Genomic DNA, 70827 nt, shown 5'->3' with positions numbered 1-70827 from the left:
TGGGAAGGGGCCTATTGACCTTGGCTGCCACCAAGGCTGGACTCCTGGGCTCACCTCCACCCATCCTCCCCAACTTCCTACTCCATATAAATTCTAAGACAGAATTCCAGAGACAGAGCCCTTAACTCCAGAACCCCTGACCCTCTCTCCTTGATGAGTGCATGGAGAGTATTGGGGAGCTTCAGGGAGCTAGAGCAAATTTTTCCCCTCTAGAAATCCCCCCAAATCTTGAACTAGGGCCTTTTTAGTTCTAACTGCATGGCTGACCTCTCTTCCCCTCAGCCTGTCTGGTACTTATCCTTTCCCCCCACCCTCACCACAGACACAAGAGTGTCTTCTGTGGTTTCTGCTTCATTCTGTGGTTCTGACCCCACTGGGCTTCCTGTTGCTGTGAGAGAGGGGAGAGAGCCTGAAAGGCCTGGGAAGAGGGATCACAGGATCCTATAACTGGAAGGCACCTTAGAGGTCATCTGGTCCAACTTCTAATTTTACAGATAAGGAATATGAGACCCAGGGTAGCAAAGATCTAATTCAATCCAATAATCATGGATTAAGGGCCTACCATGTACTTCGAATTATGCTAAATTGGGAAAGCAACAAGGTTTAAATAAGAGATAATCCCAGCTTTTATGGAATTTAATTTTAGTTTCTCCAACTCTAAGGCTTTCTTGCTGTTTGACCCTGGAGAGGTCACTAAATTACTCTTGGCTTCAGTCTTCCTGTCTAGAAAATGGATTGGAGGCAGGTTGGGTTAGGTTTACAGGATGTGAATATTTACTGCCGGCTTCCCTTACAGGTATCCTCAGACACAGAGCCCTCAGAGGGGGGATTAATGTTATCTGAAAGGATGTTTAAAGATTTTGTTGCTGCTCCCCTCTCGACTTACCCCACCAGAAGCCCTCAGAGCCTCAAAAGTCAGGACAGTGACTTCTGCTGCTCTATTGACCTAAAGCTGAAGATATCCCTTAATCCTGAGACCTCCCTCCCCTCCCCCAGTCCTTCTCCCGGTCTGATTTGAAGCCAAGGCAAGAACCTCAATATTGGTTCCCAACTACCAGTCTCCTTCCCAGAAACAGTCATGTCTCTTTGTTAGGGGTAAGATATCCAGGTCTTCCCCGTAGGTAAAACCCTGGGATGATCTAGAATAATGGGAGTTCCCTACATACTTGAGTACAGGCCACAGCAGGCCTTATGCACACAATGGCAATGGGGCAAACCTAGCCAGCCCAGCACAGGTCAGGACAGGTCCATAGCTCCCAGAGACCCAACATGCCTGAAATGGTTTTGTTCCAGCACTTAGGAGGTTAAGCTTCTTCCCTTCCATCTTTTCTCTTCTCTAAAGGAGGGACTGAACAGAAAAGGGGGATGGGGGATTCTGAAGAGATTGGTTTGTTTACGGTTTGGGCCCTACCTCCTATCAGCCCTTGTAGAATGGCTTCCCAGAATCAGTGTTGCAATGTCGATCCCTCTGGGCTCAGGTCCCCTGTCAGCTGCTCCTGAGTCACCCCTAGCCAACCCCACAGCAGAAGTCCCAACTCTACCGCAAAAGATATCACCCTTGTGCAAAGCTTGGAGTTACCTAACTGTCACACGCACATTGAAGTCCCATCTGTAGCTAATAAATCTCTGCTCCTTTTGAGCCCCATCCCAAGCTTCTGGTCACTCTTGAGCCCTTCTCTCTATCCCTTAAAAATGCAAAACTAGGGAATGGTCCAAAGCATCCTTTAATCTTATCTCCACTCATCCTTCTACCTCTTCCAAACCCCAGTAAAAGAATTCCAATATATCAATACACTATACTCTGTACTTTACACTTCCAACTTTAATTTTCAGGCTCTGGGTATTACCTCATTGTTCCTACAATAAAGGCTGAATTGTCAGAAATTGGGCTTTTGCAATATATGTGTGTTTTTCATTAAAACATACACACATAAAAAAAAGTCTCATTTCAGTGTTGTTGGTTTTGCTTTGTTTTGTTTTTAAGAGAAAACAACCTACCCAGTTTCATGAACAATTCATAAAATATATCTGAGGTCAATTGGTGTCCTTTCTATTCAACCCTCTTTTCTTTTCCTTATCTTATTAGGATATTGAAAGCAATTTATAGGCCTTTAGGGCAAACCATCAACCCAGAGGTTAGATGGTGCCTGGAACTGGGATGTTTTGACCATGTGATCTCAGTAAGGCAGATAATTCTTGGGCAAGTCATTCCCCTTTCTGGAGTCTCAGTTTTCTCATCTTTAAAATGAAAAGGCTAGACTTAGATGAGCTCCTAGTACCTTCTTACTCGTCTTACTCTTCCCCAGGTATTCTTATAAATCCATCAGCAGGGGATGGGGTTACCAGTGAACCACATAGGCTGCTAATCTGCTATCCTTCAGTCTTGCTACCTGAATGGCCTCCTTTTCCCGTCATACATCTATCTCTTTGAAGACCTCTTTCTGCCACTTCTTGTGATAATTCTTCATTGGCTATGGGCTACAATCTTCCATCTATTTGCATTGTGCCCTTTGAGTGAACTGAAGTTTTACTTCTCTAGAGACTACAGTATTCCATGATTCACCACCATAGAACTATATGTTGGAGTTAAAAAAAGACAGGGATTTGTTTTAGGAAATCTAGAGTCATTAAGACCAATGTATAATTTCCCAAATGCTAACTAGCCTATTCTCTTCCTCCTATTCAATTCTGGGCACAGGAATGGAGATAAACTTCAAAGGACCATAGATTTAGAATGGATAATATCTTCTCTAAGGTCACTGAGTCTAGTCATATCATTTTGAAATGACTTGCCCAGGTTAATATGAGTTTGAGGCAGGATTTTTAACCCAGATCTTCCTAACCCCTATCCACTATAACATACAACCTCTCCTTACAGCTAACAAAGTTATATAACTGTAAATAGGTATGAGGTTAGCTCCACATCCTCATTCTAAGCACTTGGTTTATGTTTATTGCTACACCAACCATATCCACACCATGACCCTGGCCTATCCCTCTCCTCCAATCTTTATGCACACCTATAACCTCAGTCCCTTTCTCCCCACCTTCCCCCTGTCTTACCACAAACCCTAATGGGTGTCCCAAAGGGGCCATAAACATTGAATTCATGAGGCATGGGCTGCCTAGTCCCAATGAGGACTTCATCCTAAGCTTTAAAAAGCATCCTTTTTAGAGGCATATTCTAAAGAGCTGGAAGGGATCTTAGAGCTATCTCATTCATCTTGACGCACCTTTTATTTTACAGATGAGGAAATTGAGGTCCAGAAATATAACATTACCTACCCAAGGTCACACAAGCAGTAAGTAGTAAAGACAGTTTTAGAGTTAGCCCTTCACCCTGCCCTTCTACAGTGGATAGAGTGCTGAATTTAGGAAGACCTGAGTTCAAAATCTGCCTCAGACACTTGTGATCCTGGATAAATGATTTAATCTCTCTCTGCTTAAGTTCCTTCCCCAGTAAAAGAGAGGGTTGAACTGACTCAAAATGGCCTCTGAGATCCCTCCCAGCTCTAAACCCATGACCCTAACCCAAGGGCCCTCCCCAAACATCTCGATTTGCTAAGGACATTGATTGACAGGAAGAATGACATCAGTGGGAAAAGTCCTAAGGTACGATTCCGTTATTTTTTCAAGCCAACTGGTTTTGCACCCCCACCAAAGGCTCCCGGCTCCTATTCTGTCCTGAGTTCCTGGCCGGGTCAAGTGGTTAGCTTATGCCACAGAACAAAGTTAATACTTATGATACATGTGTGTTCAGTCATTTTTCAGTTATGTCTGACTCTTCACAACCCCATTTGGGGTTTTCTTGGCAGAGATATCAGAATGGCTTGCCATTTTCATCTCCAGCTCATTTGACAGATGAGAAGCTGAGGTAAATAGGGTTAAGTGACTTGCCCAGGGTCACACAGCTAGTAAGTCTCTGAAGCCAGATTTGAACTCAGGAAGATGAGTACTCCTGACTCCTGACAGAGGGTTTTATCGGCTGTACCATCCAGCTTCCCATAATGCACGTGTACATCATAGGATTTTGAGCTGGAAAGAACCTTAGAGATCATCCAAGTAGGATCACTGAATCAGAGTTGGAAGAATTGTCAGAGATCATCTAGACCAAATAGCACTTGATCAAGAATTCCCTTGGTGAAATAATCATCCCTTCTCAGCTTGAAGACCTCCCAGGACTGCTCAAGCCACTTTTAGACAGTTCTCATTCTTTTGTTTACATCAAACCAAAGTCTATCTTTGCTACAGCACCCCACTGCTTCTAATCCTGCCCTCTGAGGCCAAGAAGAACAGTTTTAATCTGTTTCCCACTTCACGGTCTTTCAAATGTTTGAAAACAGCTCCATAACCCTCCTAAATCCAGTCTTCTCCAGACTAAGCATCCCTATTCCTTCGTTTCATACCTATGATCCCCAGTCTCTTCACCATCCTGGTCACCCTATTCTAGACACATTCCAGAATGTCAATATCCTCCCCAAAATAAAGTGCAGTGGAGGCGATCACTTCCTTCATCCTAGACATTATGCTTCTCAATGTAGTGTAGGATAGCACTGTTGGCTAATATTGAGTTTGCAGTTCACTAAAACCCAGAGATCTTTTCCTCACAACTTATTGTCTTGTAATCACTTCTTAATCTTAATTTAAAACAGAAGAAAGCTTTATTGATGCCTTATTTTCATATCACAGTCATTCTCAGGTATAAACCCATTTACCTTGCTACGAACCCTCACTTGGTTTGCTTTTGGTTGTTTTTTTTGTTTTTGGTTAATGCCTGACAGCGCACTCAGCATTGCACACCCATAACTCTCTTATTCTCTACTGAAAGGAAAGACCGTTCTATATTTGTGCAGTTCATTTTAAAAATCCAATTTAAAACTTCACCTTATTAAAACTGGAGGTTGTTGTAATGCATCAAGATCTGTTTAGATTCTGACGTGTCATCCATCGTGCCTCCTATCCCTTCCGGCTTCATATTGTCTACAAATTTGACAAGTATACCTGCCTTCTAAACCTTCAACCAAGCAAATGGTTGAATGGCAAAGAATGAAAGACAGATCCCTGGGGCACTTCACTGGAGACTTCTCTCCAAGGTGACCTCAACTCATGAATTATTACTCAACAAATCAATTCCTGCATTTACCTGTCACCTAGCCTAGATCTCTCTATCTTAGATCCCTAAGGATATCATGAGTGACTTTGTTGAATGCTTTGCTTCTGAAATCTCAATATACTTATGTCCAACTCCCTCATTTTACAGTTGAGGAAACAGTCCCTAAGAGGTTAAGCAATTTGCCCAAAGCCATAGAAAGTAGAATAGGCTAAATTTGAACCCAGTTCCTCACACTACTATCACAGGACCAATCTTAACCTCTCAGGTCAAGTTTTAGGCTCGATCATATCATAGGCTTCTGTGTCTATCTTCTCAGGAAAGAAAGCCTCCAAGACAGCCTAGCTCACACCTGGTCACTTCTCAGCCTTCCAAGGTTCATCCAGAGGAGAAACCTAGTCTACTCCATTAAAGGGGTTAAGGGGACCTAGGATGGAGGGACATAGAATGCTGAAAGGGTAGGGGGAACAAGGCCTCCTTGTTTCTTTCCTGCCTCTTAGATAGCCTGCTACTACTCCCTTCTCCTCTCCAGGCTTGGCTCCAGCAGTATGGCTACCTACCTCCTGGAGACCTGCGTACCCACACCCAGCGCTCTCCACAGTCCCTCTCCACTGCTATTGCCGCCATGCAGAGGTTCTACGGGCTGCGTGTTACAGGCACTGCTGATGGAGACACCATGAAGTGAGTGCCAAATGCCAGCTTGGACCTAACCTGGCCCCCTGACTTCTCCACTTCCCCTCCCCACCCACTGGACCTCATCAATTAATAATAACTAGCATTTACTATGTGCCAGGCACTGCTAAGTGCTTTACAATTATTATCTGATTTGATCCTCACAGCAATCCTGGGAGGTAGGTGCTGTTATTATTCTTATTTTACAGATGAGGAAACTGAGGCAGACAGAGGTTAAGTAACTTGCCCAGGGTCACACAGCTAATAAGTGTCTGAAGCCTGACCTGATTTGAATTCAAGTCTTCCTGACTCTAGGCCTTGTGCTGTATACACTGCGCCACCTGGCTGTGTCAATTAATTAATTAATCTGTCAACAAGCATTTATTATCATGATCCAGGCTGTGCTAGGCAATAGTGACACAAAAACAGAAGTTGAAACAGTGCTTGAGGAGCTTCTGTTCTCCTTACTCTTATCTATTGCCCACATAATGGGCGTTCAGAAACGTTGGCTGACTATCCCTCTCCCTTGAACCGATCCTGCCCTTACCCATACACTAACCTTGGCCATCTCCACACATGGACCCTGCCTTTCAAGGCATCTACAAAATATTTATTAAATAACGACTACATGCCAGGCACTGTGGCAGACACTGAAGATATAGACAAAAACTAACAGTCCCTGCCCTCTTCCTTCCCCCACACAGATCCCCCATCTTTCCCCAACACTCTTTGATCCCCCTCCTCCACTGACCCTGACCCTCCCCTCCCCCATCCTCAGGGCCATGAAGCGCCCCAGATGTGGTGTCCCAGACAAGTTTGGTGCAGAAATCAAGGCCAATGTACGGAGGAAGCGCTATGCCATCCAGGGTCTAAAATGGCAGCACAATGAGATCACATTTTGGTGAGTTCCCAGGAAGGTACAAAGGGTACCGTGTTGCTAGGTTCACACTCAGCCTGCTGTGCTTAAGAGGCACAGACCTTCGAAGCATTGCCGCCCCTACCCCTAGCTCAGGACCACATCAGGGAGAAGGGGAATCAGGCACTCCTGGGAGATTCTGGGGCCTATGGAGCAATAACTATGGATGGGATATCCCAATCCTGGAAGGAAAGGACCCCCTGAGCTCAAGGAATAGGGCAGAAGGCACAGCCCTGATTTGAAGGCATTGGTAGAATGGAGAACAGTTCCAGGACTGGGGAATAGGGAGGGCTCCCTATACCCACCATCCTAATTGTTATACTTCATGTCTTCTTCTTCTGCTGCTCTGGCCTCCAGCATCCAGAATTACACACCCAAAGTAGGTGAATATGCCACATATGAAGCTATCAGAAAAGCCTTCAAAGTGTGGGAGGGAGCAACACCTCTGCGCTTCCGTGAGGTGCCCTATTCCTACATACAAGAGGGTCATGAGAAGCAAGCGGACATCATGATCTTCTTTGCTGAGGGTTTTCACGGTGACAGCACACCCTTTGACGGGGAAGGCGGCTTCTTGGCCCACGCATACTTCCCTGGCCCTAACATTGGAGGAGACACTCACTTTGATTCAGCTGAGCCCTGGACTGTCCGAAATGAGGATCTCAATGGTGAGTAGGGTGGCCAGGGTGAGAGAGAGGCAAGAGTACGGGGACCAGGGAGATGAAATTTCAAGGAGATGTCCTCAGCTTAACACTTAGAAGTACAGTACTAGCATTCTGGTATAAAGCTAGAGAACTGACTCCAGGGAGTCAGAAGACCTGGGAATAATGTACCCAACCACTCTTCAGGTATGTGAGACTGGGGATGCCTTTCACATATGGTTTGGACCATATGACTTCTGAGGTCCCTTTCAACTCTCAAATTCCAGGATTCTTATTCACATCCTCCTACCTGTGACACCTTTGTAACCTGTGTAACCTAACCACCTGAGTCTCAGTTTTCTCATTTGTAAAATGAGTAGGTTGGCCTAGATGAGCTTTGAAGTCTCTTCCAGCTCTTGATCTATGATCTTTTCCTTGTCCTCTCAGATGTAACTTGTTCTATGAAATTTCTTTTCTATCAAATTCTGCCCAGCTAATGTGCCACGGCATAATTGATAGAGGGCTGGCCTTGGAATCAGGAAGACTTGGATTCAAATCCTGCCTTGGATACATACTAGCTTTGCAATCACAGGAGGGCAAGTCACTTAAGGTTGAAGTGCCAGAGGCACTTTTTTTTTAAGTAGTATTTTTTTCCCAATTACATGTAAAAACAATTTTTAACATTTGTTTTTTAAAATTTTGAGTTCCAAATTCTGTCCCACCTTCCCTCTCCTCTCCCTTTCCCTGAGACGGCAAGCAATTTGATATAAGTTTAATCATGTTATAAAGGAAAACAGACTAAAAAACAACATGAAAAAATAAAGAAAGTGAAAATAGTATACTTCAATCTGCATTCAGATTCCATCAGTTCTTTCTCTGGAGGTGGGTAGCATTTTTCACCATGAAACCTCTGGAATTGTCTTGGATCTTTGTATTGCTGAGAAGAGCTAAGTCATTCACAGTTGATCATTGTACAATATTGATGTCATTGTGTACAAGTGTTCTCCTGGTTCTGTTCACTTCACTTTGCATCAGTTCATGTAAATCTTTCCAGCTTTTTCTGAAAGTCAGAGGCACTTCTAAAACTATAAGATATGGATTTTGCCCACTTACATCTGTGGAGGGAGTTTCCCAATACAGTGAAGTAATAAGTTCCCTGTTGCCTCCCAAAGAACACCTCCAGTTCTTGGGAGAAGCTATGGCACAAGGGAAGAAGAAAGAGAGAACTCAGGAAACTAAGGCTTCTCCTAAAACTCCTCTTAAGTTCCTAAGGTATGTAGGGTATTAGACCTGGGATTCCTGTCCATAGCTTGCCTTTGGCCATGGCATCATAGGATTGAGAGCTGCAAAAAATCTTAGAGATCATTTAGTCTAACTCCCTCTTTTTACAGATAAGGAAACTGAGTCCCAGAGAGGTTAAATGAGTATATAAGGTCACTCAGATTTAGTAGCAGAACTAGGTTTTGAAAACCATCTCCATCATGGTGTCCTCCAAAAGGCTTTGTAGATTAATAGTCTCCATGGTGGAGTGTACCTTATTGATACCAGAAGAGTAAAGAGCCCCCCTTCCACATTTGCATTCATTCTATTCCTTGTTCCACCTATCTCTCATGTGTAAGGCAAGAATTGTTTGAGTTTATGGCCCAGTTAACAAAGCTACAGCAGAATGTAGAGCCCAGAGCTTGCCAGGTGGATGAGGGGATGGTCATACAAAATGTGAGCTGGGTTGGATAGGGAACTGAGGCCTGGGGTAGCTACAGAACCAATAGAAGGGGGCTACCCATATGACAGGACTTGCCCCTTTCAGGGAACGACATTTTCCTGGTGGCCGTACATGAACTTGGCCATGCACTGGGTCTGGAGCACTCCAATGACCCCTCAGCCATCATGGCCCCCTTCTACCAGTGGATGGACACAGAGAACTTCGTACTTCCTGAGGATGACCGCCGGGGCATCCAGCAACTCTATGGTGAGCATCCCAACCTTACACTCAGGCTCCCAGAAGCCCTCAAGGTCTCCCCTCTCTCAAACCTTGTTTTATACCATCCCTTCACACACTCATTTCCTCTGACAGCTGAATATCATTATATATGGGTATCATAGTAATAATACCCATCAAAAAACAAACACATCAAGAGCAAGGAGTCTCTCTCTCTCTCTCTCTCTCTCTCTCTCTCTCTCTCTCTCTCTCTCTCTCTCTCTCTTCTTGTTGCCTAGCACAGTGCCTGGCAGACAGTAGGCACTTAGTAAATGCTCATTGAATTTAATTTAACTGTATACAGTTCAGAAGTCTCTCTTGGTCTCTTTTCATTTCCTCCCTCTCCATCTCTTTCCACTTCCTCACACTCCCTATTTCTTCCCATCTCCACCAGCCCCATCTTTGTCCATTTTCTCATATCGGTCCCTTTCCATCTCTGCACATCACATGTCTCCCTTCTTCACAGTTTCTTCATCTACTCACATCTAATTGGTCCCATCCTCACATCACATCTTTCTCCATCCTCATACCCAGTCTCTCTCCATTTCCTTATATCCATTTTTTTTCCTCTCCTCATCCCATCTCTCCCAGCCTCACTTCTTCATACCTTACTTCCAGTCTTACTTTACCTCCTCATAACCCTATCTTTTTTACTTCCGGGATCAAACTCCTCTATTTGTCATTTAAAGCTCTGTACAACTTGGCGTTTTCCTGTTTTCCGAGTCTTCTCACACATTGCTCCTGACCACACACTCTATGGTCCAGATGTACTAGCCTACTTACTGTTCCTCACCCATGATGCTCCAGTTCCCATCTCTGTCTTTGCCCTGGCCATCCTTCCTGCCTGCAATGCTCTCCCTTTCTCATGTCCACTTTGGGGAGGAGTCTCCGAATCTCCTTCAAGACTCATGCCACCTTCCACAAAAGCCTTTTCCTGGTCCACCCTCACCCTCCACCAGCTACTTGTATCTTTCCCTCTAAAGTTACCTTGTTTCTATTTTCTATCTTACATATACATATAAACACACACGCACATGTACACACACACACGTACCATTACATACTTATATCTGTGTGTGTTGTCTCCTCCATCAGTGTAGAAGCTCCTTGTGGTCAGGGACTGTTCCTTTTTGTCCTTGTATCTCCAGCACTTAGCAGAATGCCTGGCACTGTGGGTACTTAATAGATCTTCCTCCATCTCCTCACAAACAAGCCCTTCCATCTCATCACAACTCCTTCTACCCTGTGCCTCCTTTCCTCACGCCCAATCTCTCTTCGTCTTTTGATGTTGTTTCTCTATTTCTTCATGCTCCATGTCTCTCCATCTCCCCATCTCCTCACGCTCTATTTTTTTCTTTTTCTAGAATTCCTCTTGCCTTTTCCTAGAAGAGGTCTCTGTCCATTTGTACTGTCCTTTCCAAACTGAGCCCATGTCTGATGTGTACCTGTTCTTGATCCCAGGGAGTAAGTTTCCATCCCCCACCAAGAATCCTTCACAACCCAGGACCACCTCCAGGCCCTCTGTCCCAGGCAAGCCCAAAAACCCCACCTATGGACCTAACATCTGTGATGGGAACTTTGACACCGTGGCTGTGCTTCGAGGGGAAATGTTTGTCTTCAAGGTAAGGCGAAGCAAGAATAAAGCTGATGGGGATGGAGACCTAGAGTTTGGAGAAATAAGGGATTCTGACCTGGAAGTGGGAGGAGACCTAAAAAGAGAAGTATCAGAATAGCTCAGTGACTAAAACTTGGTGGGGGGGGGGACAGTGATAAGGTGGGGACAGCAGATTCAGGTGGCCATCTCCTCTGCCTACCTTTGTCCCATTCAGGAGCGGTGGTTCTGGCGAGTTCGGAATAACCAGGTGATGGATGGGTACCCAATGCCCATTGGTCAGTTCTGGAGGGGTCTGCCTGCTTCTGTCAACACAGCCTATGAAAGAAAGGATGGCAAATTTGTCTTCTTCAAAGGTAACCAGGCATTTGGCTTAGGGGCCCTAGAGGTTCTAGGGGTCCTAGGGTGGTGGAGGCCTCTCCTTTGGAAAAACAGACTCATCAGTGAATCTGTGGGTCTCTGAGGCCTGAACTAACTACAAATGTCCTTCTTGCTTCCCTCTCCAAAGGAGATAAATACTGGGTATTTGATGAGGCCTCCCTGGAACCTGGCTACCCCAAGCACATCAAGGAGCTGGGACGAGGCCTACCCACCGACAAGATTGATGCAGCACTTTTCTGGATGCCCAGTGGAAAGACCTACTTCTTCCGGGGAAACAAGTGAGGACCCCACTCTCCACCCCCCCAAAAAAAAAACCCTTCTACCTCAAGCATCCAGGCCCTCTCCCAGAGAAAGGCACCCTTCTAGCCCTGCAGAGATCTTTCCCACACAAAGTGACTGACCATCTGCTGTTGCCTAGCAACAACAGCCAAAGTCAGGTGCTGAATCAAATCAGTGGGATGTGACCCGGTCATCATTTCAGACCTGATCATTTGGTGCTTTCTGCCCACAGCACCCCTCCCTCTCTCCACCCCTGTTCCCCCCTTCAGCTCCGCCCAGGCTGTCTGGCCTCCTCTGGTCAAACTCTATGATTAAAGGCTGGTGGTGGTTCATCTGAGGGCTAATCATGGGTACTGTAGGAGGCCCAGTCCCTCCCCTTTCCCCAAGGCAGCAGTCCCTTATTATCAGGCAGGCAGGCCCTCTACCCAACATCCATAGCTATAACTAAGGATGAGATGACTGGGACCCTGCCCCAAGGACCCTGAAATTTAAAGAGTGCTGACCACATTTGCATTCTTTCGGCAGCATAGAAATAATTGAGCTTAGCACCTAGTTAGGAAAAATAATTAAAGTACGAAGCAACCAAACAGTCCAATTCCCTCATTCACTGTAGCCACATTCCAAGTGAAATTTTGGCCAGCTCTGCCTTGTAATCTGACCCTCCCTCTCCCTTGGACAGGCTCTCCAGCATCAACCTGGCAATGATCTAAGGTTTTTATCTCCCCATCGTAGGACATTTTCCTGAGATCTTTCCCTTTGTGAAAGAATATCTTAGGAATTCTTCACCGCAACTGAATTTGCCTTAAAACATCAATTTGGGCATACATTTTGGGGGGCAGAGGTGGGGGGGGTCTCACTTGTCCTGAACATCAACATTACTAGACTCTGAGTTAGAATTGGACTTAGGAAAATCTGAATCCTGTCTCAGATATTTTTACTAGCTGTAGGACCCTGGGAAAGTCACTTAACCTCTCTCTCAGCCTCAGTTTCTTCATCTGTAAAATAAGGATAATAATAGCACTGACCTCAGGGTTGTTGTAAGGGTTAGGGAAGATAGTCTGCAAACCTTAAAGTACTATATAAATGGTAGCTATTATTGTTTGTTAACAGCTTCTGACTGACCCTTTTTCCTGCTCTCCTTCAGGTACTACCGATTCAATGAGGAGTTCAGAGCAGTAGACAGCGAGTACCCCAAAGATATCAAAGTCTGGGAAGGAATTCCTGAATCCCCCAGGGGATCATTCATGGGCAGTGATGAAGGTGAGAAACCAAGGAAGCAGCCAAGCCAGCTGGCCTCACCAGGCCTCTGTTTCCTCATCTGTAAATTGAGAGGTTGGGCTAGAGGATCTCTCTCTAAAGTTTGCTTCTAGCTCTAAATCTTAGGGTCCTATGTAAGGCAGGAAGGGTGGGAGATGAGGAAGGAAAAATGAGAGAGCCAGGGAGGACAGGAAGGAAGGAGACTGCACAATCATAGCAATGTGTGGATCTCAGGCAAATGGAGCATTCTTTTCATCTCTTCCTCGATTTGGGACTTTTGCTGTTTCTTGGGGTTCCTCTGTCTTCCTTGACTCTCCCCAACCCCTCTCTTCCTTGTGCCTTCCTACCTTCCTTCCTGCCCATGATCCCACACCACGCTTTCTCCCTTCCCTACAGCTTTCACCTATTTCTATAAGGGGAACAAATACTGGAAATTCAACAACCAGAAGCTGAAGGTGGAGCCAGGCTACCCCAAATCGGCGCTTCGGGACTGGATGGGCTGCCCCTCTGGGGGCCGCCGGATGAGACGGAGGAAGAGACTGAGGTGATCATCATCGAGGTGGACGAGGAGGGCAGTGGCTCGGTGAACGCGGCCGCTGTCGTGCTCCCCGTACTCCTGCTCCTCTGTGTCATTGCCGTTGGCCTGGCCGTCTTCTTCTTCAAACGCCACGGAACGCCCAAGAAGCTGCTTTACTGCCAGCGTTCCCTGCTGGACAAGGTCTGACCCCCCAACAGGCCGGGGGGCTGGCACCCCTCCCCTGCCCACCCCCACCACACAGACTCTGCCTCTGGGGGCCAGGGGCGACAGGTGTAGGGGGAGGGATGGTCCCACATTTCCTCATGGTCTCCTTGATGCCCCACAACCCTCCTTCTGTCCCTTTCACCCCCTGATCCCCTTCCTTGTGCCCTTCCCCTCCCTCTGCTTCCCTTACTTCATCACTATACAGGTCCCTAGGGTATTGAGCAGCAGTAGCATCATAGAGGTCCCCTGTCTCCCTCTGGGGAGCTCTCCTACTTGGTGCCATCCCCTCCTCTGCTGGTCATCCTGGGGGCTCTGCACTTGAAGGCTAGGACTCTCTGACCTCCCTGGTGAAGGTCAAAGTCTGGGTCACCTGCTCCTTTTCCTTTCCTGGACATACCTTGCACCTCTGAACTTTAACCTCAGGAGGCTCTGCATACTTCCAGCCCCACAGACCCCAGGCCTGCCCAGTTGGCAGCCTCCCACCACCTTTTCTGGCTTAAATGAACCTCAGTAAGGGAAGAGGAGAAGGCCGTGAGGGAATCTCCAGGGGCAGAGATAGTGGGGTTGTATGGGACGTAGTATTTTATTCCCAGGGTTGCCCATCCCAAACTATTGGGGTTGGAACATAGACAAAGGAAAGTAGGGTGGCCATTTTGCTTTCAGCATTGCTAGGTCAATCCATCTCCCTCCCTATGGGAAGCATTCGTTTCTTTTCCATTCACCTGTTCACTCCAAGGAATTTCTTTGCAAGGCAAAAAGCTTGAACATTTAAGGAATAAACTTAGTAGAGGTAAAATCCTCAGCTGCCCCACTTACCATCTCCCCAGCTCTGTCCCTGCTCAGTCCCCTTCCAAACCTTAACCTTGGATTTGGGAAACCAAGGTTGGAAGAGCCATAGGGTAGCTACTGAGGATAGGGATGGCAAGGAGAGAGGGCAGAGTCATGGAAACTCAGGGGTGTAGCTATACAGAGGAAGAAGAAACTGGGAAAAGGATCAGTGGCCCAGCGATGGCCACAGAGAGACTGTTAACAATGGAAGCAAAAGCCACATGGATGAGGAGTGGAGCTGGGGCTGGGACCCAGGGGCAGGGACAGGGGAAGAGTAGATAAAGAGAAGATAAAGGTGAATAAACCAAATCAAAAGACTAAACTGGAGGGTGTAGCTGGTGCCAGGGGTTGGTGGGGGCTGGAACTGACTAGTGAGGAGTTCTGTGGTGGGGTGGGGGAGCACTTATGAAGGCTAGAGAAAGGGGCTGGTTAGGAAAGAAGAGAGATTTTTTTTTTAATGGTCCCCACAACTTCGTATGTGAGCAGTACCCAAGGAGAGGGACTCAAGGAAAACCAGAGGAAAGAAGAATGAAGAACAATAGAGAGGATGGTCAAAGAGCTCCTAGAGAGAGTAAGAATGTCCTGAGCCTGGATGGAACAGTGCCCAGTGAAACCTCTCTAGAAGTTTGGCCTGGTTGCCGGGGTGCTGGGCTCTGACCTAAATGGTTGGGACAAATCTTGGCCACGGGGAGAAGAGATGAGCAGCCTCAGCCCCCTGTGTAGTCGGGAGGGAAGGCTGGGACTTAGCTCTCAGGCCTGGGTGTTTCCCGAGTGACATTAGTGCACCTTCACACTCTGGTTCCTCTCACACCTTAACCTTAATATTAACCCTCTTTGTCCTGGACCTCCCCTCCCATTTCCCCACCCAATTTGTCCATTTCCAAACTCCTTCTGCCACCAGAAGGTGGACATGGTACTGGGGGACTTGGGAGAGGGAGGAACCCTGTGGGGAAGGGGAAAGGGGGAAAGGGTAGGGGGGGAAAGGTGGGGCACATCATGGGGATGGGGTGAACGGTGCTGGCAATTCGGCTAAATTTCTGTTTCTTGTTTGGTTTTTTTTTGTTTTTTTTAATGTATATTTTATTATAATTATTATATGATTCCATTAAAATAGTTCCTTTTTGTTAACAAAGGGTATGGGAAATGGAGGGTGGGGGTAGGGGGTGGGAAGGAGGGAATTTTAACCCCAGGAACCTGCAGGGCGGGTCTGGGTCAGTCCCCTCTGAGGAGAACATTTTTTTTTTAAATCCTGCAATGTTTTCACAAAGAATAAAAGTGTTTCACATTCTCCAAGTGATTACTGCTCTCTGCAGGGGTAGCTGGGATTTGGATGTCCATGTGGCCAAGGAAAGGGTGTGGGAAGGGAAGATCAAGGGAAAAGTTATAGATCCATGATGTTGTCCAAAGACCACTGGCTTTGGAACAAACTGCCACTGATTAGCTATGTGACCCTGGACAAGTCACTTCAAGACAAGACCTTCCGAGGTCTCAGCTTCTTCTAATCTTCTTTCATGACGTAGTGGACAAAGTAAAGGACTTAGAGACAGGAAGACTTGGGTTTGAATACTACCTAGGACATTTACTAACTTGTGTGTCCACAGACAAGTCACTTAACTCTCTGAACCTCAGTTTCCTCATCTATACTATGGGGATAGCATTACCTGTGTAGTACCTACCTCACTGGGTTGTTGTGAGACCCAAATGAGATAATATATGTAACATGCTTTGCAGATCTTAAGGGGCTATATAAATACCAGCTATTATTATCCCAACTCTGAATCCTATGGTGCTATGGGAGGAGGGAATGAGGGGTGCATATGGTGGAGAATTTTACCTTCTGTTTCTGTGAGGTGGGGCATGGGTATTCTTCAGAAGTAGATATGACAACTCCCAGAATCCTACCCTGAAGGAGTCAGAAGATGGATTCCTAGAGGTGATGACAAGGCTAATTTTTCATTCCCCTAACCCAGTTTAGGGTGGAGAATGAACCATAATACATGAGAGGCTGAGACATGTTGAAAGGCCTGTTGGGAAGAGGAAGTGGTCAAGCTAGTGGCATCTAGGAAAATCTTCCTAAATTTTCCTGACTCATCCATGTGATCTAGCCATCAATTCTCATTTCCCTTTTACCTTGAGCAAACTGGGGATTTCTAAGCTTCTTTGAAGCCTCCCTCATGGGGTACAGTCTCAGGTTGGTTTACTCAAAGTCTTCTACGCATTGGTCATCTCTCCGGTTCAAGAGTCCAGAAATCCAGAAGGACGGAAATAGCCTGCATAGCTGCCTTGGGACAAAAGCCTGATCTCATTGGGGTATTTGGCATGAATTGGAATGAACTGAGCATGAGGATTCCCACTCCAATCCAGGGGAGGGTCAATCAGTCAAAAAGCATTTACTAAGCATTTGCTATGTTCCAGGCACTGTGTTAAGTGCTGAGGGTACAAACAAAGGCAAAAACAAAGTTCCTGTACCCCCAAGGAGCTCACATCTAATATGGAAGACAACGTGAAATTAACTAGGTACATTTGAGAGAGAGAGACAGAGACAGAGAGAGAGAGAAGAATATGAAAAGTAACTTCAGAGGGAAAGCAATAGCAGGGGGGATGGGGTGGGTGGGGGCAGTCCAGAAAAGGCCTCCTGCAGAAGGTGGGATTTGAGCTGAGTCCTGAAGGAGGCCAGGGAAACCGGGAGGTAGAGGTAAAGAAAGAAAGCATTCCAGACATGGGGAACAGCCCGTGCCAAAGTTGGAAGGCTAGAGTGGTTAGAAAAGAATTACGCAGAACAAAAGATGCTGAATCAAAATCTTCTCCGATGAATCCCCTTTCTAACAAAGAAAATGCCAGGGAAGGGCCCCGGAATCACAGTCCCATCCTCCCTCCCTTCCCTCTCTACCACAGGAATAGGCTTCACTGTCCTGTGGGTCCATCCCACCAGGACGATGAGCATAGTCAGCTCACAGTTCATTTGGACAGGAAAAACTCAATGCTGAGTCAGCCCAGCTGAGGAAGGGTAGCCTCTTCCCTTGGTGTAGCCCAATCTCACCCCTGGCTTCTGGGAGGGGGTAAGGGCTCCCGCACTGGCACTCCTGACCCGGACCCTTTAAGTCCCATCCTATCCACCCGGGGCTCCCTGGGCTCCTCTGCTCCCCATTATCCTGCCTCTCTAGGCTCTCAGGTTCCATCTCTAGTCTCCTCTAGCCCAGACAGTTTATCCAGCTGCTCTGCAGAGCTGGGTTGGTCTGATTGCTTTGGCAGAAGGGGTCTCCCACCTTCCTGCCAACCAGGAACCCTGACCCTATGCCCGGCCCCCTGCCTTTCCCCTGCCAACAGCTGTTTGGACTGCTGCCACTGTCTGGGTAGGGCCAGAATCTCCCATCAGAGACATCCTGCCCCTCCTCATTTAGGGGAATTCAGTGGGGGAGGGGATCCTGAGTGACCTGATTTGGGCCTGGATGGGAGAGCCTCCAAAGGTAGCAGGGTAGTTCGTGTGGCATGGAGCTCAAAGATGAGCTCATGGTCCCTTTGTGTTTGTGTGGGGCACATCTGGAGGCAATTACAGATGTTCTCCAGTGGGAGTTCTGCAAAACACAGCTGGAGCCAGTGAAGGAGAATGGTGGAGCCTAGAGGGAGGGGGGCAGCCAAGGGAAAAAAGGAGGGGAGCCCAGGGCTCCTGCTGCTGGAGTGCGGTTTCCCCATCACGAGGAAAATTATTTGGAGCTGATTCTGCAATCACAAGATGCTCTCAGTGGCCAAGTGGGAGAGACGGGGCAGGCGGAAAAAAAAAAAGAGGGGGAACGAGGTGAGAGTGGCTTCAATACAAGCACAGCAATGTCAGAGGGGACCCACAAATTCATCTCACCCCAGACTACTTGTGCTGTATTACACTGGGGCCTGGGAAGCCCCAATCCTGCCCCTTTGAGAGAACAGAAACATGGAGTTGTGTCCCACGCTCACCCCCCACCGCCAGAGTGTATTGCTTGGACTGGACCAGAGCAGCGTCGTGGAAGGACAAGGATAATGGATGGAAGAAGAGGAAGAGGAAAGAAAAAGCTATGGGATGAGAGAACAGTCACCTGGCCCTGCTTGGATCTTTCCCTGACCCAACTAGTCCAGCCCGGCCTGACCCACTTTTTCCTATTCCAAGTTCCTTTATTCGAAAGCAGCACCATGTGAGAAATAGCTGGGCTGAAGATGGGAGAGGGATGGGAAGTGCAGAACTGGGGAGCAAGAATATCCACAAGAGGGTAGGGTGTCCTTCCTCCCTCACCACCTCCTCTTAATGGGGAGGGGGAGCTAGGGACTCCCCTGTCATCTCTGCTGCTCCAGAGACTACTGCGGCCAGCTAGGCTCCCTGCCTGCAGGGCTGCCAGCCAGGCGCTGGGTCAGCGGGATGGGGAGGGAAGAGCTGAACCAAGCCCAGTCATCGAAGGGAGGGAACCCTATGGCTGACTTCCCCTCCTCCCCTTGGGCCAGCCACCTCTACTCCTCCCTTCCCCTTCCCCCTCCTCACCTCCTTATCCCTATTCCCAGTCAGAAGCTTTTCTGATTCTGAGTCTTTCACCCTACATGTGCCTCTCATAATACAGGTCCCCACCTTCTCTACAATTTATTAGTCCCAGAGAGTTGCTTAGAGAACTGAGAGGTTAAATCACTTGTCCATGGTCACACGGCCGGCCAGTACGTGTCAGCGGCAGTCGTCCTGGCTCCCAGGCCGTTCTCTAATCACTGGGAAACTGCCTCACGTGTTCCCGTGTAGATGGGAATTCCAGGCTCTTCAAGTTTGGGTGTCTATAGGTCTCTGTGGGATACTTTGCAAGTGTCAACGTGTGTAAGGATGTACATGAACCATATCTGTTTACATTTGTTTGGCTTAGAGAGAATCTTCTTCCTTTTGGGGTTCGTCTCAGCTCTCCACTCAAATAAAAGAGCTCAAGACCAGGAAGGGGCAGCAGGCTTCCTGGGTCCTGAAGGGATAATCATTGGCCGAGAAAGGAGCTCCGAAGGATTTGGGAATCAGAAGAGAGCAGTCCATTCTCTGGGGACCCTGAAGGAAGTCCTTGCCAAAGTTACTCCATTGTTGTGGCCACTGGTGAAGCCCCTCCCCTGGCTCTGACTTTACATCTATTAGGCTGGTTCCCATAAACCCAGGCCCTGTCCTGGGGAGACCTTGCTGGACTGCTGCCTTCCTGTCCCCCAACACTCTCAGGAGCCACAGGGAAGACCCAGAGCCCAGAAGGGGGAAGGGAAGCAGGCCTGCAGCTTTCCAAATGAGCTCACTCACACATACTTTCCACCCTGGCCCACAGCCGATGGCTGAGCTCTTCCCAGGCCAGGCTTTCCCCAAGCCAAGACCCAACCCCCTCCGACCTCCACTGCCACCTTCTCCTGGGCCCCTTGGAGATACCATGGTAAAGGGGTTTCCTCAACTGACCCCAAAGGGACTGGGCTTTCTGGCCCACCATCCTGAAGACCAGTGGGACACCAAATCCCACCAGCTACCTCACTCCTCGCACTCCACTAAAGGCCCTATCGTCACAGGTCCAGAGAGGAAGAGGCACTTACCACAAGGACTCATAGTTAGGGTGGCGGGAACAGAACAGAAAAGGAGGACGGAAGGGGCAGTGACCTAGGGGCAGAGAGATGAATAGGCTTCCTCTAAAGGCCCAAAGTAGTTTATGACTCACTAGACAGAAGCAAAAAGAATGAAACAGGAACACTGCCTCATAAGACCAGTCACATCCTGCTGTCTTCCTGGTTTACATGTAAAAGGCATTTATTTCCCTTGCACGGGATAGACTATGGTCTGAGACCAGGTGAAAGAATGGGGCAAGGCCAGGGAAATTACAAATATCAGAATTGTTTTTTCGAAAGTCTTGCCTGTGACCATCCACATAATGACCCTTCCCCATGAGATGCCAAGGCCATCAGACATTTAGCAGCATATATATGTATGTATGTATCTCTTCTATGTGCATATATATATATATATATACATATATATATGTGTGTGTATATATATATATATATGCTTTTTTTTTTGGTGAGGCAGTTGGGGTTAAGTGACTTGCCTAGAGTCAGACAGCTAGTGAGTGTTATGTGTCTGAGGCTGATCCACCTACCTGCCCCTCTTCTATGCATATTTTAAAAGCTGTTTCAACAACTCTTTTTTTTCTCTGCTTCTTTCTTTCTCTTTTTCTTTCTATCCTACCCCTATCACCTCTTGGCCTTCCAGTATTCCCTCCTCCACAATGGGGGAAAGAAAAGCTTACATTTTACTGGTGGAAGACAGGATATGAAATACACTCAGATAAATATACTACAATGCAGAGAGTGATACGGTAAAAGAGAGATCCAGATAACAGCTCTAGGAATATCTAGAGAGAATGAAAACAGTTCTTTTAAAAAACTTATTTATTTATTTTTAGTTTTCAATGATCACTTCCATAAGCTTTGAGTTTTAAATTTTCTCTCCCTCCCTTCCCACCTCCCTCCCCAAGATGGCATGCAATCTGATATAGGCTCTACATATGCATTCCTATTAAACACATTTTCACATCAGTCATGTTGTAAAGAAGCATTAGAACCAATGGGAGGAACCATGAGAAACAAAACAAAACAAAACCATAACAACAAAAAAAGACAGCAAATAGTATGCTTGGATCAGCATTCAAATGCCATAGTTCTTTCTCTGGATGTGGATAGCATTCGAATGAAAACACTTTTAAAAGAATCAGGGAAGTCTTCATAATAGAGGAAAAGAGAAGGGGATTGTTGTTGTTTGTCTTTCATTCTCAAAGAGGACCAGGACATCAGGGAGGTGATGCCATGACATGCAAGTGAATTGGATTTAAGAGAGGGACAGCTGCTCCAGCAAATGCACAAAGGCTGGAAATGGGATGAAATTCGGGCAATGGCCCAGTTTTACTAGAAGAGAATATAGGAACAGGAATAATACACAATGAGTTTGGAAAGGTAGATTAGAGCCAGTAGCGTGAGGGCCTTAAAAAACCAAGCTAAGAGAAGTAATACAAAGCCATCAAAAAATTTGGAGCCAGGAGGTGGCATGATGAGAACTGCACCTTATTAAGTTGGAAGATTAAGGGGCAGTTAAGTGGCACAGTGGATAGAGCACTGGCTCTGGAGTCAGGAGGACCTGAGTTCAAATCCCATCTCAGACCAAACACTTGATACTTACTAGCTGTGTGAGTCTGGGCAAGTCACTTAACCCCAATTACCTTGACAAAAATAAAAATAAGTTGGAAAATTAAGCCAGTAGCTATGGGGAGGAAAGATTGAAGAACAGAGAGCTGTAGGCAGAAAAATAAGCTACAGTGGTATAAGTAAAAGGTGAGGAGGGGGCTGAAGAAGGATGAGTATGAATGGAAAGAAAGGACTACCTCTCACCTGCACTATTGCAATAGTCTCTGAATTGGTTTCCTTGTCTCAAGTGTCTGAATTCCAATCATTCTCCATTCAGCTCCCAAAGTGATTTTTCCTAAAGTACAGGCTACCACTCAATAAACTCTGTTGTTGTTAGTGTTCAGCCATTTTTCAGTCATGTCTGACTCTTCATGATGCCACTGGGCGGAATGGTTTACCATTTCCTTCTCCAGGTCATTTTACAGATGAGGAAACTGAGGCAAACAAGATTAAGTGACTTGCCCAGGGTCACATAGCTAGTAAGTGTCTGAGACTGGATTTGAACTCATGAAGAGAAGCCTTCCTGACTTCAAGCCCAGCACTCTGTCCACTGTGCTACCTAGCTGCCCTCTAAACTCTAGCGGCTCTCTATTGCCTCTAGGTGCAAGACTTATTACCTATTACTCCTCTTTTCATGCACATCAGCCAGACTTGGTGTCATTACTCCTCACAAAGGAAACTCCGTCTCCTACCGCCTTGCCTTTGCGTACTGCCTCCTTGAGGAGGTCGCAGTATAATGGGGTGAGAATGTAAACAATTGTGTATAAACAAGCAGTATACTGGATAAAAAACTATACAGTGTGTGGGCATTTTCTCACTGTCCCCCATGCCTGGAAGGTTCTCCCTCCTCTTCTCTAACTACTAACCTTTAAATCCTAATTCCACCTTCCATAGGAAGCCTTCTCCAAATCCTCGTAATTCCAGAGCCTTCCCTCTGTTAATTATTTCTCATTTATCCTGTACATACCTTGCTTTATATCTATTTGTCTTTATGTGGGCTCCTCCATTAGATTATAAACTCCTTGTGGGCAGGCACTGTCTTTTGCATTTTTATCACCAGCACTCATCACTGTGCCTAGCGCAGTAAGTGCTTAGTAAATGTTGATTGATTGATAAATAGGAAATAATCAAGAGAGGGAAGGCATTAGAATTAAGAGGGATTGGGAAAGAAGATAAGATTTTAGCTGGGACTTGATGGAAGCCAGGGTGGTAGAAATGAGCGGGAAGAGTATTCTAGGCAAGGGGGACAGCAAATAAAAATTCCTGGAAGCTTACTGTCTGGTTCATAGAACAGGGTGGATCAAAGAATGCCATGCTGAGGTATAAGATATAAGAAGATTGGAAAGGTTGGGAGATAGGAGGAAGGGAGCATTTTGTATTTGATCCTGAAGTGAAGTGAACTGAAGTTCATTGAGTAAGGGCTTGGGGTGGAGAGAAGGGTCAGGAGGCATATGATTGGACCTGCACTTTAGAAAAATCACCTTGGTGCCTAATAGGGGACGGATTGGAGTGGGGAGAGACTTGTGGCAAACAGAGCAACCAGCAGGCTATTGCAATATTCCAGACGTGAGGAGATGAGAGCCTAACCAGGGTAGGGGTGGTTCCAGAGGACAGATACTGCAAGGATGGATCTATAGGCAACAGATTGGATATTATGAGGGGTGAGAGAGAGAGTGAAGAATATGGGGCAGGTAGGTGGCGCCGGCCCTGAAGTCAGGAGGACCTGAGTTCAAATCCAGCCTCAGACCAAACACCTGATACTTATTAGCTGTGTGACCCGGGGCAAGTCACTTAACCCCAATTGCCTAAACAAAATAAAACAAAAAAAGGAATAGAAGATGACACCTAGGTTGCAAGGGAGAAATCTATAGGCAAGACTTGGAAGATGGTGGTAGCCTTGACAGTAATAGGGAAGTCTATTTTATGTTTCCTGATAGAGAATGTAAGTGCCTAGAGGGCAGAGAGTGTTTAATTTTTGTCTTCATATACTCAGAGCCTGTTACAATGCCTAGTACATATTAGGTATTTAATAAATGCTTATTGATTGGTTGGTTGATTTATGTAAGAAATGTTATAGAATCGGTAAGACTTGGCAACAGATTAGAATTTGAGGGGAGAAGGAGGAGGCAAAGACGACACTGAAATTTAGAACTTTGGTTGACTGGAAGCATGGTGAGGCCCTGGACAGAAACAACAGTGTTGACGTGGAGAGGCAGGTTTTGTTTTATTGTGAGATTAGGTCTGCGGAGCATTTAGGGGCACAGAAATGATGAGATCAGTATCAGTATTTATTGCTTGCCTACTACGTAGCCAAGGTGTCCCACTGCATGCAGGTCCATCTCCAGTCCTCCTGATCTATATTTTGCAACTGGACCCAGATGGCTCCGGAGGAGAAAGTGAGGCTGGTGACCTTGCAAAGCTCTGCCTCACTTAAATCCCATTCACTTGCAAGTCATGGCATCACCTCCTGGATGTCATGGTCTTCTTCAAGAGCCAAGGATAAACAACTTCTACTACTATGTAGCTAACAGGTATTGTGACAGGTGATGTGGAGATAAAGGACAAGCACAAATATTCCCTGACCACAAAGGAACTTATGACCTTTTTGTGCCCATTAGTCTAATCTCAACTCTGAAAAAGCCATTTATGATCACACCCCCTCCTCCTTTTCCATCACATCTTCCAGCTCCATTAGATTGGGCTGACCCAGCCAGGAAAAACTGATTGGGTTCTGTTTAATATTTCCAATCTCTATGTAGGACTGAGAGCCTGAGGATGGGGGAGGTGGGGAATTAGGGTGGACAGAAGACAGAAGGCAGCTCAATTCCATGCCCCTGCCCTACTAGAAAGAGCAATTGGTCTTGGAGTGATTAGAACCCAGTTTGATCCTAGGCTCCAACACTTTCTAACATGAGTCACTTAGCTTATCTGAGCCTCAGTTTCCTCATCTGTAAAATGAAGATGATGCTTGCTCCACTTATACCTCCCTGAGTTGTGAAAAAAATTACTTCTTTGCAAACCTCAGTTCTTTAATGAACCTTGCAAACCTTAACATGCTACGTAACCGTGAATTATGAGTATTTGCCACCGCAATGATTCCCCAAATACTCCCCAGGGTCCATCAGCATACCCCAATAATAATTATAACAGCTCACATTATGCAATGTTTTAAAACCGTTCCATATACATTATATCATTTAATTCTGCAAATATCTTCATCTCCTTCCCTCCCATTCCATCCCCAGAGCAAGAACAGGAGACACAGGAGGGCTATAGATGGTGGGCCAGGCGCCACCTCGGGGGGGCCAGCCCTTGTCTTCATTAGACCCAAGTTTTCTCTAAGTCTGTGAGATAGCAGCACCCCCTGGTGATGGGTGTGGGGAAAGGGAGTCATGGCCGGTGAATGTGAGGAGGCTAGGAGAGATGCTCCCTCCCCTGAGATCCCCACCCCTCATTCCCACCCTGTTTCCCTTTCTCATTTTTCCACCCCAGACACCTGTACTTAAAGGGGTGGGACTAGGGGTAGAGACAGGCTTTTCTTAGCCTCTCAGTGGCAGGAAGGGGAAAAGTCAGTTTCCTGCCCTCCCTGGCCCATTGTGGAGGTGGACTGAGGGAGGGAGGGGAAACAGTGAGGAAGGGGAAGGAGAAGAGGAGGATCAGTCCCCAGAAAGGGAGGGACCTGCTGACCAGAGGTACCAAACACAGCCTGAATGAGGTTCATCAGGACCCAGAATGCAGCTAGGACTCAGGGTCCAGTGACACCACACACACACACACACACACACACACACACACACACACACACACACTCACCACCCACTGCCCCCTGAAAGAAACTGGGATTTCCTTCCAGTAGCCTGGAGGAATTCACTTCAGTTCAACAAACATGTTTACCTACTTACTATGTCCACCGCACTGTCCTAGACAGGAAACACAGGATGGAAAAAGCCCAAGTCCCTGCCTTCAAGGTACAAATACATACATGGTCGTTTGGGGAGAGAAAGAACACTGCCGGCTGGAGGTACCTAGGAGGAAAGACTTCATGGAGAAGATGGCACCTGATAAAAATCCCGGAAGAAATGAAGATGGAATACGTTCCAAGCATCTGGAACTGTTCGGGCAAAAGCACGGAGGCAGAAGATTTTTTGTAAATATTGTACAAAAAAATATGACTGCATTAAGACTTTGGGAACACCTTTTATTTATTAATCTCCCATAGCCTGTGCCCACACCTTGCCCTCTTATCTTTTGTAAATGTTATTATCCTCTGAGTCTAGGAAGATGATGGCTCAGGGAGAGAGAGAATGGCAAAGTGGTTTTTAATGCCCCTGGCAAACACACGTAACTCCTGTCCCAATGCCAGACGACTCTTTCTTAGTACACAAAAAGTGACTTCCCTTTCCTGATTACTGGAAGAGAGAGCTCATAAAGGGCAGGTAGTCATGTGATAAGATCAGAGGGTCATAGGTCTAGGTTTGGCCACTTCTGCGCTGGAGAGTTGGATTTCCTGATTACCATTTGGACGACAGGATAAAAGACCACTGTTCTTGGTTTGGGTCTTCTGGTCCTCTATGGATAGACCAGAGCCAGATTAGTACTGAAGAGGCAGCCTAGAGGGTGAACCAGAGACAGAGCCTTGAGCTCTGGGATGGGGGATCTCTAGTTCCATGCTGTAACTTCATTAGGCCAGTGGGCTGGAGATGGAAAGTAATTTCTCTCATAATCTTTCCTCCACTTTCCCCAGTTAGGGTCAATGATCCTGAGCCAGGCTCAGTCCAACATGTCCCCTTCCCTTATTTCCATGAGCCTCAGTTAGGGAGTTGGGGGTCTATAATTCCCCCCTGCCAGTCATCCCTGAAGATTTGGAAGGGCAAGCAGGAGGAGGTTTAGAAGATGGCCCAAGCAAAGCCAAATAGGCAGCATCAGCAAATAAACAATATGTATACTGACAAATAGAAAACAAATGGAAAGAACGCCAAACAACTCAACCACAAAGAAATGTATTATAATAACCAAGCTTGACCCTGAAGAAGAGCAGACCATAGGTATGGAATACTGTTTCATAGACTGTCAGTCTCAACTGATATGCTAGTTAATTTTACTGAACAGCCCTTTTTCTCCCTTTCCTCCAGGTAGGGAAGTGGAGAGTGATATATTTGGAAATGAAGGTGATGTCAGAATATAAGATATTAAGAAAAAAATGCAAGCAAACAAACAAAGGAGATGGCTGGAAACCTATGGTATCTATTTCCAATTTCACTTCGTTTAATAAATTATGTGATGACATGACTAATATGGAAATATGTTTCACATGATTGCACATATGTCAAACTGTTTACCATCAGGGAAGGGGGGAGGTAAAGAAAGGAGGGTGAAAATTTGGAGCTTAAAATTTTTTAAAAGTGAATGTTAAAAATTGTCTTTACATGTAATTGTAAAAAATAAAATACTATTAAATTTTTTTTTAATTTTTAAAAATGACAGTATTTGGAGTTTCTGAGTCTACAGATGCAGGGGAAAGGGGAGAGTCCTGACAATTGGGGTGGGGAGAATGATCTATGAAGACACCACAGATCTCATATTTTGATGTGTAGAATGATAATTCCTAGATGGATTCTGGGCAGGGGCTGCATCACCACAGAACAAATCTGAAGTTTGCTCCACAGCAAAATGTGAAGTGGTTCTCTTCACTTTCTCACCATTCCTGTGCTGCAGTCTGACTTCTTTTCCAACTGAACTACTGAAACTGCTTTCTTTGAAGAATTTTCTTCTCATCAGTGGAATAGGTTAGGTATCTAAGACACAGACACAGTAGTGAATGACTATATATAGTAATCTACTGTTTGATAAACTCAAAGACCCCAGCCTCTGGGATAAGAACCCACTCTTTGAAAAAAACTGCTGAGAAAACTGGAAAAGAGTTTGGCAGAAACTAGGCATAGGCCAAAAGTTTACACCATATACCAAAATAAAGTCAAAATGAGTTCAAGATTTAGATATAAAGGCTGATACTGTAAGCAAACTGGGAGAGCAAGGAATAGTTTGCCTATCAGATTTATGGAGAACAGAAGAATTTATGACCAAACGAGATAGAGAACATTATGAAATACAAAATGGATAATTTCAATTACATTAAATTGAAAAGTTTTTGCGCAAAGCCAATGCAACCAAGATTAGGAGGGAAGCAAAAAACTGGGAAAGAATTTTTACAATCAATGTCTCTGATAAGGGTCTCATTTCTAAAGTATATAGAGAATTAAGTCAGATTTATAAGAACACAAGTCATTCCCCAATTGGTAAATGGTCAAAGGACATGAACAGGCAGTTTTCAGATGAAGAAATTAAAGCCATCTATAGTCATATGAAAAAATGCTCTAAATCACTATTGATTAGAGAAATGCAAATCAAAACAGCTCTGAGGTACCACATCCCACCTATCAGATTGGCCAACATGACAAAACAAGAAAATGATAAACGTTGGAGAAGATGCGGGAAAATTGAACACTAATGCATTGTTGGTGGAGGTGTGAACTGATCCAATCATTTTGGAGAGCAATTTGGAACTATGCCCAAAGGGCTATAAAAATGTGCATACCCTTTGACCCAGAAATAGCACTTCTAGGGCTGTATCCCAAAGAGATCAAACAAATGGGAAAAGGATCCACACGTACAAAAATATTTATAGCAACTCTTTCTGTGGTGGCAAAGAATTGGAAATTGAGGAGATGCCCATCAATTGGGGAATGGCTGAACAAGTTGTGGTATATGAATGCAATGGAATACTACAGTGCTATAAGAAATGATAGGCAAGTGGAATTCCGAAAAACCTGGAAAGACTTGTATGGACTGATGCTGAGTGAAGTGAGCAGAACCAGGAGAACATTGTACACAGTAACAGCCATGTCGTGCAATGACTAACGTTGATAGACTTAGCTCTTCTCAGCAACGTAAGGATCTAAGACATCTCCAAAAGTCTCATGACGGAAAATGCCATCCACATCCAGAGAAAGAACTATGGAGTTTGCATGCAGATCAAAGCATACTATTTGCTGTTTTTTTTTCTTGTTTTGTTTCTTCTTTCTTGTGGTTCCTCCTATTGGTTCTAATTCTTCTTTACAACATGACTAATGTGAAAATATGTTTAGTAGGAATGTATATGTAGAGCCTATATCAGATTGCACACCATCTTGGGGAGGGAGGAGGAAAGGGAGGGAGAGAAAATTTAAAACTCAAAGCTTATGGAAGTGATTGTTGAAAACTAAAAATTAATTAATTAAAAAAAATTTTTTAAATTATTTCCTTCTTGTCAAACCAATGGTCTTTTTCTTAGTCGTTATTCTTCTTAACCATATGACTTCAGACACTGTCAATGACCACCATTCACTTCTTAGAGGTGGGGGAAATCTGTCTAATCGTCTCTAGGCTGAATATCCTCTAGGAACCAGTGTTAAGAGGACTATTCCACTCATGCGCCAAAGACTCTGCCAAAGAACACTGGAGTGATGGCTCCAGTAGGATGCTATCTGGTGAGCAAATGAGATATTGGATCATTTATCTCTTCCTTGAAGTCATATGGACATACCAGATGACTTCCCACACTTTCTATCTTGATATATACAAGTGACTGTGATATGCTATCTTTCTGCAGGCCTAAAGGAAACTATTTCCCCAGCCACATGACCCAATTGGTCCCCAAAGAAGGGGCCTTGGGGGCAGCTAGGTGGCACAGTGGATAGAGCACTGGCCCCGAAATCAGGAGGACATAAGTTCAAATCCAGCCTTAGACAGATAACACTCACTAGCTGTGTGACTCTGGGCAAGTCACTTAACCCCATTGCCTGGCTACCCCCCCCCCCAAAAAAATCACATATACAAAGAAGGGGCCTTGGAGGGCCACAGGGATCACACTCCCACTATGTGGAGCATCCCATGCCAGGTACTAAGGAAATTGCTATCTTCTAAATCCAAATGTTCTCGTATCCCCTTTTTATCCCAGCCCCTTTGTTTCAAAAAGTAGCATCTCTGTTTCCTAGGATCATTTAGTCACTCTTTTCTCTAGCCTAGCTTCGAGGACATTTCCAGATTTCTCTGTGATTTTCTTGTGCTAAGCCCCAATCCTATCTCCTCTTCTCTCTGACTTCCATCTCAGGATATCTACTCAATTCCTGTTTGGTTTTTTATTTATTTATTTATCTATTTTTAATTTTCAACATTCACTTCCCTAAGATTTTGAGTTCCAAATTTTCTCCCCATCTCTACTTTCTTCCCACCCCCCAAGACTCAATTCTCCTTTTACTGAAAAAATGATATGGGTTCCTTCATCTGCTCCTCTTCTTCTTTACAACTCAACATCAATCTTTTTTTTTTCAATTTGTGATATGTTGGTTAGACTCCCCTCTCTCCCCTGCATCTATGGACTCAGAGACTTCGAAAACTACCATCGCATAGTATACTTAACAAAATGAAATTGGAAATAGATATCTGTGCCTCCATTCATCTCTTTTGATCGATCGTTCACTTGTATTCTCTTATTCTTCCCACAGAGTGCTTGTTGTGTCTTTCTCGGTCTCCATTAAACTCTTCCTGACCCCATTTGGGGTTTTCTTGACAAAGATACTGAAGTGGTTTCTATTTCCTTCTCCAGCTCATTTTACAGATGAAGAAACAGAGGCAAACAGGGTTAAGTGACTTGTACAGGATCACACAGCTAGTAGGCCAGATTCAAACTGAGATTATCCAAACTCTAGGCCCAACACTCTATCTGCTGCCCACAGAAAAGCATGGAATGATTTATATGAACTGATACAAAGTAAAGCAGAACCAAGATACTCAACGATTGCAGTGATATAAATGTAAAGAACAACAAAATAATAGAAAGTGAATGTTGGGGGACAGGTAGGCTGCACAGTGAATAGAGCACTAGCCCTGGAGTCAGAAGGACCTGAGTTCAAATCCAGCCTCAGACCAGACACTTGACACTTACCAGCTGTGTGATTCTGGGCAAGTCACTTAACCCCAATTGCCTCACCCCCCCAAAAAAAGTGAATTGGGGAAAAAGTATAATGATTGGGCTTGCCCCAAAGAAAAGATATGAGATGATACTCCCTTTCTACTCCTTTGCAGAAAGGAAGGGTAGTTGGCATGGATGCCAAATATCGCCCATAATGTCAGACATTGTTGGTTAGTTTTGTGGAACTTTTTTCCATTCCCTCCATTTTTTATTATAAGGGATTTCTCTCAGGGAAGGATACAGTAGGAATGCAGGTGATGTAAAAACAAGAGATAATTAATAAAACTAGTTTCTAAAACAAATGAACAAATAAAGCTACCCTTTCTGCTTGAGCTCTGGATCCCATCCTTCCTGACTCCAGAGGAAACTTGCTCTCACAATTATACCTTCTCTCCCCCAGCATCTTCAATCCCTCCCTCTTCCTTTAAACAAAGTCTCCCCCACCTCTTGAATGCATCATCTTCCCTCCCCTGCCTCCACCCCCAAACCTGTTCTTCTACCTGACTTCCCTATGTCTGTGATTGCACACATCTCCAAGGCTGATGACCTGAGTCATTTCTGACTCCTCCCTCTTCCTCACCACCCCCATCCAATAAGGTGCCAAGCCCTGTGGATGTTATGTCACACTCATCAGTCAACTCTTTCTCATTCCCCATCGCCACCTTTGTTCACATCCTCATTAACTCATCCCTGGATTATTGCAATACCTCACCCCACTCCCTCCCCAAGAGTTGAACTCTCTACCTCACCTCCAATTCATCCTGGCACACTGATGCTGGAGTAGTCTTCATAAGGTACAACTGCAACGTCATCACTCCCATCCTCAAAATCTTTTGAAAGCTCCCCATTGTCCAAGCTATAATTTCAAACTCCTTAGTTTCAAGGCTCTACATAAACTACCTTTCAACTCCAGCCTTATTTTTTTTAGCTTTATTTTGTATTTCTCTATTTTGAATACCCCTGTGTTATAGCCAAATCAGATTATTCACCATTCCTCAAACATTCCCTATACTTTCCTATCTCTCCAATGGTACTCTGATAAATGTTTAACGATAACCTCTTCAGGGAGGGAATATCTGAACCACAGAGGTTTCAGTTTCATTTGCATTATTTATATTTTCTCCATCACTTTCTTAATTTTGGAATAACAATCAATAAAACAATAAACCAAGCCTTGATTTATAGGGCTTGTTGATTTCTGAGGTAAAAATGCTCACAATGGAAAATTTAACAATGGGCTCTCAACTGATTCAAGTTAGCTCAGCACACCTCTGTCTGCACTTCTGCAGATAAGCAGTATGGGCAGCTAGGGAGTGAAGTGGATTGAGTGCTAGCCCCAGAGTCAGGAGGACCAGAGTTCAAAATTCAAAACAGGCCTCAGACACTTACTAGCTATTTGACCCTGGGTAAGTCACTTAATCTTGTTTGCCTCAGTTTCCTAATCTGTAAAATAACTGGAGAAGAAAATGGCAAACTACTCCTGTATCTTTACCAAGAAAACCCCAGATACATGACTGATCAACTAAATAACAACAATAATAAGAAGGACGGCATAATGGACAGTCAGCGGGCACAAATTTTACCTGTGACACATAGTAGCTCTGTACCTTGAGCATTCTCCCTCCTCTCCCCTACCCCCCTACCCCCGCTGTAAATTGCAGAAAAGTTACCTATGTTTAGTTGGAGTTTCTTCACAGAGAGTTCCTCACATCGATGGGATCACAGGTCCAAAACAAGATCCCCTAACGAAAGAAAAGTCAGTCCACACCATTTTCTGTGCTAGGAGTCCTCTCTCCCTCCATCTCTATCTGTTGAAACTTGGACTCAAGTCTTCTTAACCCCCAGGCAGAACCAGCTGACCATCCATCACACAAAGTTGTAGACAGAGGTGTTCTGGAGCCAGCTTGAGTTAGCTGTCAAGAGTTGATTATTACAATTGCCTCACCAAAAAAAAAATAATAATAAAAAAATAAAGAGTTGATTATTAAATTTTCCACTATGAACATTTATACTTCAGAAATTAGCAAACCCTACAAATCAGAACTTGATTTAATTTTTTGGTGATTGTTATTCCAAACTTAAGGGAAAATATTACCTCTCCTTCAAAGCCCAACTTGAATATTATCCCCTCTGTGAAGCTTTTCCTGTTTCCCTTTTCTTGGAAGCCATCTAAGCCTCCTCTGAACTCAACTTTTTGTTTGGAATCTCTCTTATGAATGCATCACCACCTACTTTAAATTGTGTGTATTTGTGTACAATAAATGAGATAATGTATGTAAAATGCTTTGAAAAATTTAAAGTACTCTCTAAGTGACATACAATAAGTTATAAATTCTTTAAGGGCTGGAACAATGTCTTATTCATCCTTGGGCAGGTGCAATGTTTTATTTATTTTTTGTATCTCTTTTCCTGTCCTCTCCCCAGTTATTTCGTGTCCCTCCAGCATTGTGACATGCTCAGGAAGGACTCAGTAAATTTTTTATTGAATGGATGACAAGCATTCACTGAATACTGCTGTCAATTTCTGCTGCCCTATTTCTCTCCAACCCATCCCTGACCAAGAGTCTCCTCTGCATTATATCTGACAAGTGATCAAACTTTTACTTGAAAACTAGAGGGGGGTGGAAACCTGCTGTAAACAGCATTGTACCTGGATCACCTAATGTGCATTCACCCACATGGGAAATTCCAGGAACCAGCTCCTGGGAGAAAATATTCTGCATTCTCCTACCACTGGGGTGGGAACAGTCTCTTTCCATTGGCTATGTAGCCAGAACAGGTTTTATTTTTAAAAACATCAGGCTAGGATAGCCTCTGTCTGTGTCTTTCTTTCTCTCTGTCTGTCTCTCTGTCTCTGTTTCTCTCTGTCTCTTTCTCATCCAAAGGGAGTGAAGATCCTGTTCACCCACAACAGGGGCACTATGAACTGAAACTTACAGGCCCTTTAGGCTTTGTAGCCCAGAGAAATGGGCTTAGGTTTTTCATCTCATCTGTTTCATTTATACTTTTCAGTTCTAGGCACAGTTGTTGAAGTCCTCAGACCTGGACTTAAATCATGGCAACCTTGGAAACAGGATTACTCCAGGCCAGATATTGCTGCCAGCCCAGAAGGAAAACCCTGAGAAGACAGAATTCTCAGGACTGGAGCCCAAGGGAGGCTTTGGACTTGGGACTTTATGGAACTGTGCCATGTAAGAAACTGTGCTAAACTATGAACCCTAATCTCCTTCCTCTCCTCAGAGACTGATGTGGGGCAAGGGACAATTATGACCCAGAGTCGAGAGGCAAAATGTTTGTATGTTTGTTCTGCCTATACCTTTGAAGTAAACATTCCTTTGTAAAAGCTAATCTGACTGTTAAATGGAACTGGGATGCAGAGGACCCCTAAAATTGAAGGAACACAGTCAGTAAAGACTGGAGCCAATGGTGGAGAGACTGGACATCCCCTTAAAACCCCTTAAAGGTACCAGAGAATCCTGGGGAAGCAAGGAGATGTAAGCAAGTGTAACCACTGTTACACTACCATCTCCCCACTGCTAAGAATTTGTTTCTTTATATCTGCCTCTCTCAACTTCTATCACTGCTTCTAATTCTGCCTTCTGGGACTAATGAGAACAAGTCTCCTCCTTTCTCCACAAGACAACCTGAAGAAGTTGCTGCCTTCACTTTCTCATCATTCCTTCTTTCTTTCACCACCCCCTTCACGCCCCCCCCTTTCCCTGGAATTTGGCTTCCGTTCCCATAAGACTATTGAAACTACTTGCTCATAAGTCACCAATGACTTCCTGTTTGCCAAGTCTAAGGGCCTTTTCTCAGTTCTCATTATTTTTAGACCTTACTTCAGCATCTTCAGACACTGTTGACCACTGCTGTCTCCTTAAAACTTTCTCTTCCCTGGACATCCTCGTTGATCAGCTACCCAATCTGACCTCTTCTCTTTGTCCAAGATCTTATTTTCCCACTGTCTTGTATTGCATGTATAAATCTTTGAATTAACATATCCTGCTTCCCCAAGTGGGCTGCAAACTTTGGGGGGAAGGAATTCTGTCTACATATTCCCAAAAGCACTTATCCATTGACATATGCAGTGATACTAGAGCCAGCTCAAACCAGCCAAGCCAATAGTAAATTTTCAGGGAGAGCATTTATACCTCAGAAATCTTCGAACGGGGCTTGGATATATTGTTTTTATTGATTGTCTCTAGACTTAAGAAAGTGATGGAGAAAATATTAATTATGCAGATTAAACTTAAAATCTACATATACTTTCTAAAAAATAGGGAGCCAGTTATTAAACATTTTATCAGCACACCACTGGGCATATGTTTAATAATGCAATCAAACATTTGTTAAGTTTTGAGGGGGGCACTGGGGGTAGAAACAAAGCAATGGACCCAGCCCTCAAAGAGCTTCCCTTCTACTCTTTAAGAAACAAATGGCCAAAAGAATAGAACCCTGGGCCTGGAATCAGGAAGATCTGAGTTCAAATCCAATCTCAAACACTTACTAGCTATGTGAACCTGGGCAAGTCATGTTACCTCAGTATCTTCAACTGTAAAAATGGGAATAATGACCGCACCCACCTTGCAGGGTTGTCATGAGAATCAGATATGTTAATATTTGTAGAAAGCACTTAGCACAGTGCCTGGCACATAGCAGATGCTAGAGGCCTATTTCCTGCCCTTATCAAGAGCTAAAGAAATCCTAGAGAACTCCGAAAAACAAAAGAAAAATGTCTGCATGGAAGCGTAAACATCCGTATTTCAATCCACTGGTGATCTCATTGACATGAGTATTCCCTACAAACATACAGACTGCAAGCCATTCATGGCTTTTCGTCTTGTGCAACTCTTTGTCTATGGTCTCCCATAAATCTTCCATAATGGTTCCACCTGACATGCTTGGGGGCCTCTCGGAAGATTTCTTTTTTTAAAAATTCATTTTAATTTAATTATTTTTTCCTTTTATTTATTTTTTTAGGCAATTGGGGTTAAGTGACTTTCCCAGGGTCTCACAGCTAGTAAGTGTCAAGTGTCTGAGGCTGGATTAGAACTAGGCCCTCCTGACTGCAAGGCCAGAGCTGTATCCACTGTGCCACCTAGTGCCACCTAGCTGCCGCCCCTCCCCCCCCCCCCCCCCGCAGATTTCTTGACCGTAGGTGAGTACCAATACAATTTTCAAGGTATTGTCTGAATCTCACATCCTCAGTGCACGTAAGACCTACCTCATAAACTGTGTTCAGTTCCAACCTTACATTACTTGGGGGAAAGGGGTAGAACAGTGTTGCCGCTAAAAGTACAGAGTCTAATATTCATCAGGAGCTTGGGAGCAGGGAAGGGATCAGAGCATAACTATTGAGTCGGCAGACTACCCGTCACTCCATAGCAACCCCCCATCCCCCGAAGTTACTTATTAAGGCTCTAAGGTCCAAGATTCTTCATGAGATACTTTTTAGAGAGAGTCATACAGAGTCCAACACTCCCTATTTTGTTATGTATTTTCTATATCACCTATTTGTGTATGTGACTTTCAGCTGGAACTGGATTGTAAACTTTTTGAGATCCGAGCCTGTCGGAGCTATCTTTGTGTCCCTATCACTTAGCATAGTGCTTGATAAATGTTTAATGAATGAATTGCATGACTGCCCAGATGCAGATACAGTGAGGCGGGGTTGGGGTGCGGGGAAGGTTGACAAAGGCAGGTGGGAAATAAAAAATTAAAAGTCGAGAAGCCATTACTTCGGAAAGACTTAAACAGGGAGCTAGGAATATCTTCCTGGGGTTTTCCAGGCCAGGTTTCCTGGCACAGGATACTCTTAAGCACTAAGACACTAAAGGCATTGAAAGGCATTAAGATGCTAAAAGCATTAAACTCTCTCCCCTTAAATGGTTCGCGATGTTGTGGAAAGAACACTAAGTGGGGGGAGTCAGATGACCTGGGTTCTAATTCTAGTTCTGTTGTTATTTAATAACAAGCATTAACTTCCTGCTTTGAGGTTTGCTAAGCACTCTGTTCATCTTACCTCACTTGATCCCCACAACAACACCTGTGACGAATACTATTTAATATCCCCATTTTACAGATAGTCAAACTGAGACGCAGAGGGGTTAAGGGACTTTCCCCGTGTCGCAGGGCTTAGTTTCAAACCGAGGTGTTCCGGAGTGGAGGTTCAAAACTCTATCGGGCCACCTAGCAGTGATGTCACTTAACTTGGCCTCACTTTCCACATCTATAAGATGAAGGGGATGGATTGGATGACTTCTAAGATCCCTTTTGGCTTTATAAATATGAGCCTCGTGTAAACCTGGTGTAAGGCTAGCGCTAGGTGAGGACGGAGAGAAGAGGGCACACAGTGGGACACTGTAGGCGCTTAATAAATGTTTATTTACTGGCTTTAGTACCTCCATCCTAGAACTCTAAGGGCAAAGGGGTTGGAGGTGTACTTGAGAGTTAAATATATATCAGGGAATGAGTTAAAGCCTGCCCCGAAAGGAAGGGTTAAAGGTCCAATGGAGAAGCATTTAAAGGGCCAGACTCAGGGGTGGTTTTGGGGGGGGGGGTCCCCTCTGCTCCTGCTGTTAAGGAAGTCCTGGCAAAGCAGGGAAGAGGTTAATGAGGACCGGGGGGGGGGGAGGAGCCCAGCGAGGTGATTGGCAGGAGATGGGGCCAAGTTGACGTCACTCCCCCCTCCTCTCCTCCCCCTCATTCCGGGACCCACAGCTGGGGGGACCGAGGGTGCGCAGGAGGGCTGGGAAAGTTGGGGGCAGTCACCTCTCCCTGCTCCCTCCTTCCCTCCCCCCTTCTTCCTCAGCAGGAAGTGGGAGCCAGGACCAGCAAAGTTGAGAGAGCAGGAAAGGCCCCATCCGACTGACAGACAAAGTTTGACCACAAGAGGAAGTGGCCCTGAGCGAGCCCTGGGAGGGAGCCGGCTGGCCTGAGCAGGGGGCACCCGCTTGCCCACCTTCCTCACCCACCCCAGCTCAGCCCCTGGGCAGCAGAGGAGCCCCCGCGGTGCCCTCCCTAGGGAGAGCCCCCTCTTTCCCCCAGCCACCCCAAGACTGCCAGCTTCCGGAGCCGGCCCCAGGAGGAAGCTCCCGGGGAAAACAACTCTGAAGTTGGCCAGAGGCACCGCCCCGGCTGCTGCTGCTGCTGCTGCTGCGGGCACCGCCTCCCCGCCCCCAGCCCTGGCATCCGGACCACGGGCCACCCAGTGGAGGCGATGGGGCCCAGGCAGGGGGGCTGCCCCGGGGGGCAGGACAGACCCTGAGGGCCACCCTGAAGAGTAGGAGAGCTGACCCCCTTCACACGAGCCAGGATGTTCCCTGCCTTCTTCCTCTTCCTCCTCCTAGGTAAGACTGAGCCCCTGCCCTCTTCTCTCCGTCCTCACCTAGCCCTCCATGGCTAGAGGGCTAGGTGCCCAACTCTGCCATGGTCCTGTCTCCCCAGCGCTCCAATTTTCTCAGCCTCTTGCCCCCACCTCCATCTCCTTCCCAGTCCCACTCCTCACCCCATTTATCACGATCAGAGAGCAGCTCTAACTTCCCAGGGCAGGCCTTCCCTGCCTGCCTTTCTGCCCACTTCTAGCCACCTGTTGCATTGCTTGCTGCCTTTCACTTCCCTGTTGCCCTAGGCCTGGGTCCCCTGGCTGCCCGGAGGTATCAGAAAGCTTCTTTTTTTCCTTCTCTGATTGGCTGTTCCCCAGTGACTTTCAAGGGTGACTCACTCTCCTGTCCTTTTCTTCCAGTTCCCCCAGGAGGCATCGGGGCCCACCTGGACCGGACCTTCTTTCCAAATCCGGGTGAGTAAGGGGAATCCTTGAGGGTCCCTCTGGGTCTGGGAGTCTTCAGAAGGGACGACACTGGTGATGGAGGAGGATAGAAATTCTCCCCACTCCCAACCAGAAGGGAACTACTTGCTTCTTCTCTGAGCTCCTGTACTACCTTTGACCCTAGAATCCCAGGACTGACAACTGGAGGGGACCTTAAGGATCATCTTGTCAAACTTGCTCATTTTATAGATGAGAAACTTGAGGCCCAGAGAGGTAGAGAAGTGGGGTACAGGGGACCCGGGTTCCTTGGTCCACCTCTGATGATTTCCTTTGTGACCTTAGGTGAGTCACTCATTCTTTCTGCAGCTCTCAGACTCCTCACTGTAAAATGAGGTGTTTATACATCCTTTCCAGCTCAAAATCGTATGACATAGCATGCCTAAGATCACACAGATGTTATTGTCAGAGAATCGATGCTCAGGTCTTCTGACTTCAGATTTAGACTTCTTCCCACTAAGGACCTTCGAAATCATGGAATTCAGCTGTTTTACATATTGGGAAGTCATCCCCTTCCATGCTGGGCTCTGAGGTCCCACACTTGGCTTCACTTAATCGGTCTTTCTCTGTCATTCACTCCCTCTAAATCTAGTAGCTTTTATTTTTTATATATGCATGTAGCCCAGGGGAAAAAGGAAGACACTTCTATAAATGTCAGGTCTTGTTAGTATTATCATCTCCCCAACTGGACTGTAAGGCCTATGATGGCAGAGTCTATAAGAGTGCCTTGGAATGGAGTGAACATGGAACCCAGAGTCGGGATACTGGAGTTCAGTTGTCTTGGCTTTCACTCTTACTAGGGATGTGACTAGGGGCTAGTTACTTAACTGTTTTCAGTTTCAAATAGGGATAATAACATTTATATCATGAAACTTAGAAGCAGCTGGTAGCACAGTGGTTAGAGTGCCAGGCTTGGAGTCAGGAAAACCTGTGTTCAAATTTGGCCTTACTAGCTATATGACCCTGGACAAGTCATTTAACCTCCATCTGCCTGAGATCCTGGGTGTAAATCACTTAACCTCTCCTTGCCTCCATTTCCTTAAATGTAAAATGGGGATAGTGACAGCACCTACTTCCCAGGGTTGTTGTGAGGATCAAGGTAGATGATATTTGTAACCCACCTGGCACATAGCAGATGCTATATAAATGCTTATTCCCTCCCCCCCTTATACTATACTTGTTGTTAGGAAAACACTTGGTAAGCCTTTAAAGATTTGTAGAAATGTGGTTTGTCTTTTGAGGGAAGGAGAAGGGAATTCCAGACCTGTGATTTCATTAGTATGGATGACTCTAATGAGCTAATTCCCTCTATTAATGCAGATTGGCAACTCAGGCTGAAATGTACAGTCCTAGAGAGTTGCCTGAGGACCAGAGAAGTTAAGCAGCTTCCCCATGGTCACACAGCTAGTACTTGTCTAAGTAGGACTTGACTGCTGGTCTTCTTGGCTCTAAGTCTGGCCTTCAATCCACTGTCTCTCCTTATCATTTTGGACCTTTTATTTCATCAGAACTGGGAACTATTAATGCACATCAGCATCTGCTCTTCTATATTTAGTATTGGAGGTTGCCTGGGGCACTGAGGGGTTAGATGATCTGTCATGGCCACCCAGCCAGGATGTGTCAGAGGAAGAGGCCTCCTTGTCATTATGATGAGGATTATTCATCTTTGTAACCCCACCAGGTAGCTCCGGGCCTTGTGCCAAGGAGGTGTTCTGGAAATATTTATGGAGCGTAATGTAATTTGGAGTGAGGGCTGAGAAGGAATGGGTGGGAGGAGAAGGGAGACTTGTCAGCCTGGGTATGGGGGCTTCTCAGGGTCTAGGATCACCCTCCTGTGTCTGGTCTCAGCTTAGCAGCTCTGCTTAAGGAGTCCAGGTCAAGAAGGGATGTCGGCCCCCAAAGATTCTAGGCCCAGTTGGAGGGCAAGGAGAGGAGAGTTCCCAGGGGCTCAGCCCCTACACCTTCCTCCTTGCAGCCTGCAGGGACCCTCCTGCTGTGCTCTCCGGTGTCCAGGGAATCCTGCAATGGCCCCAAGGCCGGGAAAGCCGTCTCCTTCCTATCACTTGCATCTGGGTCATCGTGGGCAGCAAGGAACAGACGATGACCATCAGGTAAGAACTAGAGCCAGATTCCTCTGGAAGTAGCCAGTGAGAAACCGTCTTGGGAGTTGGGGTGAAGAGGTTGGACATTGTCATGGTGTCTCCACCCTGGAGCCCAGTGGCATGGGTGAGATTATTCGATGTTGGTCTGACTCCTCATACCTTGAAGGCCAGTCCATTTTAAGGTCTGGGCAGGGTTGGTATTAGGCAAATGACTTTGTACTGTACTAGTCACACGCCCAACCCTATCCTCAAATTTTTTGGAATCCCTGTCCCCACCCCACAGCTAGATTCCTTCAGTCTTCTCTTCCTTCTACCCTCTCTAGTCCTGGGTACCATTAACATTTGTGGTAGCAGTAATGGATAGACCCTTACCCCAGGGCTGTTCAAGAGGGTCCAATCAGCAGTTCTTTACATTTTTAAAAATTAATCAACATTTATTTTCTCTCCCTCTTACTTTCTCCCCCCTCCATCATTGAAAAAAAAAAAGGGAGAGAAAAGAAAAACAAACTTGTTGTAACAAATATGCATAGTCCAGCCGAACAAATCTTCAAACTGATCAGGTTCAAAAATCTCATTCTGCATCTTGAATCTATCACTTCTCTGTCCACGGTCAAATAGTATTTTTCCAGGCCTACTAGATGTAGCAAGACCTGGAGTAGGGGAAGGAACAGGCTAGAGAGGATGGGAAAAATAAGGATGCCTAGTGTTCTGAATAACAGGCAGTGGAAGTCTGTCTGGTTTTTTTTTGTTTTAGTTGGAAGCCTGGATATTTCTAGTAATTGGGAGCCCAGAGAAGGGGCATAGGGTGTTCTAGACAAGAGGAGGGAAGATATTTCAGGGAAATCCTGTGGAAGATGGGTCAAATATACTGTATTTAACAAGCAAGCCCTAGACAAAGTATGAACATTATACTAGGACACTCCACCCCACCCACCTTTTGAAAATTGTTCACCCTTTGTATTTACTGTTTACTATAGGCCCTAAACTTTTGCTGTAACACATATCCTTTGACTTATCACAAAATAAATGTCTCTATGTCATTGAAAGCACAGTGTTCTGGCATTAAAAAATATATGCATTTCACTTCTATTTATTGCAGAGGTGGAAAATTATGGGTATTGAACCCTGACCACTGTTACACTTAATGCATTGGTTAGTTTCGAAAAAATGATATTTTTCTCTTTTTTTTTATTCCTTTTTAAATGGGTAGAAAAGGCCAGGAGGAATATATTTGAAGTAGACCATGATGTGAAAACAAAGGATGCCTCAATAAAAATTTTGAGGGAAAAAGGAAATAATTTTTATTTATAATAAAGTAACATTATAAAGTTTCTCTCATGATACCCCTTTGATGTTGTCCCTTGCCTCGTTTGCATACACTTTTGGCTCTGCTTAACAGACATAATCAAGGGAATGGGGTGTTATGGTTAATTGGCTAATCAGGGTAAACTGATATATCATCAGTGCCATGCTTAAATGCTTCCTAGCTCTGTGTCTGTGGATAAGAACACTTCACCCCTCTGACCTTATGGTGCCACGTCTATAAAGTGGAGAGTTCCATACTGTCACAGGGTTATTGAGAGAAAAGCCCTGAATGAACCATGGGAATGTGAGCTAATACCAGTATTTGAAGAAAATACAATAGCACAGATTCGTCCTTTGCCCTTTTGACACTTTGCTTCCTATTATTGTAACCTCCTTGAGGGCAGGGATTATGTAGTTTTTCATCCATGCCTCTCCGGTACCTGAGATAGCACCTTGCAAGTAATAGGCACCTACTTAATCCATTTTGGGGGGATTGAATTGAAAAGAATCATGTCTGTGTAGGATGATTCAGAAGGACATCCAAAATCTCCTTTGGCCTGAGGGTTATAGCAGTTCCCATTGGTGATCCTTGTATGAGACTAGAAAAAAAATTCTGGTTGTTACTGAGTTCTAGATAAAAAGATGCTTGCTGTACTTGGGATCCTGGAGTAAAGAAAGTGAATCTGTAACAACCCATAGTCCAAGCCAGTCAATCTCCCCAGCTGTACAAAGCTTTAAAAAAGTTTTGTTGATGCTTTTTACTTCCATTTTTTATTTTTAACATCATTTGCACTTCTCTTTGCCCCCTCACCAAAAAAAAAACACGCTCCCTTGTGACAAAGAAATACAGTTGAGCAAAACAAATAAACATATTGGCAAGGTCTGAAAACGTGTCTCATTCGGCACCTCTTGTCCACCATCTTTTTTGCTAAGATATAGGCGACGTGATTCATTCCATTCACCCCTAAAGGTGAATGTCGGTGGCAAGAGTAGCAGACTTAGAGCTAGAAAGTAGCTCTGCTGGCTATTGGATGCAAGTCACTTAAAACTCTTCAGTCCCCCTTGCTCCCACCTGTAAAACATGGATGACTACACTAATATCAACTCTTGGGGTTGTGAGGATCAAATAAAATGCTCTTGGTAAAGTACTCTGTGGACTATAAATCGCCACACAAATACAACTCTAAAAGTCCTGTACTCTCCTGAGTGGCTCTTGTTTCTGCCTTACCGTTCAAGTTAGGGAGTTGATGGGGGTCCAGGGAATGGACTCGTAGTATAACTTCTGGTTCTTTTAGGTTCCAGAAGTTGCATCTGGCATGTGGCTCGGAGCGTCTGATGCTGCAGTCCCCTCTCCAGCCATTTATTTCCCTGTGTGAAGCACCTTCCAGCCCACTCCGGTTCTCTGGAGGCAACGTCACCATCACCTATAGCTATACCGGGAATGGCCGGCCACTGGGACAAGGCTTTCTGCTTTCTTATATGCAAGGTGGGCTAGATAGGGGGAACCCCATAATAAAAGAAAGAGGAAGATTCCATAGGCCCCAAGGGTAGGAATTGTGGTAGATCATTACAGGGCTGGAGTGGGGAGGGTCAGTTGAATGGGCAGTGGGCTTGTCCAGCAGCAGCCCCTACCTCACTGTCTCTGGCCCTATTCACAGATCGGTTCACATGTCTCCGGGAGGAGTTCCGGTGCCTGAACCACAGATGCGTGCCAAAGGCCCAGCGCTGTGATGGGGTAGATGACTGTGGGGATCAATCTGATGAGACTGGCTGTAGCCCGATCCCTTTTCATAGCTTGACTGCTGTCCCTGCCTCTACCTGCAACCGTACCTTGGAAGATTTCTACGGGGTCTTTTCTTCCCCTGGCTATCCCCACTCTGCACTATACCCAACCCCTCACTCTTGCCTCTGGCTCCTGGATCCCCATGATGGGCGACGGCTGATTGTTCACTTCACCACTTTAGAGCTAGGCAAATGGGATTCAGTGCATGTATATGATGGTTCTGGGCCCCCAGACCCTGCTCGCCTGCTCCGAAACCTCAACTATTTCAGCAATGGCAAAGCAATCATGGTGGAGACGCTCTCGGGCAAGGCCACTGTGACCTACCACCTGGGGCCCTGGAGTACTGGCGGGTTCAATGCCACCTACCATGTGAAAGGATACTGCCTGCCCTGGGACCGGCCTTGTGGTTCTGGCTCTGGAGAGGGTCCTGGGGAGGGCCCGGGGGAGGGCTGCTATAGTGAAGCTCAGCGGTGTGATGGGATCTGGGACTGTGCAGACGGCACGGATGAAAAGGACTGCCCAGGATGCCTGCCTGGGCGCTATCCCTGTGGGGCTCCTGGAACCCCTGGTGCCACAGCCTGCTACCCAGCCGCCGATCGCTGCAACTACCAGACATTCTGCGTGAACGGGGCAGATGAGCAGCAGTGCCGGCACTGCCAGCCGGGCAACTTCCGCTGCAGGGATGATCGGTGTGTGTATGAAACCTGGGTATGTGATGGGCAGCCTGACTGCTCTGATGGCAGCGATGAATGGGACTGCGCCTATGCCCTGCCCCGAAAAGTCATCACAGCTGCAGTCATCGGCAGCTTGATCTGCGGCCTGCTGCTTGTCATTGCCCTGGGCTGTACCTGTAAACTCTATGCCATCCGCACACAGGAATACAGGTCAGACGGTCAGCACGGGATGCGCTGTGGCAGTAGGGGCGGGGAGGACTGGTCGTTCGGGTAGGGGGTCAGACGGTCAGCACGGGATGCGCTGTGGCAGTTGGGGTAGGGAGAAGTGAAGAGGAGCGGGGGTAGGAAAAAACACAGGAAAAGGAGAGGTGACCAGTTTGGGGAACAAAATAGGATCCCGGAGATCCCTATTTGGAAAGATCTGGGCCATAGTTGTGAAATCCTTTTGTCATGCTGTTCCAGAAGGAGCCATACGTAGGGTCCTGACTTAGTAGAGTCATTGGGGGATTGGACCATAAATCTTGTTCTTCCCCACAGCATCTTTGCACCCCTTTCAAGAGTGGAGGCTGAGATTGTACAGCAGCAAGCACCTCCATCCTATGGCCAGCTTATTGCTCAAGGTGCCATCCCACCTGTAGATGACTTTCCAACTGAGAACCCCAATGATGTAAGTTACTCTCCTAAGCCTTGCCTGTTAATGACAGCCCTGGGAAAAAAAAAAAACCACAACTTTGATTTGGAATCTGAAAACTAGATTAGAAGCCGGATTCTATTACTTACTACCTGTGTGGACTTGGTCAAGTCACCTCTTGGTGTTTCAGTTTCTCCATCTGTGAAATGAGAAGATTAAAACAGATGGTCTCTGAGCTCCCTTCTCACTGATTTATGAACCTGATTAAGGCATCTCAGCTAAGCCAAAGCTCAGCAATGCCTTTTCCCTGCTAATCACATAGCCCCCAATAGGTTCCTCTCCCTTCTGTCTGTCCTACTCTGGACAGGACAGAAAGTAATTCTGCTGTCTTTGTCCTTCTCCACTCTCACGCTTCCTTATCTCCAATTATAGAACTCAGTGCTAGGGAACCTTCGATCTCTGCTACAAATCCTGCGCCAGGATGTATCTTCAGGGGGCTCCTCGGGTACCCGCCGCCGCCAACGAGGCAGATCCACACGACGATTGGTTCGCCGTCTCCGTCGTTGGGGCTTGCTTCCCCGTGCAAATCCCCCCTCCAGGGCCCCGGACGCCAACCTACAGTCTACATCTGCCCCATCTACCTCTGATGCCCCAGAGGGCAATCAGGGCACCCCTTTAGAAGGAGCAATGGGTGGGCGAGATCCAGAGGAGGCCCCTCCATTACCTGTCAAGGTGCCCCTTTCTTCTACCAACTCCCCCTGTGTACCCCCTGAAGACCCACCCCCTCCAACCACCCCACCTCCACCCCCATCATCTCTGTTGTCTGGGGTGGTGCAGGCTCTGCGTGGTCGCTTCATGCCCAGCCTTCGCTCCCCTACACCCCCCCAGGCCACACCAGACCCTCGAACAGTGCCCCCATCCCAAGAGGATGAGGATGATGTGCTACTGCTGCCCCTGGCAGAGCCTGGGACATGGGGAGGTGAGGAGGATGAGCCACTGCTGACTTAAATCCCCATGGCAATAGCCCCTTTGCCCAGGCAACCCAGGGGAAGGTCTGTGCAGGCTTATCTACGCTGAATGCCTGGGGAGATCATCCCTGCACCAGGCCTGAGGAGATGCCAAATGATACTCTTCTTGTCACACCTTGCCCATAGCCTTGTTGTAGCTACTGTAAAGTTGAGTGTCCCAGGGCTAGTGGGACCCCTGACCCTGTTCCCTCACCCTGCCACTATCAGGACAGTGCCTGTTGTATCCTGAACAAGGGGCCTACACAGAGTTCTTACCTAAAGGCCAAAGATAAGTAATGCTCCCTGGCCTACCCCCAGAGTCTGAGGCTATTCAAAAATAAGTGAGTGAGCTCTCGAAGGGTCAGGTGGCAGGACATTCCTCCCTTGCTAATTCCTTCCTACCCTAACCAGAATACTTGGAGCAAGGAGACACATCAATCTGCAGATGTCTGCAAACCCCAAGGGAAAGGGTTTGGATAGGATTTGGAGCTCTACTGTCTAAGGGACCTACCTGGTTCTTGTTCACCAAGAAGTGAAAATAATAAACAAAATAACTAAAAATAAAATTTTGCAGAGTAATTGTGTCCTGTCTTCCATCTTTAGTTCCCGGGGCCAAGCCCAGGGAGTTGTTACATCCTCTCTGAACCTTCCTCCTGTCAGCCTGTGTAGAAGGAGAGAAGAATCTAGCCAGAGAGAAGACTGAAGCTAAAGGGACATGTCCAATCCTGTTAGCCTATGGTCTTTCCCCCAATCTATGCCAGATTATACAGATATGCTCAGAGATACCCCAAACAGAGGTACAGTTCTTGATATCCACCCTACTGGGTAGCAATGCACAGCATGGTCCCTTCACAGATGAGGGCAACCCCATACAGAGTCCTTACTTTCAGTCTTCCAATTTCCATCTAAGTTATCAGAAAGTGTGTGTGACTCACAGGACAAGATATTATGGGGCAAAGAATATAGACACAGTGAAGACATGATTACTGACCTCAGAGAACTTAGTCTTTTTTTAGACAAGACAGATGAGCTTTCCTTAATCAAAATAGCTCTAAGAATACAATATTGAGTATTAAGACACTTAAAAACTTTACAACAGTGATTCTTTTTTTCCATATTAGTATTTTGGTTTTTTCCAATTACATGTAAAAATAGTTTTCAACATTAATTTTTGTAAAATTTTGAGTTCCAAAATTTTCTCCCTCCCTCTCTTCCCTCCCCTCCCCTTCTCAAGACAGCAAGCGTGCTGATATAGGTTATATGTGTACAGTCATGTACAATAGTGATTCTTAACTTTTTTTGTGTCATAGACCTCTTTGACAGCCTGGTAAAGCCTATGGACCTTTTCTCAAAATAAACTTTTTAAATTAATAAACTAGGATTACAAAAGAAACCAATTATATTAAGATGCAGGTATCAAAATGTTTTTTTAAAAAAGTTTATGAACCCCAGGTGAAGAATAACTGCTTTAAAAGATCCATGATTTCCTCAGTGTAGCTATTCCCTTTACTGAAGCCAGGTCACAACTGTGACTGGGTAAATGATTTCATGCATTCCTGTTACCAAAAAAATAGTTAAATGACTGGAGCTAACCTTTATGCTAAGGTAGGACTGATACTTGAAACACAGGTGTAATCCATCATCAGACCCAAACTTAAAGTTCTGTTTCATCATACATTGCTTTCCCCACCATCCTGCCTTTGTCCTGCTACTTTTCCCCTTTCCCTGTTGAGATGTCCCATCTCAAAGACTATGCCAGCAGATCCCAGCATGGTAATTCCTGCAAGTAGCTTGGACTCTGCCAATATAGCCCCTTAGAACTTAGAGTCAACTCTAGTGAAAGAATAGTGAGGTAAATGTGGGAAATGCTGGTGTTGTTTTGGCCTAGTTTGGGAAGCCTTCCTGGAAGACGTGTCCCTAAGCCATGCTTTAAAAGATGTTGGTAAGAAGAGGTTTGTCTAGATAGAGTGATGGTCTGAGGGTATAAAGGCAAGCCAAGAAAGACTGACCAAAGAGACAGGCCATCTCAAAAGGGAGTAGAGAGAAGTAGCTAACCAAAGATGAGATGGTCAGAGCTGATGAAGCCTTTTAGAGCCCACAGCACCGGTGTCCAGTGTGGAAGATAATTGATGTGGACATGCTAGGTTTGAGAAGGAAGGTGGAGTGATTGGGAATGACAGAGCTGAAAAGAATCTGAGAACACTACTCTAAACTGAGAGATGAGGAAACAGGTCCAAAGAATGCAAATCATTAGCCCAAGGTCATAACTAATTAGTGGTAGCACTAGGACTGGAACCTAGATCTCACGAAGTAGTTGAAGAGCTCAAATAGAAAAAAATCACTGAGGTGTCGCCCGACCAAGAAGAGACACTGTAAGTAGAGGGAGAGAATGATAGGATTCCCCACAGAGGAAGGAACCCTAGAGAGAACCCTTCTCTCTCCTGAATCCTGTTTTCCCTTCCATGATTTACCCCGCCCCAGCCCCAGTATCTGTTCTGGCGGAGAGACAGATATTGATTACACACTGTGAACATCTTTCCACCCAAAGCTGATTGCATAATGTTCTCTCCTCTCCTTAATCAGCAGGAGCCAGAGGAAGTTCTAAGGAAGCCACAAGGAAGGGAATGGGGATTCACCCAAAGCTCTCCATGTAGCCTGGCTCCCAAATGACTCAGCATAAAGCTGAGAGTGATTTCCTTTTCTTCAAGTCTTTCTCAGGAGGTTGAGGATAGGTTTTAGCTGGTTTCACTTAATGGCTCTGTCCTACCCAAGATGAGAGAGAATTAGCCAGAGTAATAGCCTTAACTAGTAAGGGGCTGCCTGAGCTTTGCACCAGAGCTCCAACATGAGAAGAGGGCATGCTCTTCTCTATGAGAATCCTCCCATCCCTTACATGCCCCTGCACTACTAACCCCCCAGAGTTCTCAGGGAACACCTTCCCCCACTCCCCAAAAGGCAAGAATGAACCTATCAGGACAAATTGTCTGTGTTGGGCTACTAAGTCTGGAGATCCACACAAATCTGAACATGGACAGCCCAGTATCAGTGGTGACGGCAGGCCCACCCAGCAACAGCCTTCAGCTTTCTGTCTCTTCCTGCCACCTAATTGAATCTCCTGCCTGTGCCAGAATATCTAGTTAGGGCTCTGGCTGGCATTTTTACGCTATAAAAATTCTTGCAAAGAACTATTTTGTATGTGTGTGCCCAGGCCTGACTCTCCAAACAATGCCAGCTCTGGGCAAGATTAAAAAGTAGGCAGATGTTTATCTCTACTGCCTCAGACTCCCCTACTCACAAGGAATGCCCTATCACTATTTTCACCATAAATCCCCACAAGAAATGTCCTCTCTTCTTTCACACTATGGTATAAATGACTGATAACAGAGCAGCAAGTAACAGTGACTCCTAGAGATATGGACATTTTAAATGGTCAGCAAAGTCTTTGAAGACAAAAAGAATGGAGTCAGTCTCTAGAGCTATTTCAGACATCAGCAAGCAAGACTCACAGTCTGGTGTGTCTGTTCCTGTGCAGAGAACTTATACCTCATTTATTCAGCCTTAGTCGGAAACAGGCAGTTCCATGTGACTGAATCTTTTCATTTTTTTAGATAACTGCTGATCACCTGTATTAAGCACCATAGTTTTTAAAACATCTTTGCTGTTTTTAATTTTATAGGAATCATTCTAAAGTAGATTGTACATGTCCCTGGCCTTCAACATGATTTAACTTTTTTTTGTCATGTTTCAGGGTCATCATTATGAACGTGAATCATTGTATGTTCTATATACATACTACACAGTGGAAAGAGCATTCAGAGGAGGTCTTGGAGTCAGAAGACCTGCTCTGATGTAATCCAGCCCAACAAGGCTTCATTAAGCAGCTGTTATGTGTGAAGGCCTTCACTGTGATTGGGCTAAGGATCCAAAGACCAAAGACAAAGTGTCTGTTTTCTTGTTCTTCTTCTTTTCCTAATTGTATTTTATTTTTCCAATTTCATGTAAAGACAATTTTTAACATTCTTTTTTTTAAATTTTGAATTCCAAATTTTCTTCCTCCCCTCCCCCATATATAGGTTATCTATATGCAGTCATGTTGTGAGAGAAGAAACAGACCAAAAGGAAAAAAAATATGAAAATAGTATGTTTCGATCTGAACAGTGCCTGTTATTGAAGAGATTACAGTCAACTGTAATGTAAAGTTACACTAATTAGAATGTGAATCCAGAGCTGGAATTTCCTCAGGGGGAAGAGCACCAGGCCCTTTGGACCAGAGGTGGTTTACTGTTATAGCTATATAAGTGTGTATGTGTGTCTGTGTGTTTGTGTGTCTCTGTGTGTGTGTCTGTGTGTGTCTGTCCCTACACTTACTGATCCCATACTACTCTGCTTTTGAGTTATGTCTGGTTTTTGTAGTTCTTCTATCTCCTCCCTCCACTTGCTGGCTAGCAGTCCTTACTGCTTGATAATACTAACTGGAACGCCACTCCCCCGCTCCCAAATTGCTCCCTCTAAACTGTGGAGGCCTATCTATCGGCACTGCTATAGGTGCAGCTCTGAGTGAGGCTTTCGGTGAGGTTCTGAAAGGACTCTGCCTGGAGTTTTAGTGTATGGGCTTGGTGCCATATCTTTGTGATCATTCAAGGGTGCTTCCTTTTGGGCTCTCAGGTGTGTCCCTGATAGCTGAGGCTACTCAATAAGTGACCTCTCTAAGTGACCAGTACTGTATAATGGAAAGAGCCTTGGACTTTGAGGAAAGAACCGGTGCTCAAATCCCACCTCCAAAACTCACTAGCTGTATGACAATAGGCAAGTTACCTAACTTTTCTGACTCAGTTTCCACATCTGTAAAATAGGAACAATTGGTTGTTGCCCCTTGTTCTCATAGGGGACTAAAATAACATCACCACGTTGGGGTCCGACTATGGCTGTTCAGAGCAATATGTGCTTGGAAGGCTCTAACACATGTTGGGCACAAATAGTCCATATGAACATTTGGAGTGGAGAGGTCTCTGAAATTGCTCATCTCACATTTCCTTTGAGCTGCTGCAATTCTGCTTTGCTAATAGAGCGCAGCCCTTTGATGCAGGCACACCATGCTGGACAGTCCTGTGCCAGCGTCTCTTATGTCTCACAATCAATCCCAAAGTTCTTCAGAAAGACCTTGAGAGTGTACTTATATGGCTCCTTCTGACCTCCAAGGGATAATAATACCTGTAGTAACTGCCTCACAAGATTGTTATGAAGATCTAATGAGGTAATGAGTACTTTTAAAATGCTACATACATTTCAGCTATTGCTACTAAATTAGGTGACATTGAATTTACTCCTGAGATTTCCATTTGTCCTTTCCTTCTGTGAAACCTCCATGTGCCCTATAGAGCATAAAAACACCAGGTGAAATTGGGGTAATGGGAGAGGGAGACAAAGAGTTAATAGGAGGGCTGACCAGTAAAGTAGAAGTAAGAGAGACAAATCCATGCAGCCAGCAGGGGCCCACCTAATCCAACCTTTCTTAAATCTAGAGCTCTACTGATGGGGCTTCTTTAGATGCTGCAGGGGGAGAAGTGTTGGCAGACCTTGACACTTCTCTCTAGGGCTTGAGAAAAGGGAGGTCAGGGTCTGGGAAGGGAGAGGAGTTGTTCCACCATCACTTTGGGAGGAAGGTGAGTGGGGAAAGGAAAAGAAGGGGAGGTAAGAAAGGATCCACCAGTGTCTTTTGCCAGCTCAGAGCCCAGGAAGAGACTTTCTATGTTACTTAACCCTTATAAACCTTGCCCTACCCTCCCTTTTATCTGTTGTACCTCACCCTTTTTTAAAAAAATTATTTTTTTCAACGAACAAGAATTTATGTTCTCTCCCTCCCACCTCTCTATAACAAATAAGAATAGTCAAGCAAAACATATTCCTGAACTGGTTGTGTCCAAAAAATGTATGTACATCTCAGCCTGCATTTTAAGTCCAACCCCTCTCTATAGGGAGATGGATATATCATGTTTCCTCACTAGACTGTGAGCTCCTCAAAGGCAAGCCTGTCTTTTGCCTCTTTTCATATCCCCAGTACTTATTTAGCACACTGCCTAGCACATAGTAGGTTCTTACTAAATGTTTCTTGACTGACTAGTCCTCTGGAATCATGCTTGCTCATTGAATTGGTCAGAGTTCTTGGGTCTGTGTCTTTTATTTATTTATTTATTTATTTTTTTGCTTTTTGGTGAGGCAATCGCGGTTAAGTGACTTGCTCAGAGTCACACAGCTAGTAAGTGTCAAGTGTCTGAGGGCAGATTTGAACTCAGGTCCTCCTGGCTCCAAGGCAGGCACTCTATCCACTAGCTGTGCCATCTGTGTCTTTAAAATGTTGTTATTGTATATAAATGGTTTCCCTGGTTCTTCTCATTTCATTCTTCATCAGCTCATAGATTTGAAACCTTCAAAGATTTCTCTAAAATTATTCCTTTCACTGTTTCTTATGTACTTAATTCTTAGAAATATCAATTCATAAGGGAAGTAATATGGATAGAAGAAATGGACCATGGTAAAAATCACCCTATGTCCTAAATAATGAGATACAATTCTATTCCCTGTCCTTCCCATGAACATCCTCCTTCCAATTGGACATAGCATCTTAACTTTCACCTGTGGCTCCAAGAAACTGTAGCGTGAAAAGCTACCACATCCCAGTAAAACCATCTTGGCAGATGGGCTAAACCAGGTTGAGGGTAACCAACAGGCCTCAAACCTGTCAATGAGTTAGGGGATGCCTACCTCAAGCATATGAAGACTTCCCCTGATAGAATGGGCAGATGAGAACAATTTGTTCCAACAGCTATGAAGGCAGCTGAAGCAGGTGCTGTGGAGTGCTTAGAACTTGGTCAGACATCAAAGATGCCAAGGTCATCCACTGCACCCCAGACCATCCAGTCATCTTGATTTTTGTCTTGCCACTGGACTTTGATGCCTCAGGAAGAAAGACTAAGGCTGATGACTTTGTTCAACTCTGCCTCACTTAAATCCAATTCACAAGCCAGTCAAGATTTCACCCCATGATGTCATTGGTCCTCTTCAAAACAGAAACAAAAGGGGAAACAACTATATTACCTCTGGGTCCGTGTCCCCTCCACCTTTTTGGGTGCCTGCTACCTCTAGGAACTCACATTTCCCTTTTCCTAAAGTAGAATGTTGTCACTGAACTCACCATGATCTGATAGACAAGGTGGTCTCACCGTGCACCAATTTGGGGAGCAAAATTAAGTGGTCAAAAAAAGAACCACAGAGTCCCTGCTCTCTACACTGGGTCTTGCTTCTCCCTGGGTTAATAATGTGCCCCTTCCTTCTGGTACCAAGTGTCATGACCTTCTTCTGATGTGTGTCTGTCTTTCATTCATTCACTCATTCACCGAACATTCACTGAACACCTATAGTCAAAACTCTGTAGGGAACAAAAAGAATGCAGAGATTAGGAGTGGGAAGGAAAGTATAGAGATTATCTAGTTCAACTCCTCCATTTTGCAGATAAGGAAACTGAGTTCCCAGATGGAGAAAGGGATTTGCCAAATAAGGCACAGTCCTTGTTTTAATGGAGCTTACTGTCTGATAGGGAGAATAGGATGTGTACCAAAACAACTCTAGATAATACAAAGAATGTCAAACTGCAATAAAAGAGATTAAAAGGGCCTTTACATAGCATAAATTAATCCCTGCCGCTCCCCCAAATTTACAAGATCAAATTATGTTATTCTGTTGCTCAGAAACTTTAAATGGCTCCCTACCAAATAAAGTCCAAACTATGCTAGCATTCAAGGTTCAGCAAATTTTTCAACCTTATCTTTTCAGTCTCACTCTCGTTACTCTTCAATATGCACTTCCCACTCCAATTAAAAGAAACTAAGTTATTCCACAAATAAATCTTGTACTTTCCTGCCTTTATGCCTTTGCTCATGCTGTTTCCTCTACTTGAAATGTCCTTTCCTCCAGCTCTGTTCACAGACTTCAAAGCCCAGTTCAAAGGTACTGCTCCAGTACCCTTCCTCCCAACTATACAAGCCCTCTGAATTCCGAAAGTAGTTTTTACCTGGGGAACTGAGGCATAGAAATAAGAAAGTCTTTCCTTTATTTGCTTGTACATCTCCCTATCCCTTCTCTATATCGTTCACTCTTTATCAGTTGTTTCTGTCCATATGTCTTTCTGTCCAAATCTTTCTCAATAACTGTTTTATTTCTCTGTCTGTGTATCGGTCCTCTTACTTTGTCTTTGTCACGTTCAGGTCCAGATAGTAGGATGGGTGTGTAGATATATGTGTGTGGCTGGGGGATTCCAGAGGAAAGCAGCACAAAGAAAGAGAAAAGAAAGGGGTGGGGTGGGGAATCTGAAAGGAGGGAATCCCGATGACATCACTTCTAATTAGCATATGTGACTTCAGCAGGAGGCGGGGCTATTCCCCCAGGTGTCTAGGGGGAGTGGAGAGTGCGTGTGTTCGGGGGAAGGGGGTGGTATTTAAAGGGAAAAGCTGACAGAGCTGCTGAGTGAGAGAAAGATTTCAGAGAGCCAATACTGCTGCATACGCACAGAGATGCACGCGGACACGGACACAGATATGGACACGGATACGGACACAACAGCCCTCTGTCCATCAGGCGGTGGGGCTTCCTCCCCAGTGATACCAACACCAGGTGAGGGGGGCTGATTCCTCAACCCTAGTACAGACTGACTGCAGCCTTGCGTGTGCGGTGAGGGGGCGGGGGTGCGGGGAGGTTGTAGGGTTTTATTTATTTATTTTTTGGTAAGGTGGAGAGGAGAGGCTGATCAGGGGACTGGAGAAACGGAACCACAGCGGTCAAAAGGAAAATAGCCCCTCAGAACTAGGCAGGAATTCCCAGCTAGGGTTTGGGTGCTAAGGTCGGAAGTAGGGATGTTAGTAGTCCCTTCTTCATCTCGGATTTTGGAAATTGGTTATAAGCCCCTACCATCTTAGATTAGCCTCTGGCTCCCCTTTGCCCCACCTCACTCCCCAGCAGCGCAGGTTAGGGGACCAATTAGAGGGACAGAGAAGGAGAAAGAAGGAGGCAGGCTGCTGGGGAAGGGGTGGGGGGAGGGAAGAGGGAGAGGGAAAAAGAGGATGGAGAAGCCAGAACATATCCCAGAGATACTGGGAGGGGGACAGCTCCGCTCCCAAGACCTGTTGTGAAGGCTTCTTCCAGGCTTCTGGAGCCCCGGACTGCCGATGGTTATCGATCCGGGCTATTTCCAGCCTCTCCCCATCCCTCTTTGTTGTGTCTGAACCTCCTCTTGTTACACTGACCCATACCTTGTCACTCATAGACGCACAAAGGAGCACAGAGACGCACACTCACAGACTCACATTGCGCTTCCACCCCTACGCAAACACTACATACGCTCCCACTCACAGGGACAGCTTGGGACAGACAAATTCTCTTAAGCACACCCCACTTCTCTCCCTATGCTCATCACCGAGATAACAAGACAGGACAGTCCCTCTCACACAGATACACCCATGGACATACTGATCCCTGGACAAGAACATCCTCACACTCACTCTCCGGAAACAGGTTCCCTCCTCACAGTTCTCTGCTCACCCTACTTCCTCAGCCCAGTAGCCTGTCAAGCTGTGAAAAAATCTCTTGTGTACCCACTCTCTTCTTGCCTAGCAGCTGACTTAGGTATTAACAATAAAAGAAGCATGGTCATAGCAGGGAGATCCACAAAGCAGAGCTGAATGAGAAAGAGTGACAAGGAGAAGGGATAGCTTTAAGGCCGTAGGCCAGGCCTAGGGTTCATGCATGTGTCATGTGTGAGTGGGTGTGTGAGAGCCTGTGAGTAAGCGTATGTTGTGCTACCCCATACATATGTATCCTTTGTAATGGACCTTAGTGGGGGAAATCACATGAAGGAGATAAGCTCTTCTTCTCAGATCATGCTATTGTGAGCATCTGACATCCCATGTCACTGGGGTGAGGGGCATAAGTATCAACTTCCCAGCTGCCTCCAAGGCTAGTGCTGGGGTCTTCCAATCCTACCATGAGAAGCATGAAGAATGCAAAATCAAGATTCCTTTCTGCAGATGGGCTAAGAGATAGCCTGTTCAAAGTTGGCCTTCCTCCACAGAAGAAGAGAGACCCTGCACATAACTGACCTCTCTGTCCCCTTGCAACAGATGCCACAGTGCAGAACAAGCGAGACAAGCTACTGGCAGGCTTGGAATGGGCTGGGCTCTCCCCCGCTGGGGGAGCTCCTCGACGGAGAGGCAGCATGCCTGTGCCCTACAAACACCAGCTGAGGCGGGCCCAGGCAGTGGACGAGTTGGACTGGCCACCCCAAGCCTTATCCTCTGGTTCCTCTGACTCTCTGGGGTCAGGGGAGGCAACACCAGCTGGGAGAGGTGGTGTCTTCAAGGTGATGCTTCTGGGTGAGAGCGGCGTGGGCAAAAGTGCCCTGGCAGGCACTTTTGGAGGACTCCAAGACGACAATGCCCATGAAACTGAGAACACAGGTATTGGGGTGGGGCTCATATATGGCCCATAAAGACCAGGTGGTGGAGGCATGGATCTTCGGAACCCTAAGAAGACAGTACTTGAGGACCCGAGGTGGAGGGGAAGGTCTATGGCCTCTAGAAGGTTGTTCCTTAGGAAAAAGTTCTTATAAAGATGGCCTTAGTGGCTGGGGTCCCTGGGTTGGTTGTCTGGGTTGGGTCACCTACTAAAAGGACTCTATCCCCCCCCCTTTTTTTTTTTGTCCTGACAGAGGACACCTATGAAAGACACATCATAGTGGATAAAGAAGAAGTGACATTGGTGGTGTATGACATCTGGGAGCAGGTAAGATCCAGAATATCCTTGAAAGCTGGGAGAAAGTAGGAAAGGTGAAGGGAGGCCATCTCATCATGGGAGATGCTGAGGGTTCAGGAATCAGGGCCTTGGCTCCTCAGAATTTCCCTAGAGTTCAGGCCTTCTGTTCTCATCATTTTGGCTAAGCAGAGTGACAATGACATAACTGATCTCTGCTCCTCTACCCTGACACAGCAGAATGCTGAAATAAGAGTGAAATTGCTGCATACAAGTTTAGCCTGGAAAAGCCCAACCTGTTAGCAGAAACTTACAGCTCTAAGACAAAGAGGGAAGCTTATATGATAGCAAAATGGAATCAAGATGACCATCACATTTTTTAACCAACAGTTCAGGCACTTTTTTTAAACAGGCCCCTGTACTCCTAGTTCTCTTCTGTGGAAGCTTGATGGGATTTACACTCCCCCACAAGCACACCCCTTCTACCACTTAGTACTTAGGCAAATATATTCCCCACTCTGGGTCTATTTCCTTAACTGTTATCAATTAGGGGACTGGAAGACCTGACCTCTAACGTCCCTTTCCTAGCCCTAACATTCAGTGATTGATTCTATGTCGCCTCTTACAGGGAGAGGCAGGTAGCTGGCTCAGGGAACACTGCCTTCAGACTGGGGATGCCTTCCTCATTGTCTTCTCTGTCACTGACCGGAGAAGTTTCTCCAAAGTGCCTGAGACATTGCTTAGGCTTCGGGCTGGTCGTCCCCACCACGATCTACCCATCATCCTAGTGGGCAACAAGAGTGACCTTGCTCGTTCCAGGGAAGTCTCACTAGAAGGTAAATATCCTATGAAGGTAAATATCCTAAATTTGCTCCCTTCTTCCAAGCCCAAATGAATTTCTTCCCCATTTCCCCTAAGAAGATTCTTTCCCACATCTGGCCCCCTTTTGTCTGAACCCAATTGTATCTGAGCCCTCCCCTTCACTCAAGGCTTGGGTTTCTGTGTCACCTTTTCCCTGGGGCTTGGAACTCCTTTCAGTCTCAACAAGCTATGTACCTCCTGGCCTGGCGTGCCACCTTGGCCTCCCCAGTGTCCTAGGTTCCTCTCTCCTTGCGCCTGTATACACATATTCCTCCCTCATGCACTTCAGTCCCCTGCCTCTTCCCCTCCATCTTTTTGGTAATCATAAGCTCATAGATTTAAAAGGAATTACTCTTGTTTAACAGATGAGAAAACTGAGGCCCATAGAAGCTTGCAAGGGTTACCCAGCTAGTAAATATTTTAAGTGGGATTTGAACTCAAGTCTTCCTGACATAGGCTAGCACCCTATCCCCTACATCAAGATAAGGCACCAATGGATAGAGTTAGAAAGATCTGACTTCTGCTCTAGCCTCAGACAGTTCCTAGCTGTAGGACCTTGGTCAAGTCACTTGACATCTGCCTCAGTTTCCTCACCTGTAAAATGGGAATAATAATAGCACCTACTTCCCAGGGTTGTTGTGAGGACCAAATGAGATAATACTTATAAAGTGCCTGACACACAGAAGATGCTATATAAATGCTTGCTATTACAATGCCATCCCTATTCTATTATTATCGATAACCCCCCATTCCTGTCAATCCAGTCCCTCCTCTCCTCCTCTTCCAGAGTCTTGTCCCATTCTTTCCCTTCTTCCTAACCCCCTTCCCCCATTTCATCAATACTCAACCATCCTGCTCCATTCTTTCCCTTTCCTTCAGTACCCATCCCCTTCCCCCTGTAGTCCCCACGGCATGGTGAAATGTGATCGACTGCATAGTGTGGAGACACCTGGGTTCAAATCCTCCCGCTTCATCGCTTGGTAGCTGTGGGTGGCCATGGTGAGGTGCATAGAACCTGTGGGAGATGGACAGGAGAGTCCAAAGCCCTGGGAGGGAGAGAGACCAGGAGGAGGCTAACATCCTGTTCTGCCTGGGCATTTTTCAACAATTAAGTTTATTTTTTCCGATGAACAAAAATCCTCCTCCCTCCCTTCCCCCCACTTTCTCCCGGATTTTGCGTATCTAACATAAGCTAAAGGGATTCCGTGCTTGGGTGGGCCTGGGGGCTGGTCCTCGTGGGCTCAGACAGCTTCCGATCCTCTGTCAAAGGGAGGGGGCGGGGCGCGATGCTCGTTGCACTCCCGGCCCACGCCACAAGGTGGCTTCGTCAGAGCCGAGGTTCGTGCCAAGCTCGGGGTGCCACGGACGTGCAGGCTTGGGGGATCCTCGTTCCTAACGAGATCTCCTCGCGGCCCCGCGGGCGCCCCTGCCCGGGCCCTGCCTCGTGTCCCCGCCGCAGAGGGCCGCCACCTGGCGGGGATGCTTAGCTGCAAGCACATCGAGACGTCGGCCGCGCTGCACCACAACACGCGGGAGCTGTTCGAGGGTGCCGTGCGCCAGATCCGCCTGCGCCGGAGCCGGGCCCGAGCGGCGGCCGCGGCCGAGGGCAAGCCCGAGGGCCCCGACGGCGCCGCTCAGCTGCAGCCGCCGCCCCCGCCGCCGCCGCCCGCGCGCCGCGAGAGCCTCACCAAGAAGGCCAAGCGCTTCCTGGCCAACCTGGTGCCCCGCCACGCCAAGTTCTTCAAGCAGCGCTCCAAGTCGTGCCACGACCTCTCCGTGCTCTGAGGGAGATCCCGGCCCGGCCCGTCGCCATGGTCACCGCGGTTGCCATGGTCACCTTCCCTCCCTGCGCCCCTCCCGTCGGTTTCCGTTGAGGAAACCCATCTAGGAAACCAAAAACTCCCAGGATTCCCCGGGTCTGACCGAGGCCGGGGTACCTGGAGAGGTGGCCCTAGCCCCGCGGCGGGGGGTGACGACTACGGACATCTCTGTCCTGGGCGCCTGTCCCTTTAAGGGCACTTTAAAGGCGAGGACATTGATACGTGGGTCAGGGGAGGGAAGGAGAACGATTTGTTTGCAATTATAATTCCTGTTATTGTTATGATTAATATTTGGGGCCGTGCTTGACCACGTTCTCCTTTAGAAGGCTCCTGGAAGCGAGGCTTGGGAATGCTCTGTTGAGACTCATTGCAGGATTTGCCGCTTTTGTCCTCGCTACGACCAAGTCTTCGAGAGATTCTTAAAGGCAAAGTCCTGAAGATTCTTCTTGAGACTTTTTAACTTTACGTTTCAGCCTCCCCCTACCCCCTTCAGTTGCACTTGGTCCGCCTCTCGTTTAAGAGGTTCTTAAAGGCAAAGACCTGGACGTGCTATTTTGCGACTTCCTTGCAGGATTTTCTGATTTGCCTGCTGCACCTGGGCACCTACCCTTTAAGATTCTTAAAGGTAAGGACTGGCCGCATACCTGGCTGCAGGCTCCCCGTGTTTCTTAAGCCTCTGCGCCCCGGAGGCACCGGCCAGGGCGCACCGCCCCATTTGAAATAAAGAAGCGTTTTTCTACGACACCCGATGCCCCATGCCTCTCTGGGCTTCCACGGGGATGGCGTCGGGGTGGAACACTTGCTATGGGGTCCGGGTTGTCTAGCAGTTTACGTTTACAGAGTTATTCTTTTATATGGTTTGTAAGATCCCATCCGATCTTGGATTCTGTGACCTTGGGTCATTGTCCCCATTTAACAGATGAACTCTGAAAGGTCAAGTGACTTGCTCACGTAGTAAATGCAAGAGCTGGGACAGAAACTCTCCCTGGCTTCCAGGGCTCCTTCTGCCGTACCTTAAGTGGTAGGAAGGGCAGTGGTATGGGTCAGGGTCATAAGGTCATAGGATTTAGAGCTTTGTAATCCCACACATACTTTAAAAATATTAATCAATTTTATCCTCAAAACCTTGCCCTAGAAGACAAGGCTACAACACAGAAGACCCTCTGCCTTCAAATCTATCACTATTTCCACTGAAACTTACTAGCTGCTGCACTATTTATTAGCTGGGCACCTTTGGGAAAGTTATTATACTTTTCTGTGACTTAGTGACCTCAGGTGATCTGCTGGATAAAGCTTTCCACCTATAAGTCAAAAAGACCTGAGTTCAGATGTGAACTCTGATGCTTATTAGCTGTCACTTGAACCTCTGTCTGCCCGAGCTGTAAAACTGTTTGTAGCTAAGAGTGGTGGACTTGGAGTCAGAAAGACCTGGATTTGAATCCTTCCTCAGTCACTTCCCAGGTGTGGGACCCTGGACAAGTTGGTCAACCTCACTGGTCCTCAATTCCCTCATCTTTAAAATGAGGTTGGACTTCATATCAGAGCACTGAAGTCATTTCCCACTCTAAACCTGTGATTGCATTACTCCTAGTCCCATCCTCTTCACAGCATCACCAATCCTTCCAGCCCAGACATAGGGTACAAAGCCAAGAACAAGTCTGAGTTTGGTCTATGCTACAGACATGTTACCCTAAAGTCAGCCTGAGCAAATTCTCAGCCACCAGGCAATTTCTAAAGATTCAGGTGACTTCCTGCCTCCACCCCCAGCAGAAAAATGTAAAAGAAAAAAAATCTGTTTAGCCTTTGGCTATTGTGTCAGTGTTCAAGGACCCTTTGTGGGCAATCTGACTCTTTTAGAAAGGGCCTGAACTCAGAGATAATAGATGTTCAATGTCACAACATTGGTTTAATATCAAATTCCCCAGGAATATCTCCAGTCCCCATTTCTTCTCTTCCACAGTCATGCAAAATTCTTGGAAGGGCCTCCTTTAGCAAGCTCAGCCTGGACTCTCAGTCTATGGAGCAGGGGGTGGAGGAGTAGAATAGGGCTTGTGTGCTTCCTCTGCTGCAGAGCAGCCCCATCACCTGCAGAGAAAGTGGAGCTGTCAGTGCCTACCCTGGGGACGCCCACGGCTGCTCCTGCCTCTGCCATGCACCTGAACAAAAGCAGCAGTTCCCCCTCATATTCCACCCCCACTCCCACATCACCCCTCCCCACACACATACACACATACACTTAGAGCTATCTGAGCTCCTGATTCAGCTCCCCCAGGCAGGGCCTCCACCACTCACCCTGAGACACACGATCAGCCTCCTGAGGCATGAAAGGGCTAGAGCAATGTCCCAGATGTCCCAGATGTCCCTGGGAATGAGGAGGATCAAGGACAGTGAAGGGACCGTGGGTGATCAGAAGCAGCAGGTGTTCACCACGTAAGGCTCCATTCCAGGGATGATGTGTTTAGAGAAAGCCAAAGTTGAAAGAATGGCAGAAATGGCCAGAGCTTAGCAATAAGGTTGACAATGGTGAGTGGTTGAGATGGGGGGGGGTAGGGTGAAGGGAGGCACCTCAGGGCCTTATTCTTAGGGCAAGGTTTGCTGCCCAGCTGTGGTGCATGATCAGATGCCCTCCAACAGAGTAGGCCTGATGCAAAGGCAGCACTGCAGAATCGTATCATTGTTGATGATAATGACTATGATGACCCTCTGCGGCAAGAGCCATCCCCTCCTCCCTATGAAGACTCCCCACCCCTCCAGTCCCATCAGCCCAGTCCATCTGTGTGTTCTCTCCAGACGCCTACAGGGAACAGCTCAGAACAGACAGAGTTGATACCAGACTCCCTACCAGACCTGGAGGGGAGTGAGCAAGGCTGGCGGGCTGGGGTTCTCTCCCCAGGCCCAAGTCCCCTTTCTCTTCAACCAGCCCAGATCAGACCAGAGGTGGTTTTGCTAGCCTGAGCTTGGATGTAAAGAACATCCAGGTCCTGGGCTTCTATATCCAACACACCTCATCTCCTCCATTTGATAACTCTTCTGGGTCCTCCATGGCTGCTTTCTGGCCACTGTCCTTCCCTCCTACCCCCACACCTCCAGGAAGGCACTAGCAGCTGCGCCATCCTGTTCTCCTCTCTTCTTCTTGAGACCTGGGCACAGAAGAGCTACATTCTCCTCCCAGGGCTGGCTGGGTAACTGATTGAAAGAAGGATCCATTTCTCCCTCTACCTTGGAGTTCTCACTTTACTCCTTTGTCTAAACCTCCCTTCGCCATCTTGTCCAGTCTCCTCCCTTTAGGCACTACTACACTTAGCCCAGGTGGAACAGGTGAGGAACCTTCTCTTTTTAAAAAAAAAATTCTTTTTTTTTAATTAATTTATTTTAATTTATCAACAATCACTTCCATTAGCTTTTGAGTTTTAAATTTTTCTCCCCCTCCCTACCTCCCTCCCCAAGATGGTGCACAATCTAATATAGGCTATACATATACATTCCTATTAAACTTATTTTCACATTAGTCATGTTGTAAGTAAGAATTAGAACCAATAGGAGGAACCACCAGAAAAAGGAAACAAAACAGAAGAAAAAAAAGAGCAAACAGTATGCTTCGATCTGCGTTCAAACTCCACAGTTCTTTCTTTGGATGTGGAAAGCATTTTCCATCATGAGGCTTTTGGAGATGTCTTAGATCCTTGTATTGCTAAGAGGGGTTAAGTCTATCAGAGTCAGTCATCACTCAATGTGGCTGTTACTGGGTATAACATTCTCCTGGTTCTGCTCACTTCACTCTCCATCAGACCATACAAGTCTTTCCAGGAGGAACCTTCTCTTCTGAAAACATTCCAGAGCTAGTGAAGAAGACTTAAGAATCATTCTGTTGAATGCCAGACATGTTGCGGGGGGTGGTAAAGGTTTGGTGGTTTTAAAAAATTCAATTCAATTCAGCATTTATTAAGCACCTATTATGCCAGGTACTGTGGCAAGTCCTAGGGATACAAATACAAATATGATATCCACATAGGCCTTACAAGCCTAGTAGGGTGAAATGAAATGTATATAGATAAGAATGCTACACAGTGGAATGTGATGGAAGCCAAGGAAAATCCAGGCAAAGTGCGCTAGGAAAGTGTGAAGAGCAAGAGAATGATTTCAGGTTTCATCAAGGAGGTAGCACCTGAACTGGGGTTTTGGACAGGCACTGGCGAGGAGTTATACCACCTGTAGAGTATGGGCAAGGATACCAAGGCACCAAAATGTTGTAAGATCAGAGAACCATCCCAGTCAGCAGGATTGTAGAATGAAGGAAGGAGGGTCATGGAAAGAAATAAGACTGAGTGAAGAGCTTCAAATTGTATTTTATCCTATAGGCTATAATGAGCCACTGAAAGTTTTGAGCTGGACAATGACAGGATGCCATAAGTGAAGGTAGGGAGGCCAGTTAGAAGGCTAAAAAAAAGTCCAGGCCAGAGGTGATGAGGGCTAGAACTAGGCCCCAGGCACTGTGTAAGTAGAGAGGAAGATTGTGGGGATGGAATCCACAGGATTGAGTGACTCATTAGATGCTGGGAATGAGGGATTGGAAATAATCATAGTTAGCATTTATAGAGTGCTTTAAAGTTTGGAAAGCACTTTACAAATATCTCATTTGATCCTTACCCTGAGATCTTAGGTGCTATTATTGGCTCCATTTTACAGATGAGGAAACTGAGGCAGACAGAGGTTAAGTGACTTGCCCAGGCTCACAAAGCTAGTAAGTGTATGAGATCGGATTTGAACTCAGATTTTCCTGCATTCTATTCCCTCTGCCACCGAGCTGCCTCTGAAGAATCAAAGGTGATTTTAAGGTTGGAGCCTGGGTGGTAGCACTGTTAGAGAGAATATGCTCTTTATTTCAGCCTGAATTTCTTTTTAGCTTTCAAGTGCAGGGGGATGTCTTAATTCCTTTTTATTGCTCTTCTCTCTTACTGGTTAAATAACCTCAATTCTTTCACCATTCTTCTGGGCTCAGTCATTTGGATGTTATTTACTGAGTGTCTCTTATGAGCCTAGCATTATTCTAGGTGACTATGGGGACACAGAGAAAGTGTATAAGTCAGGGTCCCTGCCCTCAAGAGCCTATAATCTTATATAAGTTTATAATTGGGAAGATGAGGCAAAAACAGAAAACAAGTGAAAATGGAACACAGTACGTAATTAAATACTAACTAGTATCATGTAGACTATACATAACTGTTGTAGGACTTTGAAAGAAGGAGATCACCAAAGGCTAGAGTAGTTTGAGAAGGCTTCATGGGAGAAGTGGGAATTGAGTTATATGAAGGATGTGGTAGATTGGAGGGGAGGAAAAGCCATTCCAGGGAGGCCCTGAATGAAGGCAGCAAGAATGAACTGAGTGAATATGGCACAATGAAGACACTACTCTGAATAAAGGGGCATAGGCAGGAGAGGGGCTGAGCTACAGAGTGTCTTGGAAGCCAGGCACAGGAGTTGCCTGGGTGATTCCCTGTGAGATCTCCCAAGTTCTCACTTCATTTTTGCTGAGGTTCTAATAAGTTTACATTTTGTTACTGTTGTTGTTTTAGGCAACTGAGGTTAAGTGACTTGCCCAGGGTCACACAGCTAGTAAGTGTCAATGTTTGGTCTGAGTCAGGATTTGAACTCAGGTCCTCCTGACATTAGGTCTGGTGCTCTATCCACTGCTCCACTTAGCTGCCCCGGTTCTAATAAGTTTAAAGAAAGCCATTAGTGCTCACAGATATCCTCCTACTCAAATAGCCCAGGACCCTGCTTATTTTCTTAGCAGAAGGTAGAACTGTGGAATGGCAGGATTGAAAGGGCCCTTAGGGGGTCATCCAATACAATGGTTCCCAAAGTGTGGTCTGGGGATCCCAGGGAGTCCCCAAGAACTTTTCAGGGGACCTGAAAGGGCAAAATTATTTTCATAATGACACTAAGACATTTTGATTTCTAATACGGTTTTTATTGATAGATATCACACACCTAAATAAAAGTTCTTGGGGGGGGGGATCCTCAATGATTTTTAGAAGTATAAAGGGGTCCTGAGATAAAAAAAAACCACCGATCTAGTCCAACCTCTATCCAATGCAAGACCCCACCACCACCACCACCTCCCAGTGACACAATCTAACTCCTACTTCAGTAATAGTTAATGGCAGAGCTCCTAACTTGGAGGCCAGTATCCTTTACATTGAACCACATTTGGTTCCCATTACATCATACGCACATATACACTCAGGTTGGGAGAAGCAGACATGAACACCACTGAGTAGAGCACCATCGAGACTGACTTGGGAAGTGGTCCCAAGAAACAGGTTGATGAGGTTTGTAATGAGTAACAATGAGTAAATCAATACAACCACTGGGGGAACAGACACGTCAGTCAACTATTACTCGGATTCCATTGAACATCCCAACGAGTTCCCTGCCTGAAACGTCCCTTCTTGGTCACCAGCTCCACCATACATGTTGTCTTCTCCTATTTGAATACAAGATCCTTAAAGGGAGAGGCTAGCTTGCTTTGTGGCATGTTTGCCTAGTACTTGGCATAGTGCCTGGCTCACAGTAAATGCTTAGTAATTTTTTTTCCCATTTTTATTCATTCAAGAGAAGCACAAAAACAGAAACATGAGGCTAGGCAGAGCAGGGTCAGACAAACCATCTCTGATGTAGGAGTGAGAGGAGGATTGTTTGGTGCCGTTGAACAGAGCAGGGTGCCCAGGTGAACACTAAACGTGAAAATAAAATAATCACAATCTACAGTAGACTGGAGTTGGTTAGTACTGAGTGTGAGTCTATCCCTGAGTGGACCTACAAGCAGCTCCCAATAAAGGGATTAAGAAATTATGTGTAGAAAATATGGCCCCTTTCCCCCATCACTAGTGGATCCTACATAAGGGGTCTGTCTGACCTCTGTACAAAACATTAGGTTTGAGGTAGGAGAGGAAAAAGAGATAGGGGGTCCCATCATCAGCATAAGAAGACCTTTTAAGGTACAAGAACAAACAGTTACAATCTCTTAGAATGGGAAGTGGGGTTGGGAAGAGGAGAACAATGCTGGCTGAAGAAAGTGAAGAAACCTCAGAGAGTTTGGTGAGAACACTGTCATCTGCTGTGGGCGATCACTAGCATTGCCCCTCTAACTCCAATACCCCTCCTCATGCTCCCGGAATGTCACTGCAACTGGTTCCTTGCCCTGTGATTTTACTCAGAACAGATGCCGTGCACAGACTAGCCACTGTCCAGAACCAAGTTCAGTGTTAATGCTGGGGGAGAGGAAGAAAACTTCCAGCTTCATGATAATCTGTCACCTCTCCTGCTAGGAAACCTCATTTATGGAGCTTGCTTAGTCAAAGACAGAATTTGCCACATAGAGACCCAAATCAGAAATCATCTCCTACCTACACATTAGCACCAGGTCAGCACAGTGGTGACAACCAACTTCACCTTGGGGTGCCCTCGGCTCCCCATTGATCTGGTCATATTGGCACACAGCAGGAGTAAAAGATCAAATTGTCCATTTTCGTTCAAATTAATTTTTACCTGTGGACCTGCACTGCAGGGAAAAGGGGAGGCAAAGGCTGAGTCTGTGTTAGGATAGAGCTGCAGGTGATGGGTAGAAAGGAATAAGTGTTTTATGGACTGAACAAGGTGAGGAGAGGAGGAAGAGAGGGACAAAATAGCTCTGAGACCTCAGCAGGCAAAGCATCTAAAAGAGAACCAGGCCTGGTTGGAGGAAGCTTGATTATCAAACATCATCAATTGTCAAGAGTAGGAGCTCCACCAGCTACTTTGTCCAATAGTTGGAAGCTACCTGATCAAAGTAGATGTCCACTTAAAGAAACTTCCTAACAATTAGAGCTATCTGAAAGATGAATAGCCTTGAAAGGTAGTGAGCCCTCCCTCACTTAAGATCTTCAAGGGGAGCTGGAAACTAGTCAGGGATGTTGTAGAGGGATATTCCTGTTCAGGTATAGGTTGGACTAGCTGACCTCTGAGATTCTGTGATTCTCTAGGCTTGGGTGTAGGAGGAAGACTGGTCAGGTGAAATTTGTTCTTCCAAGAGTTAGGCTGGTTATGTATAACCCAGGGATCAACACAGAAGCAGGTTAAAAAAAACCCGAAACCTTATTCATCACTTGCCCTACGATCACAGACTCCTCTCTCCTATTCAATAGAAGTTGGAAAAGGAAGAAAGGAAGTAAAGCCAGGAGGCATTTGGAGGAGATGGGGTCTGGGAGATGACATCAGCTCCTATGTGGAGGGCCCCCCCCCATGCCTCTCCCCTAGAGTACTTCACTCACAATGAGCAAGTTGGCTTTTCCCATTTTGCAGGTTTGATGGATGCTTTGTTTACAAAAGCTTTCCAGATATTGACTTAGCCTGACAGGTTTCTGATTTCCAAGGTCACCCTTTCCCTTTTTTAGAGATGGGCACTCTGCTGGCACCTTTCCAGTCTTTGGGCACCTCCTGCATTCATTTACCCCATGTACTCAAAAATAACTGCTAATGGCTCTCTGGTAACTTCAGCCAACTCCTTTCAGAGCCCTTGAGAGTGGGTCATCAGGGCCAACTGACAGAACACATTCAGCTTTTAAAAATGATCTTTGACTAGCTTCCTCCATCCCTCTCCTAGCATAGGATCTAAGGAAGCTAGATGGTCTGCCATCACCCTATACTCACAAAGTCCCATCACCAGACACACTGTGAGATCAGGTTAGCTTCTGGGCACCAGGGCACACGAGTGTTGGGAGACTTGGGCTTGACTTGGCCTGTCTGACTGAGGCACAAACACAACACACAAGCCCCACCTAAGCCTCTTAGCCCAGGATTCCTTTTCTGGGTCCAGCTTATCATTGTTGACTTCACCTGGTTGCTATGGGAACATCAGTCTCCGGTGGATGGTGAGCAGTACTTTGCAGACAAGGAGCACTGCAGGCAACCATGGTAACACCATAAAGAGCAGAGCCTTATCCTTTCCCCTGGAGGAGTGAGGGGGAATGGATGAGGTTGGTGGGAAATAGGGTGGAGGTGGCAGCTCAGGAGCCTCAGCTCCCTGGGAGGCTTGGTTCAGGTTTTTAACAGGGCCAGTAACCTTCGACAATCATAACACAAAACCAACAATAACAACAATAACAACGTGATGTTTACATAACATCTGACGGTTTGCAAACTACTATATGGGCATTATCTTACTAGAGCTCTGTGATGACCCTGTGAAGCAGATACAATTATCATCCCCATTTCACATATGAAGAAACTGAGGTTCAGACAAGTTATATGACAGAGTCACATAGCTATTAAGTGTCTTAAGATACGATTTGAACACATTTTTTCTATTTGGCTCAAAATCCAGGGCTATTTAAAAAAAAATCAAATAAAACCTTATGTTGTCCTCTCCAATAGACTCTTCCTTGTAACAAAGCACAGCTATGCAGAGCAGTGATCCCTTGGCCAGGTCTAACAGCATATGCTTCATTCTTCATCTGAGGTATATTTGGTTGGTTGGTTTGGTTGGTCATTTCATTGATTTGAGATTGAGATCTGATTTTTTTTAAGAATTGTTTTCCTTTATTGTGATCATTCTGCTCTGCATTAATTCATATAAGCCTTTCCAAGCTTTTCTAAATTCTTCACGTTTTTGTGGTTTCTGACAATGCAATTATGTCTCATTACATTCATATAGCACAATTTACTTAGCCGTACCCTAAAACAGTAGGCACCCACTGTTTCTATTTTTTGCTAGCACATGGGTTCCAACATTTTTTTCCATTGCATTAGCTCTCTCTACTATGCTACACTACCTCTTTTAAGAAGAGAAAAATAACTGAATTTTCTTCCAGCAACCGAAGGCAGTAAGTAGTGGATTCCCCCTCCTTTGAGGTCTTCAGGCAGAGGCTGGTTGGCCACTGGTGGGGTAAATTGTACTAGAAACTTTTCCAGTGTAAGTTGGTCTGGAAAGCATACGAGGTCCCTTCTGACACTAAGATTCTGTGCATCATATTTCTGTTTAGCACATCCTTCATGAGTGCTCAGAGCCACAACAGCGCTAAGGGCATGGCAATGTAAGACAACACCAACATCAGCCAAGGAATCAATCCCAGGAGAGAGAAGAAAAGCAAGAGAAGGCCAAGGGAGTGAAGGGACACATTTGGGAGTACAGGGCTGGCACAGCAGGGAAAATTCTATGTTCAGTCACAGAGGAGGCAATAGAGTGGGTAAATGTCTAAACCTAAGTGGTAGGTGAGCACCCATTTAGGTGCTTTCATTCTGTATGATAAAAATGGTACTAAACTTCAAAACTGAAGGCCTGGATCCAGCTTCCAGCTGGACATGAGCTGCAAGACCTTATAAAATCTTTCATCCTCTTCCAAATTGCTTTCCCATCTATAAATGTAAATAAACAAAAAATGCACAACCCACCTGGCAATGCTATGAAGAAGGCACTTTGTAGGAGTGCTCACAAGTTATTATTTATTCTAGGGAGGCCCCATTTCCCTCTCCACAACCCAGCAGTCACCAGTAAAAAGGGAGATTTCTCCCTTCCCCTTGTATGGGCCTAAGACTGGCTGCTGTCCCCTCCTTACCCCATTCCCACCACCCCCAGAAGCATGAGTGATAAGGTGCTGAGTCATGAGGCAGTGGCAATTGCTGTCATATATTAGACACTGTCAGTCCTTTGGGTGGAGGAGGAGAGAGGGAAGCTTGACTGTTTTTCTTCACTTCAGCCTTACTCTCTCCAAGCAAAAGTAGGGAAGAAATGGCTAAAGTGGAAGGTAGGGTTCAAATAGGAGTAAGTCCCAAAAACAATCACAAGATACTGCGTAATATGTAAGGGGTAAAGTTTGCCCAAAGAAAAGCAATGGAACAAAGTGAATGCTGTTTTTAACAAAAAAAAAAAAGCCTGGAATGAGCAATGTCCATGGCCCTGTGATAAATAACAGAGCCAGACCCCATAATGGTTCCTTATAATGCATTAAAGGTCAAATCAATAATGGAGGATGAACCACAGCCAGTAATTCCTAACTAAAAATAAAGTAGCCTTCTGACCACCCCCGAATCTCCAGATCCAGACAACCGAAACTAGGGGTAGCAGCAGTGCGTAAAAGAAACCTGTCACTGAGAAAAGCCCAGAATCAGTGCTGATCTCCAATGGTGTCTCTTGAAACTACAAAGCACTTACCATTCAATCTAGAAAGCATTTATCAAAATGGCCTCAGGGACAAATATTACCACTGGGATTCCAAGCCATAAACCCAAGAGCTAACAAAGAAATTAAGATATAACAGCAATTACTTGTATTTTTAGATTGGTGACACGGGGAGTTCAAACATTCTGTAGCCAGAGATTACAAAAGGAGTAAATTAAGGAATTTCTTAAGGCCCTGCCCTGTC

General features: G+C 45.9%; 3 protein-coding genes across 3 annotated transcripts in view; all 3 read left to right on the top strand.

Annotated features, from left to right (window-relative positions):
• MMP14 (matrix metallopeptidase 14) overlaps positions 1 to 15706 on the top strand; it is an 18142-nt gene extending 2436 nt beyond the window's left edge. Inside the window, 10 exon segments of the mRNA XM_021008375.2 lie at positions 5643 to 5791; positions 6561 to 6683; positions 7056 to 7363; positions 9144 to 9305; positions 10776 to 10936; positions 11144 to 11282; positions 11435 to 11585; positions 12731 to 12846; positions 13240 to 13356; positions 13359 to 15706. Coding sequence (XP_020864034.1) covers positions 5643 to 5791; positions 6561 to 6683; positions 7056 to 7363; positions 9144 to 9305; positions 10776 to 10936; positions 11144 to 11282; positions 11435 to 11585; positions 12731 to 12846; positions 13240 to 13356; positions 13359 to 13567 — 1635 coding nt within the window. The 3' untranslated portion in view covers positions 13568 to 15706.
• Positions 15707 to 37315: 21609 nt separating this feature from the next.
• On the top strand, positions 37316 to 46526 carry LRP10 (LDL receptor related protein 10). The gene is made up of 7 exons (XM_021008569.2): positions 37316 to 37969; positions 38365 to 38418; positions 40421 to 40556; positions 43148 to 43338; positions 43511 to 44519; positions 44847 to 44976; positions 45373 to 46526. Exons 1-7 carry the CDS (start codon positions 37936 to 37938, stop codon positions 45946 to 45948), a joined length of 2130 nt encoding a protein of 709 aa, XP_020864228.1. The 5' UTR covers positions 37316 to 37935; the 3' UTR covers positions 45949 to 46526.
• Positions 46527 to 54377: 7851 nt separating this feature from the next.
• REM2 (RRAD and GEM like GTPase 2) lies at positions 54378 to 60167 on the top strand. Its single transcript, XM_021008927.2, has 5 exons — positions 54378 to 54614; positions 56117 to 56452; positions 56704 to 56777; positions 57373 to 57580; positions 59065 to 60167. The coding sequence occupies exons 1-5, from the start codon at positions 54515 to 54517 to the stop codon at positions 59388 to 59390; spliced, it is 1044 nt and encodes a 347-aa protein (XP_020864586.1). The 5' UTR covers positions 54378 to 54514; the 3' UTR covers positions 59391 to 60167.
• The last annotated feature ends 10660 nt before the right edge of the window (positions 60168 to 70827 follow it).

This window comes from Phascolarctos cinereus, unplaced genomic scaffold (genome assembly GCF_003287225.1).
Source record: "Phascolarctos cinereus isolate Bilbo 61053 unplaced genomic scaffold, phaCin_HiC Scaffold_3;HRSCAF=262, whole genome shotgun sequence".
NCBI lineage: Eukaryota > Metazoa > Chordata > Mammalia > Diprotodontia > Phascolarctidae > Phascolarctos > Phascolarctos cinereus.
This window is presented reverse-complemented; position numbering and strand designations above follow the sequence as displayed.

What these genes read in the sequence shown, in the direction of transcription:
- REM2 (XM_021008927.2), top strand. Translation starts at nt 54,515, where the DNA reads ATGCACGCGGACACGGACACAGATATGGACACGGATACGGACACAACA. An exon ending in CCATGAAACTGAGAACACAG is followed by an intron (nt 56,453 to 56,703) that starts GTATTGGGGTGG and finishes TTGTCCTGACAG; the next exon opens with AGGACACCTATGAAAGACAC. An exon ending in CAGGGAAGTCTCACTAGAAG is followed by an intron (nt 57,581 to 59,064) that starts GTAAATATCCTA and finishes TCCCCGCCGCAG; the next exon opens with AGGGCCGCCACCTGGCGGGG.
- LRP10 (XM_021008569.2), top strand. Translation starts at nt 37,936, where the DNA reads ATGTTCCCTGCCTTCTTCCTCTTCCTCCTCCTAG. An exon ending in TCTGCTTTCTTATATGCAAG is followed by an intron (nt 43,339 to 43,510) that starts GTGGGCTAGATA and finishes CCCTATTCACAG; the next exon opens with ATCGGTTCACATGTCTCCGG. An exon ending in ATCCGCACACAGGAATACAG is followed by an intron (nt 44,520 to 44,846) that starts GTCAGACGGTCA and finishes TCTTCCCCACAG; the next exon opens with CATCTTTGCACCCCTTTCAA.